We start from the raw sequence: 72,089 nt of genomic DNA on the forward strand, positions 1-72,089 counted from the left end.
AAATTTGAAACTGACAGTGTAAAAATTACTTGAGTTATGGCACCCACAAGTCACGCCAACAACAACGACGACGCTAAAATCTTCCCTTACTATAACTTCCCCTTCGTTTACACTACACTACATGCAAGGCAAAAATAAAGCTATTTAATTCTTCCGTATAAAGCAGTTTTCACATAAAAATTCTTAATTCGTACAAAATTACAATTTTGTAATTGCTTATTTGAGAAGTACGTGAGAAGTACAGTGTATTTTAATTAAAATTGCCGAGATGATCAGTTCAGAAATGTTTATTCATTCTCCTGTATTGTGACAATTATACGTCTTTCCATGTCTTGTTTATTTTGCAGTCTATATATTAATTTTTAAAAACATATATTATTAACGATCTACATCGACAGACGCACCAGACGCATTTGGTAAATTAAAAAGTTCATGGTTATGTATGTATAATTGCTGAACGAATTGACATTAAATTTGTAATCGTATCAGTTTTTCATACCTATAATTTTATTTTATTAAATTAAAATAAATACACCATGCTTGCAACGTACGCAACGAGTTATTATTAGATGAATGTAGATACGCCGTACTCGTAAGGTGCGAGTTATTGGTAAATAAATATAAATGGGCGTATGAGTTAAAACCACATGTAAATGCATAAACATACGCTATTATTTTAGTAAATATATTTAAAAATTAATAATTAAATCTAAATACATGTATATGACTGTATCACGAGCACCTCTGTTTGTGCGTATCTTAACGTACGTGCAAGTTCAACATGCAAACATCAGATGTGTTATAAAGGATTGACATTATTTAGCCTGACGTTGTACATATTACGTGCCGCATTTGTTGTGTAATTCAACAATTCTATTGTTTTACTAGAATAAATGTGTGAAAGTTGTCTCTTCTAGTCCCCTTCTGTTGACGATTCCACAAACATCTCAAGAATGACCACGTATCATTTTTTTTTACTAAACATAAAAAATAATTGCCAATAATTGAGAATAGTTGATATCGTAACAAAAAGAAAATATTAACAGAGATTAACCCAAGATACCTACATAACATGTACCAAATCAGCGGTTTCGGGAAATAGCAGTTTTGACAAAAATTATCCAAAATATTCACAAAAATACAATATTTATTTAATTTGTACGGATTTTATTTGATTTGTACTTTCACTTCACACTGAAATGTTTGAACAAATATACATAATACAATCATTTTCCTTTATTAGTTCATATTTGCATTATGTAAGGAGTAGGCCAGTTACAATAATATAACACTTTGATACACTTCGATGAATTCAGAAAAAAATGAAAATAAACCAACGACCACAAATACCTTGAAATACAAGATCATAAAAGCATTTGCCAATACTGAAAAAGGTCCACCGCACTAAGATAGTGATTGTCAATAATATCTGCCTGTTACCATAAACGAAGTTTTTGATATTTATATCAAAACCAGGATTGTTAGATGCTGTTTGTTTTTAAATTCACATTTTACAATTAATATTTTTATATTTTAATGTGCTTCAAGAAAATTTAAGAATTTCTTTTTGAAGCATGACAATCATCGATCCATCACGGGAATTGTAAATATAATCGAGCAACCAAGAAAGTAACAAACAACTGGCTGCATCTTGAAGACAACGAACAGCGTCTTGCATGGAATGACAGTTTCTCAATGGTTTCACAGACGTACGCAGAAACATGGGCGTAGAACGAGTTTGTTTTGTCGATAGCACTACAAGTAAAAACTTTTGATTTTAATAAAGTTAACACGAAAATAGCGAGATACTCAAACAGTACAGAATCCGTTGCGCATTGGTCAACATAGTCGCCTTACTGTTTTTGTATATATATTCAGTGGTCTTCCAGTATTATCCTGAAAGCATATAATAATATAAGGTTATTACGAGAATACCTCAAAGTTTGCACGGAGTATCGACCGACGCGCAGCGGCCTACTGTCTGAGTGTCAAACCCTGGTGGCAGCCATGTTTTTTTTTATTATTAGAGGACGCTTTCCTTATTATATCGTAGGATGAAAATACCCCGTAAAATACCGCAAAATTACGGCACGCTGTAACTTATGGCGTTACTGTGACAGATGTATAATAATAACAAATATTTTGACCACGTGAATGCTCTGTTGAGTTTTAATATCTATTATGACGTACTGCCTGGTTGCTCACCATTCCTGTATAATTAGCTTATTAATTAAATTACAAGACTGCGTAACACTGGGTGTTTGTATAACGAGGGGCGTTAAATAAGTAATGCCCCTGACCCACTTCCAGTTTTCTGATATTGATGAAATGATAAATCAGTCTAGATAAATGTGTAATGATTTACATGCTCACTGTCGTCTGGGACCAGGACGGAATAGTGATGACAGATTTTCTGTCAAAGGGTACAACAATTACAGGAGCATTTAACGCTTCACTTTTGATGACATTAAGAGAAGCTATCAAAATCAAGAGGCGGGGCAAGATCAGCAAAGGTATCCTCCTCCTGCGGGACAACGCTCCGGTCCACAACTCGCATGTTGCCAGATCAGAAGCCCGAGCGTGTGCCTATGAAATCCCTCCCCATCCCGTTACTCTCCTGACCTTGCACCCTCTGACTTTCATTTTTCCCAGCCATGAAGTTGTTTTTGAAAGGAAAGCGTTTCCCAGATGATGCAGCCTTTGAATTCTGAAGTTACGACGTGGTTTGAGGACCAACCTGGGGTGTTTTACAAAAAATCTCCAGAGCTGCATCAAACGATGGGAGAAATGAATAACTCTGGATGGTTCCTATGTAGAGAAAGACTAATAACTGTGCCAAGTTTCATTGATCTCCTGCTATGGGAAATGGGTCAGGGACATTACTTAATGAACGCCCCCCGCATGCCATCATGTAGACCTCAGACAGTTATAGACCTTCCCTCATTGCGAAATTTGTATGTACTTTTTATTACTGATCACTGAACTAATTTCCGGTTGTTTGATACATTAGAATTACAGCCAAAATTACATAATTTGCATATTCATATGAACAAATGAAGTAATGTTGAAATTTGTGTAGAATCCTTTCAACAGACTCAAAAACATCATGAAAGGTATTTAATGTAGAATCCAAATCTTAAATAAAATCATAGATCGGATTACTACTTTTTTTTTAATTTTTGCGATTGCTTTTTCTAGTCCCCTACCGTTTTGTATCAATATACAGCTGCTTTTATCGAGAATTGTATTCTGGAAACAAATTTAAAATACAACTATTTGTTAATGAACTAAGCCTATTATGTGGCTGGGCGAAGAGTTGCTCGATACATTTTAACAATGTCGACAGGACATTTGTAAATATATTTATCAAAACTTGCAGCCTAATCCTTCGAATTCGGGTTCCCGACCTTTAACTGTATTTTAGTGCCACACACAAATCTGTGTGTATGTCTAGTTAATGTAGGCATACACACAAGATTAGAATGAGATACTTTCGAACTTTCTTTGTAGGAGGAGATACATTTGGCGCGAAGGTATTCAAAAATCAGCACATCTTTCAAATACGTACAGTTGGTAAACGCCATTAATAACAGTGCATGCCTCTTTATAACATTGTCAGATTGAACCGAACTGTAACCTAGACTAATGTACGGCATATAAGCCACAAATAAAACTACAGTTCAATAATCTAACTCTATTTAGCCCAAATAACGACTCATTATTATGTTACATAATTCATTTTAAAACCAAGGAGCAATTGGGACGCGAATGTGCACATAATTTATTACAACCAACTTAGATAAGCACTATCAACATACGTATCAACTGACAAATGTTGTTAACCTGCGCATGCGTCATATGGCCATAGCGTGCCAATGTCTACCCACGAGCCTTTGCGCTTTTAGCGTGTGTTGTTATCATCGCTTGGGACTCAATTCCCGCGCGTGCGCAGGTGACGACACACCCTCCTTGAAGTACTGTGAATCAGAGAACAAAGGTGTGTTTTTCATTTGTTAATTAAAGTAGTGTGAATCAGAACAAGAATGTTGTTTATTTTTTGCCTTCAAATGATTAATATGACAAATATTACCAATTTGTTAATATATTTATTTCATGTTTATTCTCGTAGTTGGCGCTATTTACTGAGTTGAGATTAAATACAGTCTTCGTCTGAAAGATAAAAGTACATTGATATTATGCCTGCGCCACCAGCGTCATATGTATATTTGTATCAATACTTAAAGTAGATAGATAGGGTGGAATAAATACAAATACAGAAGGAATGACCTGAAACTTTCAGCAACGATAGAATGTCATGCAGTGATAAAAAATATTTCAAATAAACAAAATAAAGGTCACCTTGCATTTTTTGAGATAAATTGTTAGGGTAAAAGACCAACATACAAAAACAACCAGAATCATTACGGCGTAGAAACCAATGGCGGGTAAAGTAAGTGCAAAGAAATAATAATATGATTGTTTCTTTTGATGAGCAGTGCACGAGGTTTACAATAGTGCGACAATGTTTTTGTTTATATGGAAATATGGTGTTCAAACTCAGCGGTTATTGACCCACATATTACCTGCAGCTAAAGGAATAACAGTGAAAAACCAAAATGTAGAAATGCGGGTAAATCAGCTCTCCCAGAGGAAAAAAAAAACATTCCTGGAAAATAATACACACACCTAATTACATAATATAGTAAAAGTTGGATTTGTCACGTAGTCGTATAGTTAATAAATAGTTTTCGGACGACTGAACATAACTCAATCATAAACACTAGTTCAAAATCAAAAGGACTCCTTTGCCATTATGATATATACATATATACGCTATGGGTGCATCGCACATTCGTTGGTAAGTTCCTACTAGTGACCACACCCGATCAGTAAAAAAAAGAGGTGGCAAACAAAGTGGGTTATATTACTAGAGGAGTGGCACTGCTCAAGAAACTTATTCAAAATGAACTCGCCCCGAAGTCTGGGTCGCGGTTCAATCTGATAAATCATACTCCTACGTGACATTGGTTGTAAGGTGGTTGTACCCATGACCAAATTATGCTAAACTGTTTGATTTTTTTCGAAACCAGAGCTGTAACTTTACACCGAACGTCAGACCAGACCTGCACGGCTTCGTGTCTGGTTGATGTACGGCGATATTTTTCAAAAAAAAAAATGCAAACCTTGTTACTACATTGTAAACATCGCACAGTGCTTATCAAGAAAGCAATCATAATATCATTGCTTTGTAACAGTCATTGGCGACTATGATGTAGTCGTTCTATAAGGCATTTGCTTAATTTGTTGGACGTGAAAAATATGTGTGTCAATGCAATAGCACAAAACACGTCTGAATGACGACCAAAACAGCGCATATCAAATTTGACTTGATTTGATTTGATCTATATGTTGGCCTTTTGCAACAAGGCTTGCCCCGTTACTTGAGAAACATGTGCACCTGCATCGCTACCTACTCAACTACAATTCAACATATGCAAATTATGTGAGAAACAAAGAAACCGGCGACTTTGTTAAGTCTGTGATGCAAATCAAATTGAAAACAAATACCACTCCCTTTTAGTAAGCCCATTTTTTAAAAAAATGTTCAATTGTATCTTCCAAGATACTATTTCAACCCTCAATCTTTTCATAAATTTGTAGAATTATTAACTTCATAAGAAACCCATGTAATTGAATGTTTGGCAGCCTATGCTTATCACACATTGAACTTACGGACGATATTGCTTATTTTCTGTAATTCAAAAATATTTATGTATATACTTTTATGGGCCGATGGCCTTGAACTTATAAAGACCACAATAGACTGTGGCGTTATGACAGGTGTTTAAACCGGGCTGCCTAGTTCCTGCTTGAAAGCTTTGGATGACCCTAGAATCTGGCGATCCCTGTACTACAATAGACATCTCCGGCGTTTAACGTTGAAGTCTGGAAGGAAAAGCTAGTGATACAATTGCGAAGATGGAGTTAAACACTTCATTCAGAAATTCCAGTCGCTGGCTACGTGAAATTTACTATGGTGGCTAAATCCACGCTGCGACATGACACGCATCAGAAAATGTCAGATATTAAAAAATATTCCTATACTTACAATAGTTAGTTATGGGCTTTCAGTTTATACTATGCTTGTAACTTTATAGAATTTGTTATTTTCTCGTCAGTTTATATTTGTGATATTTTACACATATGGGATAAGTATGGAATGTCGTTTCTCCCTTTTAGTGCATGGTTTGTGCAATACATAATTTTGTTACCTTCACCGGGTATCCATATTGGTGCGTGGAGAAGGCCGCGTTTAGCACTGAACTGTTACAAGGGCGAGTGATCTGCTTGAGACGAGAACCATGCCATGCATACGTTTTGTTGTACCTAATAAACTATGTTTTCACGTAAGTCATGCGTGCTCATGTGTGTAAGGTTGATTCGTGTGTATTCTTTCATTTATAAATGCATATAATTGCAAAGAACTATAGAGGCGGCCGTCAGTCTTAATTATCTCCGTGTAGTGTGTATTTTTTGATTAAAAACTGTTCGTGTTGTGGGTTAATATTTGACCTGATGTGGGACCTCGGTACTCTGAATTGTTTTGAAATAAATTTGGTATTCTCATCAAATAAGGATTTTTACTATACTATATGGATAAATTCTTGTTTGTTGTAGTGTATCTGTGCGTGTGGAACCTGTGTATATCATGTTAGTGTCAACACATCTATGACAAGGTATTACAAATATACTGCCAATACCCTATCATCTATAATTCCTGGCAATCTATTAATTTTAAGCGTGCACACATTAAAGACCCCTACATCTTTAACTAAAACACTTATACATATCAGTTTTAGATGAGTCAGTCAGTCTTTGATGATAGCAATATCGACACCTTTATTGTTTTACTCTCCATCTCTGTCAATTTACATTCGACATCGCCACAGCCTTGGCTATCACAGTGCTTTTCCAGTAAATATGTAACGATCATGATTGTGACCGATTTTCGTGTCATAGGTGCAAAGACATGAACATCATGAAGACATCATCTGGCAGATCATGCGAAAAATAATGCCAATCCTAGTAGTAAATTGTTTAATGTCGAAGGTCCAGGTGCCATTATAGCATTCTTGTTAGCCATGCGCGATGTACGGTACAGCAGACTTTGTAACGATAGTGTTAAGAAAACAACCATGACTCGGATATTTAATAATAGCCGTACGTTGTAGATAATCCACGCCAAAATAATTAGCTGAAATGTCATACATGTATTAAAATTTGACTTCTGTAGTTTTACAAAAAATAAAACTTTCAAAATAAAAGAAATTTTATTTTATTTTATTTTATTTTCACTTAACTATTTAAAACTGATTTGTTATTTAATTTGTATCGATTTCACTTGATTTCATTGGATTTGTAGTTTCACTGTTGACAGACATGCTTAAACAAAGTTACATGGTAATGAAATACAAACAATTTCCTGTATTAGTTCATAAATGACGTCACCAATGTACACAGTTGCATTACGTAAGGGATAGAACAGTTACAATAATGTAGAAGGCCGGAAAAAAATAGGGGAGGAAGGAAAGGATTACATTGCAGATTTGACAGTCGCTTAAGGCGTTGTTACAAAACAATGAAAAACGACCACAAATACATTAAGATATACCATCTTAAGTAGTTAAAGTTACATTATAGGTACGACCATGAGGGCGCTGTTCATACTCGGATGCGATGACGTCATATGGGGTGGGATGACGTCACAATGGGAGGCTGTGCATAGCTTAGCATAAATAATGACGTCACAATGGGAATTCGTGCATAAATTAGCATAAATGAGGACCAATGCCGTAAAGGGGATAATTTGAATGAGGATGACGTCACAATGGGATATTGTGAATACATTTGCATACATAAAATTGATGTGAATACGAGGTCGTGTCGAGGTCATCGTGAATACATTTGCATAAATTACTATCAATTTTTTTAATTATTTTTTTAATTATTTTTAATTATTTTTAATTATTTTTTTTAATTGGACAGGCGTAGACGAAAGATTTTTTCATGAGGATGACGTCACAATGGGATATTGTGAATACATTTGCATACATAAAATAGATTTGAATACGAGGTCGTGTCGAGGTCATCGTGAATACATTTGCATAAATTACCATCATTTTTTTAATTATTTTTTAATTATTTTTAATTATTTTTAATTATTTTTTAATTGGACAGGCGTGGACGAAAGATTTTTCAGAATGTTTCGTAGAGGGCGCTCTCTCTCTCACACACACACACTAATAAATACACGGCATTTTTGAAAACTAACGGAGTTTATTGCACAAAAGAAGTAAACAAGAATGAAATATTGACATGGAGTATACATTCATGGCGTGGTTGAGTATTTTTTTTAACGCCACGAAAAAAACATACGATGTGAGTAAGGAAAATAGTTGCGTAGCGTATAAATGTTTAGCATGATTAAATATTTCTTAACACCTCGAAAAATACGTACATACATGTAAATGTGCGGCGTTGTTAAATTCATTTTTCACGTCACGAGAAATACGAGTACATAAACGATTCGATTAAATACACGGAAGAGTGAAAAGTCAATAATTATACAGTAAACAGTGAACAATAAAAATAATTCATTCTATATATATATACATATGTTGTTCATCGTTTATATTTTCTTACCTCATATTTGCTTTGTTTTGTTTGAGTAAATTATTTTTAACGACACGAAAAAATACGAGTACATAAACGATTCGATTAAAAACACAGAAAAGGGAAACGTCAATAATAGTAAACAGTGAACAATAAATAATAATTCATTCTATATATACATGTTCATTTTTACATTTCTTACATCCTTTCAATGAGTCAAGCAGTCTGTACATTTTTTTTATTCCATCGCTCCAATCAGAATCGCTCATCTGTCGTAGAAGAAAAAAAGAGAGAGAGAGAATAATATTAAAAATCAATAGTCACCCCGTAAAACTGCGGTAATAAACCCCGCTAAAATGCAAAGTATGCAAAATCGGTGATCGACGTACAGTTTGTTTTTTTCAAAAATGGTGGACTACGGTACGATGAGTTAAAATATATAATTACCTGATCGTTTCACAGAATAACTTTTGACATACATAATCATCACACGGAATGAGTTTACGGTGTAACGTAGCGATTTTCGTTTTTCCCTTGGCGAAGAAGATATGTCCTCGCCTTCTTGCCGAAGATTCAAAGGCGGTAAACCAAGTTTGACCTTCTGTGAAAGGTCATCTCATGGATATCTACACAACGAGTCATACACGACGTATTGGCTACACATTGCTTGAAATCAAAGTATTTGATGATTGTAGATCCACGTACGAGAAATCTCTTAAATTCTGTGACATGACTACCGTACGAGTCAAAATAGTCTTCGTGGTAAGGTATTTCAGACAGAAAGTGGCCCAATGCGTTCCACCCGCGAATATCAACGGTGTTTGATACGAGCGATGTGTATTATTCCGAAGCACTGTCCGTGAATGCCAGTTTGAACTCAATCACAAGATTAAGTGTGAGCGCATAGGATTATTTATAAATCGTTCGTCATAAATGTTCCTAATGTGAAATAGACCTCCCACGTAGATGATAAACAACAGATGTTGGTGTATTTGTATATTTATGTTATCTAAAACATGAACACTCGCAAACAGCCTGAGGGATAGGGTTTCAAGTTGAAAGCATTACCCCTATACCTGCGTGTATGGGATAATGATAACAGGACTGGAAACACGGGGTCAACTTGATTCGGTCAACGTGAATCAGTATGGTTCTTGTCCATCACCAATTCACTTTTCTGAAAAGGCACACCCCCACAGAGTGTAATGGCATTCCACAGCTACCATCCAAGTGCTACAATTGATTTACTCATTACAGTAGCGTTAATTTGGATTAGCGTTAATTTGGATTAGCGCTTTCTTCTCATCACTTTTCTCATCACAGTACCGTCTTGCGTAGTTATATAGTGTCTTCACATACGCGCTAAAGATTCCTGACCTGACACCATTCAGTTACTCTGATCGTTTTTGTATCATTTTTGAAGGTTTATTTTACAACGACTGGAAAACCGACTGAAAATCAAGACTATTCAGTTCATTCTCTTCACTAATGAAATGGCAGTACTCAGCAAACTATCATTCGTCGTTTTTTTAAACATGATTTCGAATATCCACGATTTCGAAATTCTAGAAGAGGCAAGAACGAACGTTACATTTGAATGGTCAAATGACAAGGGGCTGACCCCGCTTGAATGCGCAACAGAATGTAGTAAATACAACCATATTCAATATTTCGCTTTTTTAGTGTTGACCCATTTAAACGACAGAACCAGTCTCGAAACACTGAAAGCCATAGCGGATGCTTCAAAAAACGAATTTCTCTTCCAATGGCTCGAAACCAAATTAAATGAAGCACTATGATTCTTCACAAATTACGATGAAATCCTTCACAGCCTGGCAAAAGAAATCACTCAACTAACCTCACCACCAGATTCGAATTTCCACGATCAACGATCAACGACGAAAAAAATTAACCATTGAGGTAACAGGCTTCGCTACAGAGAAACAATGGAAGTTACTAGCTCGCCAAATTGAATACTTTGAAACGGGACATCTAGCCGATCATCATCGAGACATCGACTCAGAGACTGTACGCCTCAGCAAAACAACCGATTGATGAATTCGTGGACTCAAATTCTAACAAGAACAATCCTGACATAATACTTAAACTACGCTCCTTGCAAGAACATGTGGACATGAACACGACATTTCTACCCACAAGATGAAGAACATAATTTTAGTATATCTGTTAATTACTTTACGATTGGAAACTGTCGATAGAACACATTTTTATGAATGAATTGGTTTTCCGATTTGAAAATCATTGAGTAGGTATTCATGCATTAATTAATTAATAATGATCAGTCCATTGAATTTGTGTCTCACCCAAAAAAAATAATCAGAACAGCATTACTAGACATCTCCATATTATCCAAATTTCGAAATTATACATATTTTAATATTAAATTTACTATTTTTTTACCATCAAACTACTGAATCACTGTACATATAATATACTATACGTATACCATTGACAAATTCAGACTCCGCTTATAAATTATACTCGATTATGTTTTTACCAATCATTACCCCGCCCATCATTCATGATTCGATTGACCACGTTCTGAATAATTCGTACACACAGATAAACGGATTTTTGCGATATACATGTACTTCTTGTTTTCACTCCAAAACTTACTGCTTATTTGATCCCTCAATCAAAAGCTGTTTTACTTGGGATTGACCAAGAGTGTATTTCCACGTTAAACTGATGTGACGACATGTCGGTCATCAACGATTTCATAAAGGGTGACTGTCGAAAAGTGGGACACCAATAATTTAAAATAATTAGTTATACTGGAGAGAATGGATGACATTGTTTAATATTATAGAGATGTTGCGTAGTTCGTTCTTTGACGGTAAGCACGTACGCATACCATACACGTTGTATGCTAATTCATGTTAAATAAAATGCGCTAAGTTTTGATTATTCCCAAGATGTACAGAGAGCACTCGCTTATCCATTAGACAGATTCCACTATACAATTACATGTATAATATCCTGACCGCATTGTTTACACTCTCGTAAATCGACTGTTTGACGTGACTGGGGCACCGGTGGACGAGGAATGCGTGCGTGCACATTACATTTCGTCAACACTTTCATTCATAATAGTATCACTTGCAATATGGCGTAATATCAATCGACGATCCTCAAAATACTGTATGTATGTATGCACGTTGTAGTTCGAATGATTAGATATTTCTTTTATTTTGCCATTTTTGTCGATTCTTTCATTATGAACAGTGTTGACTTGCTCTCGAAATAAATACTTTTACACCGATGTTACCGTTTGTAATGTTTATAAGTGTATACGTGAAAGATATTCGCCTTTGAAATAATAATTGAAGACACAACTATATAGTCTTCAAATCAGCTGGGTGTTATTATTGAAGTAACGCACGACGCGTGATATTGTTGTAATGGGGTCTGATCGCGTTCCATAACTCCTGAATAATGCCATGAATCAAATTGTCCTAACAACATGGTAAACACGGGTCAGCAATAAGTAGCTATTTTATCGGTGAGGAAAGATCTGCTTCTTGATTGCGATTATGATTATGTCTAATATAATGTATAATAATCTATTACTCTACGTACACAACTTGAAGTGGGCTTTTCAATTCAACTCACTGCGGCCGTACACAACATGGCTAGTTCCCCCTTCGAAAGAGTGCGTGCGTGTGTTGCAACGCTATCTGTGACCACTGAGCTTTTCAAATATTTACAAAGCACGATGTGATAACTGAGGTGGTAAACTGACCATGATGTCAATATCCAACCATCTAATTTGCACAATAACAATTAAAATTGAAACCGTATTCATGCGTGGGATCTTGGTTGGAAATACAACGAAGTAACAAAAAACCAGCAAAGTGTAACAATAATAAAATCACAAACAAGTGAATGTAAAGCAAAAAAAAAAAAAAAAAAAAATATTTGGTGTTTGGTTTAGGCATTTGGCATTTTAGGATTTTTTTTTCTTATCGTGCCCTGAATCAGATGTGGACGAATGTTCCTAGCTCAATGATTGTTTTGTCATTTTAACTTTTTAGTATACCTGTTAGGTGTTCATCATCTGTTCTAAAGTTGATTTTATTGTATTTAATATTTTAATCATGATTTTTTTTTGTTTCTTATTGTATAGATTACAAATGAGAAGATATTTTTTTTCGTTCTCAATTTTCTAGTTGTCACAAACTGAGCAAATTCAGTCTTCAGCTATAAGATTATATACAATAAAGTAACAAAAATAAGCAATGTGTAACAATAATAAAATCACAAACATTTGAATGTAAAGAAAAACAAAATTATTTTGTGGTTGGTTTAGGCATCTGGTATTTTAGTTTTTTTCTTGTCGTAACCTGAAACAGATGTAGACGAATTTTCCTAGCTCAATGATTATTTTGTCATTTTAACTTCTTAGTATATCTGTTAGGTGTTCATCGTCCGTCCTAAAGTTGATTTTATTGTATTTAATATTTTAATCATGATTATTTCGTTCCTCCAAGTATAGATTACAATTGAGAAGTTGTTTTTCGTTCTCAATTTTTTAGTTGTCACAAACTGGGCAAATTTAGTCTTCAGCTATAAAGTTATTATATCTACCCCCTTTCCATTTGAAGGGTATGAGCCTTTATTCCGAGTTTCGCCTTAGCGCAGCACTATGTTTTAGATTTTTTATTGTGGTGAGATATTTTTTATATGCAAATTCTGTTTTTAATTTTCTGTAGGTTCGTAACTTGTTTTTATGATGTGTATTTTTATTTGCATCATGTAATGTTTCTGTGCTATGAATTTCTAAAGGATTGTTCGAATTACCTGTCAATGTTTCAATGATTTTCTTTTTTGTCATCCTGAGATTTATGTGTATTCCAAAATATTTTTTTTCCATAGTCAAATTGTCTAAAATCTGATTCATGTCTTTTACAAGGATATTTTCTCAACTCTAGCAGGCTTGCCAAATTTCTTGGTTTGCTATTTACTTTGATTCATGTCTTTTACCCAGTTGTCTTTTCCCTTTTCGTCAATATGTATTCCAAGTTTGTGAGCTTCGTGAACTAGCGAGTTTGAGTTAGAATTATTTATTTTGATCCAATATTTCAATCTAGTTGCTACGGGGGAGGATATTTTCCCAACTCTAGCAGGATAGCGAAATTTCTTGCTTTGCTATTTAATTTTAGAAGGTATTTGCAGTAATATATTTTCATTTTTTTTTCCATTGGTCTTTTGATTGGAAAAACAAAACAAAAACAAAATGTATACTTTCTATATACTCAATTTCAATTACTCAGTTTTTAATCTATTCTTTTTGATTATTTACTCATTAGTAGATTTCCCCTTCTTTGTGTAATAAACTCCGTTAGTTTTCAAAATGACGTGTATTTATTAGAGTGTGCGTGTGTGTGTGTGAGCGCCATCTACGATACATTCTGAAAATCTTTCGTCCACGCCTGTCCAATTAAAAAATAAATAAAACATCCAATTAAAAAATAATAAAAAAAAAAATTAAATTGATGGTAATTTATGCAAATGTATTCACGATGACCTCGACACGACCTCGTATTCACATCAATTTTATGTATGCAAATGTATTCACAATATCCCATTGTGACGTCATCCTCATTCAAATGAACCCTTTACATCCATTTATGCTAATTTATGCACGAAATCCTATTTTGACGTCATCATTTACGCTAATCTATGCTTTCATCCATTTATGCTAATTTATGCACGAAATCCTATTGTGACGTCATCATTTATGCTAATCTATGCTTCCAAGTATGACGTCATCGCATCCCAATATGAACAGCGCCCTCATGGTCGTACCGAGGTGGAAGCATAGATTAGCATAAATGATGACGTCACAATAGGATTTCGTGCATAAATTAGCATAAATGGATGTAAAGGGTTCATTTGAATGAGGATGACGTCACAATGGGATATTGTGAATACATTTGCATACATAAAATTGATGTGAATACGAGGTCGTGTCGAGGTCATCGTGAATACATTTGCATAAATTACCATCAATTTAATTTTTTTTTTATTATTTTTTAATTGGATGATTTATTTATTTTTTAATTGGACAGGCGTGGACGAAAGATTTTCAGAATGTATCGTAGATGGCGCTCACACACACACACGCACACTCTAATAAATACACGTCATTTTGAAAACTAACGGAGTTTATTACACAAAGAAGGGGAAATCTACTAATGAGTAAATAATCAAAAAGAATAGATTAAAAACTGAGTAATTGAAATTGAGTATATAGAAAGTATACATTTTGTTTTTGTTTTGTTTTTCCAATCAAAAGACCAATGGAAAAAAAAATGAAAATATATTACTGCAAATACCTTCTAAAATTAAATAGCAAAGCAAGAAATTTCGCTATCCTGCTAGAGTTGGGAAAATATCCTCCCCCGTAGCAACTAGATTGAAATATTGGATCAAAATAAATAATTCTAACTCAAACTCGCTAGTTCACGAAGCTCACAAACTTGGAATACATATTGACGAAAAGGGAAAAGACAACTGGGTAAAAGACATGAATCAAAGTAAATAGCAAACCAAGAAATTTGGCAAGCCTGCTAGAGTTGAGAAAATATCCTTGTAAAAGACATGAATCAGATTTTAGACAATTTGACTATGGAAAAAAAATATTTTGGAATACACATAAATCTCAGGATGACAAAAAAGAAAATCAATGAAACATTGACAGGTAATTCGAACAATCCTTTAGAAATTCATAGCACAGAAACATTACATGATGCAAATAAAAATACACATCATAAAAACAAGTTACGAACCTACAGAAAATTAAAACAGAATTTGCATATAAAAAATATCTCACCACAATAAAAAATCTAAAACATAGTGCTGCGCTAAGGCGAAACTCGGAATAAAGGCTCATACCCTTCAAATGGAAAGGGGGTAGATATAATAACTTTATAGCTGAAGACTAAATTTGCCCAGTTTGTGACAACTAGAAAATTGAGAACGAAAAACAACTTCTCAATTGTAATCTATACTTGGAGGAACGAAATAATCATGATTAAAATATTAAATACAATAAAATCAACTTTAGGACGGACGATGAACACCTAACAGATATACTAAGAAGTTAAAATGACAAAATAATCATTGAGCTAGGAAAATTCGTCTACATCTGTTTCAGGTTACGACAAGAAAAAAACTAAAATACCAGATGCCTAAACCAACCACAAAATAATTTTGTTTTTCTTTACATTCAAATGTTTGTGATTTTATTATTGTTACACATTGCTTATTTTTGTTACTTTATTGTATATAATCTTATAGCTGAAGACTGAATTTGCTCAGTTTGTGACAACTAGAAAATTGAGAACGAAAAAAAATATCTTCTCATTTGTAATCTATACAATAAGAAACAAAAAAAAAATCATGATTAAAATATTAAATACAATAAAATCAACTTTAGAACAGATGATGAACACCTAACAGGTATACTAAAAAGTTAAAATGACAAAACAATCATTGAGCTAGGAACATTCGTCCACATCTGATTCAGGGCACGATAAGAAAAACAAATCCTAAAATGCCAAATGCCTAAACCAAACACCAAATTTTTTTTTTTTTTTTTTTTTTGCTTTACATTCACTTGTTTGTGATTTTATTATTGTTACACTTTGCTGGTTTTTTGTTACTTCGTTGTATTTCCAACCAAGATCCCACGCATGAATACGGTTTCAATTTTAATTGTTATTGTGCAAATTAGATGGTTGGATATTGACATCATGGTCAGTTTACCACCTCAGTTATCACATCGTGCTTTGTAAATATTTGAAAAGCTCAGTGGTCACAGATAGCGTTGCAACACACGCACGCACTCTTTCGAAGGGGGAACTAGCCATGTTGTGTACGGCCGCAGTGAGTTGAATTGAAAAACCCACTTCAAGTTGTGTACGTAGAGTAATAGATTATTATACATTATATTAGACATAATCATAATCGCAATCAAGAAGCAGATCTTTCCTCACCGATAAAATAGCTACTTATTGCTGACCCGTGTTTACCATGTTGTTAGGACAATTTGATTCATGGCATTATTCAGGAGTTATGGAACGCGATCAGACCCCATTACAACAATATCACGCGTCGTGCGTTACTTCAATAATAACACCCAGCTGATTTGAAGACTATATAGTTGTGTCTTCAATTATTATTTCAAAGGCGAATATCTTTCACGTATACACTTATAAACATTACAAACGGTAACATCGGTGTAAAAGTATTTATTTCGAGAGCAAGTCAACACTGTTCATAATGAAAGAATCGACAAAAATGGCAAAATAAAAGAAATATCTAATCATTCGAACTACAACGTGCATACATACATACAGTATTTTGAGGATCGTCGATTGATATTACGCCATATTGCAAGTGATACTATTATGAATGAAAGTGTTGACGAAATGTAATGTGCACGCACGCATTCCTCGTCCACCGGTGCCCCAGTCACGTCAAACAGTCGATTTACGAGAGTGTAAACAATGCGGTCAGGATATTATACATGTAATTGTATAGTGGAATCTGTCTAATGGATAAGCGAGTGCTCTCTGTACATCTTGGGAATAATCAAAACTTAGCGCATTTTATTTAACATGAATTAGCATACAACGTGTATGGTATGCGTACGTGCTTACCGTCAAAGAACGAACTACGCAACATCTCTATAATATTAAACAATGTCATCCATTCTCTCCAGTATAACTAATTATTTTAAATTATTGGTGTCCCACTTTTCGACAGTCACCCTTTATGAAATCGTTGATGACCGACATGTCGTCACATCAGTTTAACGTGGAAATACACTCTTGGTCAATCCCAAGTAAAACAGCTTTTGATTGAGGGATCAAATAAGCAGTAGGTTTTGGAGTGAAAACAAGAAGTACATGTATATCGCAAAAATCCGTTTATCTGTGTGTACGAATTATTCAGAACGTGGTCAATCGAATCATGAATGATGGGCGGGGTAATGATTGGTAAAAACATAATCGAGTATAATTTATAAGCGGAGTCTGAATTTGTCAATGGTATACGTATAGTATATTATATGTACAGTGATTCAGTAGTTTGATGGTAAAAAAATAGTAAATTTAATATTAAAATATGTATAATTTCGAAATTTGGATAATATGGAGATGTCTAGTAATGCTGTTCTGATTATTTTTTTTGGGTGAGACACAAATTCAATGGACTGATCATTATTAATTAATTAATGCATGAATACCTACTCAATGATTTTCAAATCGGAAAACCAATTCATTCATAAAAATGTGTTCTATCGACAGTTTCCAATCGTAAAGTAATTAACAGATATACTAAAATTATGTTCTTCATCTTGTGGGTAGAAATGTCGTGTTCATGTCCACATGTTCTTGCAAGGAGCGTAGTTTAAGTATTATGTCAGGATTGTTCTTGTTAGAATTTGAGTCCACGAATTCATCAATCGGTTGTTTTGCTGAGGCGTACAGTCTCTGAGTCGATGTCTCGATGATGATCGGCTAGATGTCCCGTTTCAAAGTATTCAATTTGGCGAGCTAGTAACTTCCATTGTTTCTCTGTAGCGAAGCCTGTTACCTCAATGGTTAATTTTTTTCGTCGTTGATCGTTGATCGTGGAAATTCGAATCTGGTGGTGAGGTTAGTTGAGTGATTTCTTTTGCCAGGCTGTGAAGGATTTCATCGTAATTTGTGAAGAATCATAGTGCTTCATTTAATTTGGTTTCGAGCCATTGGAAGAGAAATTCGTTTTTTGAAGCATCCGCTATGGCTTTCAGTGTTTCGAGACTGGTTCTGTCGTTTAAATGGGTCAACACTAAAAAAGCGAAATATTGAATATGGTTGTATTTACTACATTCTGTTGCGCATTCAAGCGGGGTCAGCCCCTTGTCATTTGACCATTCAAATGTAACGTTCGTTCTTGCCTCTTCTAGAATTTCGAAATCGTGGATATTCGAAATCATGTTTAAAAAAACGACGAATGATAGTTTGCTGAGTACTGCCATTTCATTAGTGAAGAGAATGAACTGAATAGTCTTGATTTTCAGTCGGTTTTCCAGTCGTTGTAAAATAAACCTTCAAAAATGATACAAAAACGATCAGAGTAACTGAATGGTGTCAGGTCAGGAATCTTTAGCGCGTATGTGAAGACACTATATAACTACGCAAGACGGTACTGTGATGAGAAAAGTGATGAGAAGAAAGCGCTAATCCAAATTAACGCTAATCCAAATTAACGCTACTGTAATGAGTAAATCAATTGTAGCACTTGGATGGTAGCTGTGGAATGCCATTACACTCTGTGGGGGTGTGCCTTTTCAGAAAAGTGAATTGGTGATGGACAAGAACCATACTGATTCACGTTGACCGAATCAAGTTGACCCCGTGTTTCCAGTCCTGTTATCATTATCCCATACACGCAGGTATAGGGGTAATGCTTTCAACTTGAAACCCTATCCCTCAGGCTGTTTGCGAGTGTTCATGTTTTAGATAACATAAATATACAAATACACCAACATCTGTTGTTTATCATCTACGTGGGAGGTCTATTTCACATTAGGAACATTTATGACGAACGATTTATAAATAATCCTATGCGCTCACACTTAATCTTGTGATTGAGTTCAAACTGGCATTCACGGACAGTGCTTCGGAATAATACACATCGCTCGTATCAAACACCGTTGATATTCGCGGGTGGAACGCATTGGGCCACTTTCTGTCTGAAATACCTTACCACGAAGACTATTTTGACTCGTACGGTAGTCATGTCACAGAATTTAAGAGATTTCTCGTACGTGGATCTACAATCATCAAATACTTTGATTTCAAGCAATGTGTAGCCAATACGTCGTGTATGACTCGTTGTGTAGATATCCATGAGATGACCTTTCACAGAAGGTCAAACTTGGTTTACCGCCTTTGAATCTTCGGCAAGAAGGCGAGGACATATCTTCTTCGCCAAGGGAAAAACGAAAATCGCTACGTTACACCGTAAACTCATTCCGTGTGATGATTATGTATGTCAAAAGTTATTCTGTGAAACGATCAGGTAATTATATATTTTAACTCATCGTACCGTAGTCCACCATTTTTGAAAAAAACAAACTGTACGTCGATCACCGATTTTGCATACTTTGCATTTTAGCGGGGTTTATTACCGCAGTTTTACGGGGTGACTATTGATTTTTAATATTATTCTCTCTCTCTCTTTTTTTCTTCTACGACAGATGAGCGATTCTGATTGGAGCGATGGAATAAAAAAAATGTACAGACTGCTTGACTCATTGAAAGGATGTAAGAAATGTAAAAATGAACATGTATATATAGAATGAATTATTATTTATTGTTCACTGTTTACTATTATTGACGTTTCCCTTTTCTGTGTTTTTAATCGAATCGTTTATGTACTCGTATTTTTTCGTGTCGTTAAAAATAATTTACTCAAACAAAACAAAGCAAATATGAGGTAAGAAAATATAAACGATGAACAACATATGTATATATATATAGAATGAATTATTTTTATTGTTCACTGTTTACTGTATAATTATTGACTTTTCACTCTTCCGTGTATTTAATCGAATCGTTTATGTACTCGTATTTCTCGTGACGTGAAAAATGAATTTAACAACGCCGCACATTTACATGTATGTACGTATTTTTCGAGGTGTTAAGAAATATTTAATCATGCTAAACATTTATACGCTACGCAACTATTTTCCTTACTCACATCGTATGTTTTTTTCGTGGCGTTAAAAAAAATACTCAACCACGCCATGAATGTATACTCCATGTCAATATTTCATTCTTGTTTACTTCTTTTGTGCAATAAACTCCGTTAGTTTTCAAAAATGCCGTGTATTTATTAGTGTGTGTGTGTGAGAGAGAGCGCCCTCTACGAAACATTCTGAAAAATCTTTCGTCCACGCCTGTCCAATTAAAAAATAATTAAAAATAATTAAAAATAATTAAAAATAATTAAAAAATAATTAAAAAAATGATGGTAATTTATGCAAATGTATTCACGATGACCTCGACACGACCTCGTATTCAAATCTATTTTATGTATGCAAATGTATTCACAATATCCCATTGTGACGTCATCCTCATGAAAAAATCTTTCGTCTACGCCTGTCCAATTAAAAAAAATAATTAAAAATAATTAAAAATAATTAAAAAAATAATTAAAAAAATTGATAGTAATTTATGCAAATGTATTCACGATTACCTCGACACGACCTCGTATTCACATCAATTTTATGTATGCAAATGTATTCACAATATCCCATTGTGACGTCATCCTCATTCAAATTATCCCCTTTACGGCATTGGTCCTCATTTATGCTAATTTATGCACGAATTCCCATTGTGACGTCATTATTTATGCTAAGCTATGCACAGCCTCTCATTGTGACGTCATCCCACCCCATATGACGTCATCGCATCCGAGTATGAACAGCGCCCTCATGGTCGTACCTATAATGTAACTTTAACTACTATCTTATAAGCATTTGCCAAGGTCCGATCCGTCCCACTAAGATAGTGAGCGTCAATGATATATGTTTGTTACCATAAACAATTTTTTTTTTATTTATGTCAAAACCATGTTTGTTAGATGTTGTTTTACAATAATTTTACAATTCTTATATTTTTATCTGCTTGGAGAAAATTGACGAATTTCTTTTTGAAACATGACAATCATTGACCCATCACATAAATTGTAATTATAATCGAGCAAACAAGAAAGTAACAAACAGGGGGCTGCATCTTGAAGAAAACGAAAAGCGTATTGCATGCAATGATAATGTCTCAATGCCGTACGCAAAAATATGAGCGTAGAGCGAGATTGTTTTGTCGACAGTACTACATGTAAAAACATTGATTTGACTAAAGTTAACACGAGATATTCACACAGTACAGAATCCGTTGCGCATTGGTCAATATGATCGCCTTACTGCATTTTTTCTATATTCCGTAGTCTTTCAGTACTATCCTGAAAGCATATAATAATAACAAATATTATGACCACGTGAATGCTCTGATGAGTTTTAATATCTATTATGACGTACTGCCTGGTTGCTTACCATTCCTTTATAATTAGCTTATTAATTGAATTGCAAGACTGCGTAACAGTTCATCGTCACACTGGGTGTTTGTATTATGCCATTCTATGTACCCTAACCAGTTATAGACCTACCCTCATTGCGAAATTTATATGTACTTTTTATTAATGATCACTGAACTATTTTCCGATTGTTTGATACATTAGAATTACAGCCAAAATTACCCAATTTGCATATTCATGTGAACAAATGAAATAATGTTGAAATTTGTGTAGAATCCTTAAGGTAGAGATGCAGTTTATTTGGCTTGGTTTTTAATTGAGTAATTAGACAATGCAGATGGTATTATATATCCAACATGTTATATATGTTCTAAAAGCTTATTATACAAACTTTGTAAAACTTGTCTTTGTTTTAAATATCCAGAATGCGTTTTTGATTTTGGGTCAAAAATATGTTTGTTTGGGGGGAAAAAGTGGTTTTAAAAAAAGTCCGTTTGTGGGTAAAATTACATCACTGGATGCCTTTGTATACTACTAATTCAAATGCGTCCACTCATCTCTCTAACGGCTTTCAAAGTCGCACAGCATGACCCCAAAGTTCATTCTTTTCTATATTTGAATAATTTATATATCTTTATTAATTGCGGACTTGTTATTTTTGTTCAACTCGCCGTAATAAACAGTCCGGACGCATTTTGAAGGGGGAGGACCTTGTCAATAATGTGTGAAAACTTAAAGGCAAATGGCCAAAGCGTCTATCAGCTATTTTATTTTAAAACCCAAGAATTCACCAAAACAGAAGACGAGAAAAAGGCTAATTTGCATATTTGCGCGTTAAACCGAAAATTACTGCTTTGTCATACTTCGTCAGACTTTCTAGACTATTGAAATTAAAAGTTAACGTATAGAAATAGACATTTGATGTAAAATCCTTGATCCAGAAAAACTGCTCTTGAATATATAAATCAGAAAGACGTCATTCGTACCAGTGTTTTGATGGGGGTCGGTAAAAACACGTGGCAATATGACGTCATCTGATGAATTATTTAACAGGGGGCGGTCCTAAGAAGGTGACCTTTTATCACGACCAAAACATCATGTCTTCTCTACCATGTATTTTCAATAAAAATCTACGAGTATTTCAGAGCCTATGGATTACCGTGAAGAATACAAAGTGGGATATTAAATTATTTATCCTCGACGATTTGTATGTAGTATTGAGAACCAACTCCAGGAAGCGAACGCACAATAATGAATAATCGCGTAACCCTAGAATCGAAACGCGAGGCACAGAAGTTTTGTTCAGCGTTGCCAATCCCATTTTTCCCACTGCAACATATTTGTTAAAAGAAATATTTGAATTTTGTTCGTTTTTTAAGAAGGCGATTTTTTTTCCGATTTCGGTACGCACTATTCAGAGATTTTAAGACAGTCGCAGACAATCAGCTCACGGACGTACGTACAAATTGCTGCAGTTTAGCAGCTCTTATTGGCCGCTTAAGCTATTTTGATATTACGTTGCGACCATAGAGCTGCAGATCGCGTCCATTGAGAACCGCACAGTTCGCCGCCCCGGGATCCCGGGGCGCACGCTATTTTTGATGTTATCGAACGATTTCAATGAAATTTAAAACGAATAAAAGTTATCCTTGCAAACACAAACATCTTAGGTATCTACTGACCGAAAATGAAGGACTATTTGTTCTTGAAAAGTATATATTTCTGTGTATAATTAGACCGAACGTAATTTAATCGATTGAACGACGGATTTCAAGATGACCTCTGTCATGTGACCTGATCACATGACAATGACGAAACATGCGCAGTTGACATTTTAACTGAAAATTGAGAATGGCAGGTTCTTGCATTCATTGTGGAGATGAGTTCCAGAAGAAAGTTAAAGGGTATCGCAGGCAATCCATTGCATCTAGACTTAAAACCTCGGAAACTGTTGACAATGCATTAGTGAATGTTCTAAAGCTGAAACCCATTACCCCGTTGGCTTGTTGTCTCTTTCCGCATAATATTGAGGAGCATTGGTGGTAAAATATACATCATACTTTTGCCATACCCTGTTGGTAATATGGCCAATGTGTGTATATTATTTAAAATACAAGTAGTACCTTCTACTTGTTGAGCTTTTAGGTCAAATTTAAAAATATCTTTCAGATTCTGGTCAAAAGACTCAACAATTTTGTCCTTTGTGAATTCCATGCTGTCTGCTGTCTGCTCCTGTCACTTGTAACACTCTTTGGCAAGTTACAAGATTATTTTTAGATTTTTCACAATATATAAATAAAACTGCTTGAAAAAAATATTTTTAATAATACATGTACTTTATTTGATTTTTTCAAAAAAAGATGAGTCACTTAATGGTGAAATGAAATTAAAATTATAAAAAGCCGTCTGCCGATGTTTCGTTACATGAAGCGCTGTCCCAGACAGGCGCCGATGGCCGTCTGCTGTAGTCACGTGATTACACTCGTCACTAAAAGAGCCAAGTCACGTGATAGAGGTCGGCTTCAAAATGGCGGCGTTCAATCGGAGGTTTCACTTCGGCACAGTTTTAACGTGATATAGTCTCATTTACACGGGCAAATTTGCTTAAAGCTTGCTGTAATCAGTAACAGATATATTTGTGAGAACATATTTGTCTATTTTTTCCTGCAAGTCGAGGTAATTTTATTACAATCACAATTTAAATGATACATAACTGGCATATTTAAAAATCTGTGCATTTCTTTAGGGAAGGGAACTGCAGCTCTCTGGTCGCCCCGCAACGTATACCACGACCAAGAGAGCTGCATAAACTGCAGCAAACGTACAAAACATGCTGTTGTACTACCGGCGACGGTCGCCTGCAAGAAAAAGCACCTACCGAAAAAGTTCTAAAATTTAAACCGTTTTTAAATAATTAGTGTTCGAAATCTGACATGTTTTAGAGTGCAAAATTAAGGTGCATTTGTGAGCGGTCAAATTTTTCAGAATAGAAATCAGCAAATGGGGTTGCTAGACAGTGTGCTTCGTTAGTTTAAAAAATGGAATGTCCGTCAAATTGACGTAAACTTCCCCACGTGTCACGGTAAAAGGAAAGGTCGTGACCGAGTTGTAGGCTAAAAAATCAAAATCAAAACAAAGTCATCAATCAGTAAGTATTATGACAAGGAAAACAAAACATCTGATCTGTGATTTATTTTTCATGGAAATTATTTGCTTGTTTTCAAATAATTTTATCGTACCTCTGCAATTTATTTTAGCATTGTCAGTTGTTTGCTTCATTGAATTAAACGGAGTTCGTCCGGTTACGAACAAAGCTGTCTCGCACTACCTAGCAAAACTTGCGAATGATCTGAGCACAGATATCAATTGGACAAAAGATACATTTTTCGGACATTTCAATCATTCCTGACGCCTAAAATAGTCTAAGATTTACCATAGTCATTGACGCCTCTTCAAGAGTATAATGTTTATTATGACTGACTGGGTAAGCTTAGTTTAGACAATGAGCTGTTATCACTGTAAACAATGTTAAATTACTCTCCACATGCTCAGTTTATTTTTTGAAAACAATTATTTAGAAATAAAATCACCCAGTCAATCAGAAACTCGGATTCACGCCTTCAGGGAAAGTCACGTTTGGACGCTCACATCGATTTTGTTTTTCGTTTGGCGGTCTGATGCATTCAGTGTAGCTTTTGCCTCTTCCGACATAGAAATCTTCTGAATCTTTTTTCTACCTCTCTTTCTTTTCACACCACGCACAATGTAATGATAAAAATTAGGAAAAAACGCTGAGGAAATATAATGTTTGGTTTGCTAGCGAGCGAGAACTGATTTGAGAATAATTGCACATGCGCGTGATGAATGAACTATGACCCGTACAATCTCGATTTGCATATTGTCAATCAAAGGTCCTGTTATTTGCTTACTCGTGCGAATTAGGCAATTTGTTTTTTATTGTTATCCAATCCAAATAACCAACAATTTTAACGGTGTTCCAATAAGAATTCATTGGTAAAATTTTCACAGAATGTTCTTTAGATAAAAATCTATATTAAAAAACGAAAAAAACTATTTTTGATTGAAATTCACAAATAAACTGCATCTCTACATTAATGTAGAATCCAAATTTGAAATTAAATCATAGATCGGGTTACTACTTTTTGAATTATAATTACTTAACTTTTTTTTTAATTTTTGCGATTGCTTTTTACTAGTCCAATATTATACCCTATTTGTTTTCAGAATACAGTTCCCGATAAAAGAAGTTTTATATTGATATATATTTTATCGAAATCTGTATTCTGGAAACAAATTTAGAATAGAACTATTTGTTAGTGAACTATGATTATTATGTGGCTTATTATCAGTTTATAAGCATATACAAGACAATTGTGAACGTATGTACAGTGCTTGTTAAATGTTCCGTGATCCTTTTACATACCTACAATATACCTGCTCAACACTTTATATAATATAGATTAGTTATTGATGTGTTATTAAGATAAAAGGTTTTATAAATTCAAAATTTAAACGGAATTACAAAATGATGATAGTATCATTAAAAAAGTCAGAGAATGGTTCAATCGTAATTTGCGTAATGGGACAAAACAGTGAAACAATTATCTTTAATAATATATATTACCTATATTATTATTTTATTGATTTTGGTATTTTAAGTATGCCGTAATATTTTCCAATGTTTAACAAGTATGAAAACAATTAACAAGCTGTGGTTAACCTAACATTAATTTGTATATTATATTCGCAGAAGCACAACAGGTTATTTGATTAATTAATCAACACAACTAGACGACATCTAAGCCGCTGAGATCTCTTAAATAATAAAAATAGATTTCATTACATGCATCAGAAAGCGCAACGCTTTTCCAATTGTTGCATAATAATAAGGCTACTAAGACGTGTAACCTACTGTGATGAGCTGTACTGCGCAATGGACCACACTACCTGTAAGTACCTTCTTTTAAAATTCGGTGCGAATAATGGTAACTTTGGCACGAACATCTTTTTACATGAGTTGGTACATAGGAATGCACAAATGGCAGTTTTTATTTGTTTCCTATGTTTGGCAATAGAATTAGATAAATTTGCATTAATGAATCTGGTTTAGTATGTGACGCATCGATGTAGGAGAGTGCGTAGTGCAACAAGTGCAATCATAAACACCAAAAACGTAAATAAAGGCAATAGTCACACCACCCAGGCGTACCATGATGAGTACTACAATGAACTCCGTGTTTCTGTGTGTCTATTTCAGAACTAATTTGTAGTAACGGTAAGGTGTTAAGCTGCTTTTTGGCTTCGAAGTTATACACAGAAATGATATTGACATTTAATACACTCCTCATCACTTGGCTGTTTATAATAGCGCGTAAGTACAATGTTGAGTTGTTTTTACCTGAATGACTGACCTCCATTCTGATCTGATCTGGTCTGATCTTTTCATTCAGTCATTTGTCCATCCATTCTTCCGTCCATGCATCCAACTTTTAATTTATTTATTTATTCGTTGTCATATTATTGTTTTATTTATAAATCCATTCATTCATGAATCAATACGAAACGACTTTAATGTTTTGTCTTTTACAAATTGTATTCTAAAGCTGGCCAAGGCCATTATGAGATACATACTGATAAAAAGGCAGTTAGAGATGCCGCGTTATTTTGCATGGATCAGGACATGATGCTGGTAGATCTAGCGAATGAAACGGTTCTTAGTGCCTTGCAAGACGCGATGTCAGCGCTTGGGCTACTTGGAGAATTATTAATGGTAGGTGAGCGGATGGTAAAAAACGATGTCGTCACCTTGTCTGGTGAGATACGAACATATCGTCCATTTTCAAGTGGGGAACCAAGTGGAGACGGCGACTGCTTATTTTTATGGTAAGAACACATACATGTATTTAAGATACCCATGCATGACATATTGTTTGGTGATAAATAATGTTTTGTTTTTTCTAATTTTTTTGAAATTTGAGTTGCACGAAAACACAATAATGAACTCATAATATTAATTTCCATTTTTGCTCGAAACTTCCTTAAATTATGATCTAAACATATATTAGTAGTGTATGACAGTGTACTGAGCACTCACTGTGACAGCATTTAGTAATTATTTTGAAACATTTATCGATCTAATTTTTAATTAAACACCCACTGTCTAATTTATTCGTGCAATCATCTGAGAATTCGTTTTTTATTGTAAATAGACTGCATGTCCTTCGAATCATTGCACGTACACGCTTGTGGTTGCTGCAAAGGAGAGTGCGTAGTGCAACATGTGCAATCATAAACACCAAAAACGTAAATAAAAGCAATAGTCACACCACGCATGCGTACCATGATGAGCACTACAATAAACTCCTTGATTCTGTGTGTCTATTTCAGAACTAATTTGTAGTAATGGTAAGGTGTTAATATGCTTTTTGGCTGCGAAGTTATACACAGAAATGATATTGACGTGTTTTGTTTTTTTCAATTTTTTTGAAATTTGAGCTGCACGAAAACACAATAATGAACACATAATATTAATTTTCAATTTTGCTCGAAACTTCCTTAATTTCTGGTCTAAACATATATTAGTAGTGTGACAGCATTTAGTAATTATTTTGAAACATTATTTATCGATCTCATTTTAAATTAAACACCCACTGTCTAATTTGTTCGTGCAATCATCTGAGAATTCGTTTTTTATTGTAAATAGACTGCATATTCTTCGAATCATTGCACGTACACGCTTGTGGTTGCTGCAAAGGAGAGTGCGCAGTGCAACATGTGCAATCATAAACACCAAAAACGTAAATAAAAGCAATAGTCACACCACGCATGCGTACAATGATGAGCACTACAATAAACTCCGTGATTCTGTGTGTCTATTTCAGAACTAATTTGTAGTAATGGTAAGGTGTTAATTACTTTTTGGCTGCGAAGTTATACACAGAAATGATATTGACGTGTTTTTTTTTTTTCAATTTTTTTGAAATTTGAGCTGCACGAAAACACAATAATGAACACATAATATTAATTTTCAATTTTGCTCGAAACTTCCTTAATTTCTGGTCTAAACATATATTAGTAGTGTGACAGCATTTAGTAATTATTTTGAAACATTATTTATCGATCTCATTTTAAATTAAACACCCACTGTCTAATTTGTTCGTGCAATCATCTGAGAATTCGTTTTTTATTGTAAATAGACTGCATGTCCTTCGAATCATTGCACGTACACGCTTGTGGTTGCTGCAAAGTTTTTTATCAACTAGGTCTAGAACAAAGCCCATGGTTACTGAGATCCAAAGGGTGTTTCGCTGCACTGTGCACTATCTTGTGTGATTCGCCGATGCACTGCATCGGATTGCATGGTACCGCTGCCATTACTGAAATACGTAGGCTGGTTACACGAATACTTTACATTCGAGAGACACGTCATTTCCCATACATGATGAACGTAACTAGTAACATAATACACTCCCATGTATTAAAACATTGAATTTCATTATGTTTGTTACGAACAGCTATGATTTTTACTTGTGTTCTTAGTTATTCTTGTGGGATTTTTAGGTGCTTTAATTGATTTCTAGGATTATTGTCAATCGATTGATTATGTACTAAGGTATCCTTTAAGGTAGAGATGCAGGTTGTACGGCACTTTGGAGTGATTTTTTTTATTTTTTGCTTTTTATTATTCAAACAGTCTTGGCTATAGACTGTTAAAATTTTGTACAATTGTGAATAGTGGAACATACTCAAAAAACGATTTTAAAATATAGATAACAGGTGCAAACATTCTCTCTTTTGATTGCTTAGCAAGATTTAGCAAGGCTGTACATAAATAATAAAAAAGAAACATGGTGAAAAAAAGAGATGACGGGATCTCCATATTATGCACTATATTTAACTTTTAACAAAACGATAATACATTTAAATTTGGAACTGTTACAGCCATTTTAATTATGAGCATTAGCAAACTTCTTACTGAGTGAATTGTTATGCAAATTAGCAATTATCTCAGCTTCTTTTTAGTGCACATCCCAGAACATTAAAAATAAATAGCTCCTAGACGCTTTGACCTCTTGTTTTGAAATTTTCACAAATGATTGACAATGTGTTTATCTTCAAAACGCCGTCGGGACATTGTTTTTGGTTGAAAACAATCGTACAGACAAGTAGTCTGGGTGTTAATTTATGCATAAACTTGAAGTAGTGAAATCTGAGCTGCCTCCCTACAAAATTAACAACTGGTAGACAGTTTTTAAGACGGCACTTTCTTCATAGTAAACAGATGTACCCATAAACCAATTTTGACAGGAAACAGAAGCATGGTTTAGAAGCTATTTTTTTTAAATCACTTTTAACCAAAAAAGCACATTTTTGTGCATATTTCAAACTACAGTGTCCATAAAAATAAAATACTAACAAAATGTTAAAATTCATACAATAAGCTTTCCGAAAACATATAGTTTTGTGGACAAGGGAGGTTATCTTGGTTTCCTAATTAGCAAATTAAAATACCTGTCAGGTAAACTGCATCTCTACCTTAAGACTGAATAATATGGCGGTTGGTGCAAGCGGGGCAGAGTGTACTCACACTTCTCAAAAAACTTCTCAAGACATCTCGTCATTTGTTTCTTCATCGATGACCCAAGAAATGAAAAACAAAAGCACCGTTATAAAAACTCATGATTGTGTTAAACTTAAGATTAAATAGTCTACAGAGTTTGCTTCTTCTGTTTCATCTTTATATCTGAGCCTAAAATTTGACAGTGAGAGCCAGCTTTCCACCAGACTATATTACAAAAAAATGACTTGATTTTTTTTATCACCAATTTTCAATATATTTTCAGGAATAACCAATTTTGTTCACACATATGCAGTATAAATTGCCTAGCTCATTAATTATGTAGGGATCAGTAGTATTTATGCAGGTTTTATAAAATTATTGTTGGTAGCTATAATAAGCTTGAGGTCAAATGCATAAACTCCAATGTCTCTTGGGTGAGTCCATACAGACAACATTTGATTATGACTCGGAATGATAATGATTTAGAATATAATTATTATACTATGTAGTGTAGTGTAGTGTACTTTAAGTGTTTTTCGTAGCTTGTTTTGTTAATTGGTATCAGTTGTTTGTTTCTGCTGCTCCATTTTCCTATCCGACATTCATAGAAAGGTCCACAGCTGGAATATAACCACGCAATGCAATTGGAGATATTCCCGATGGTCTGTTCCAGGACTTGCAAGGTCACTTTTATTTGTTGTTGCCAAACGTCGTCGACCATATCCAGACTCTTGGTTCAGAATTCCCTTTTTCCAGAACATGCTTTATAAAATAGTAGTATTGTATCATCTTATGTATTGCAGGCAAAGTGTGACTGCGCTTAACGATATGTCATGTACAATTCCAACAGTGTTCGCATGTGAACCACAAGGTAAAATGTCCTACATTGTTTTTACACATTTAACTCATTGTGACGTCACAAGAGTGCTCATGAAAGCATAAGGTTATTAACTCTTCCGGCCAATCAAACTGTGTTTTCTACTTCTTTTATGGAAACATTTGCAAAAATATCAGCTTTACTCGGGAAATATATGTATGATGATAAATGCAAAACAGGCAGCAAGTGTTCCCCTAGTTTTCATCAACTTGAAGTTCAATGACAAACAGCAATAAAATCGACATTTTTATTCATTTGTTTACTGTGACAATATTTTGTTTTATTATATTTCATATTTGTTTTGATCACCTCATTTGTGATCAATGATTCGTCTCTGTTTACTAGTGTAAAATAACTTCTTAGAAACTGACTATCATCAATATTCAGCAGTGTATGTTTGGTATATAGCCTATTTATTTAGAAATCCAAAAAGAGATTTCACTTGTGCACCAGAAACACCTGACTTTTCTTTCAAATTCCTCACGTATCATATACACACTAATTCACAAGTGCGGGGTAATATCTGATTTACAATACTTCAACCACAACTTGAGGTTGTACTGCCAAGTCATGTGCAACTTGTACACGTGTTCCTGGCTTTGTTCAAAACGTATACATACTTACAGAGATTTGAAGACCAGCACATTTTTTTTATGAATCCATCGGATTCTGACTTATGACGTCATAGTATGGTTACATGATTCCCACAGATGCTGCAATGAAGCAAATGATCAAAACATTGGATACCCTCGACTTGAACACAGTCAAGGCCAGTTTCGATTCAGCCGTATCTGCGTGCACGAACAAAGGCATGAACCTTGTCAAAGATACTAGCATCTACACACACATGAGCCTGAAGAATTTCTTGATGTTTGAAAACTTTGAATCATACGATGGGTGGATCGACTTACGTAATGTTGACGGGAATTGGGTGCACAGTGACGGACAAACGGGAAGCTACCAATGTTGGTCACTATATAACCCGGATGGATCAGGACAATGCGCTCATTTGTGGTAAGTATCTTGTCACTGTGGTGGTTTGTCATCCTTACCCTTACCATTTAAAAGGTATTTAAATTGTGTATGAAAATTATACGAGTCTGGTGTGTGATACATCTAAATGTTGTTATAGTCAGTGTAAATACGTGATGATGTGTCAGTGTACCTTCCGATGACTGTCGTAGGCTTATAATCCAATAATGTCTGTCAAAACATGTAAAACTCAGGTGCAGCCAACGTGCAATTAATTGAAATAGTCAATGTTACCAATGTTGGTCACTATATAACCCGGATGGATCAGGACAATGCACTCATTTGTGGTTATCATCCAAAATGTCTGTCAAAACATGTAAAACTCAGGTGCAGCCAACGTGCAATTAATTGAAATAGTCAATTTTCTGGGACAAAATTTATTTTATGGGCCTTTTGAAGTATGCTAATTAATATAAAGGAATGTGGGGAAATTAAAAGCTGTTCATAAGCTACCCTCCACCTGAAAACAAATGTCTTCCTCTCCTGCTGACCAAATTCATCTTTTTTTTCCCGCTCTCATTAAAAAAACAACTTTTTTGCCTACTCCCCTCCCGCCGACTTGCCCTCCTGCTGACTTAATTAATCTTTCCCCTCCCTCTCTTTAAAAATAAAATGTTTTTTCCCCTACTCTTCTCTCGTTGTGGTCGGACAGCCACTGCCGAGGTGTAACATCAACTTCGTACATTCATAGTGATTGACTGTTATGAACTCTACTTACACTGGTTGCAGTACAATGTTTGTGAATATCCCGGGTGAATATTCACAGTGACATAACCTACATTGCTGTGCCGATTGGTGGCGTAATTCATCGAGTCATTGGCTTCTATGGGCTTCTTGAATACAATAACCACTCAGAAAATCTGTTATTGATAGCACACGGCTGCCCACATTTAGCAGATGTTATGATCCCCAATGCGTTTTTTATTATACCCTGCCCTGAAGGCTGTTTTGCCCACCCTGCGATATTTTTGTTATGTAAGTATCCTACGCACTAAAAAAAGTTTCCCTGTCCTTGCATTTTTTTAGAAATCTGCCCTGCCCACTAGGGGTACTGATATTTCCCGCCCCTACAAAAAATAGAAAAAATCCCCTGTCCTCAACAAAAATCCCTTAGAACAGCTTTCCCGATGAACAGCTTCATTGGCTGCACCTGACAACTGTATGTTACATAAGTGGAAATTAGAATAAACATGTTTTAAATGTCTACGAGTTAATTGTTAACATGTAATGTGTAGGAAACAGTTTTCTTCATAAAATCCAACCCGAATCGATGCGTTATTACTAAAGCTTGTCGATAATAGTGACATCATGGGCTAGTATTTTTCATGAACCTAGTGAATAATACCGCCAATGACGCCACGTGTATCAAGCAGCTTTGTGAATAGGTAATGTCTATATGGAAAATATAGCTGCAAGCAGATATGTTCGACTTAAACCCACGTTGCAATGAATATGTCTAGGGAAATACTCACCAACAAACTAGTGAACGTTAAAAGTTGCAAATGAGCATTGTAATTGTATTGTATTTTAAAACAAGCTTGTGAATTTGCAAATTGTAAACTAATGTGGAAAATTGTAAAACTTTGGTAGAAAGTGTGTAACTAGCGTGGAAAGTTACGTGGAAAGTGGGGTGCAAAATGTTAAACTGGCATGGATAGTTGCAAAAATGATGTGAAAACCGTTGATAGTTGGAAATCACAAGTGCAAAGTATGAAACTAGCGTGGAAATTTGGGAATGAAAGGTTCGAAGTGTGAAACTAGCTATAGTATGGAGAACTTGAAAACGGAGGTGCAAAGTTTAAAACAAGCGTTGAAAGATGCCAAAGTTTATGTAGAAAGTGTGAAAACAGTGTTGAATTTTGGTCCTTACTTGGTCTATTGTTTCGGAAATTATACAAGTTTTGGTCTTGTGACCCATTGTTCTGGCAGTTGGTTTATTTCATTTTTCTTGTGCAGATTTTAAACCGGTCACACTTGTATTCATATGCAGAGTATAATTTCCACAGATAACTGTACATACATTTTAATCCGGAATTGTCTTAGCTACATGTCTAAAACACAATCATTTTGTAAACCTCTTGCATCTTGCCGTCCGTGTAAGTTTAGGCAAAGTGCAACGTCTGGGATTGACGAGATGAACAAATAAATTTTTTATCAACAATTTAAAGAATTGAAAGGATTTGAACCCATATCAACCACATTTCTGACGAGGTGTTTTAGGAAAAACATAAATTAGAAAGATCAGTTCGATGTCAAATTGTAAGATTTTTCATGAACAAGGACAACGCGAACAACACGCAGAAATAATTTATAATAAAAATGTTTGCGGTAAAAAAACAAAACAATGGCCATTCCAATGTGAAGTTGTATGCATTAAATAGACCATTTTCCGTTCACTACGAGATCCCGCGTTATGCGTGAAATCGAACGTAAAAACAGGACAAACAAAGGTCATAGCGTCGTAGTCGCATCAAACATCGCGTGGAATTCGACAAACGTGAAAGTATTTTTGGTGTATATTTCCATGCTTAATAATGTGCTATGCACATTTAATGCTGGTCAGTTTCAATGAAGTAAGAATTCAGAAGCAATATTCCTCTGTGGAAGATCGGCCGTCGATGTGAGCAGCGAAATAAAGAAATTCGGGTTTAAAATCAAATCGTTCGATTTTTGCGGAAGACGTTCGGTGCGCATCTTTCACGCAAATCGCGAGATCTCGCAGTCGAACGGAAAATCCCCTATTATTGATGCGCAAATAACAAAGCGTTAACAGCTGCGGGCGTGCAATATAAATGAGTGTCTACTTACTACAAAAAATAATGTATAACATTTCTTACTTGAAGGAACGCAGTGAGACAAGAATGGGACGATACAGAATGTAGTTATGTAGTTGAATACATATGTCAAGGAGGTACGTACACTATTTGTGAAGACGGCTGTTCTTGTTAAACAGTTCAATGTACCGCGATCTTGGCGGAGTGCCGTGCTCGACGTAGGTCTCATGTGGTCCTTGCATGCATACAACGTGTTAACTGTTTACTTGCACTGTTTGCTTACGCTACAACCATGGTGCTTTATTACATGTATGTTGTCGGAGAAATACATGCAGGAAGATAAATGATTCAGTATTCGGATCAAATCATATAAGTGGCCTTGGCAATTACAATGTACAGATTACTGATGTACAGATACATATACAAATACATTGATCTAAAAATCGTAAGGAAATATTATCTAAATGCTGGTTATAAAATCTGGTTCGCAATGCTATTGTTGTCAATGTTTTTATCAGTTTGAAAGCACAGTTTCAATCTTGCTACAAACTATAACTGCGTAGTAATGGAAAGTTGGTTGTTGTGTTAAACAGGTCGAATGCAGACAGAGTACTCACATTTTTTTCAAACAAAGCCCATACAATTTTATGTCAATGTAAATTTATTTGGTCAGATCAAATGGAATTAATATTGTATGTAAGCATATAAATGTTTTGTGAACAGTTTTGATCATTTACATGTTTAGTCTAACATTTGAACACTTATACACGCATGAAAAAGAAATCACCGAAGCCATACATTTCTGTCACGTTTTTGAGAATAAAAATAATTTAACTGTAAAACGTATTTAATTATCACAAGTTAAAAGCACGGTTGAAAAAAAAACAATCGATAGTTCATCTTAATTAATTACACAAGATTAAGCAACGTTGCAACGAACGAAGCATGTCTTGTAATAACTTTACTGTCATATGCTTAACCGATCCATCTACTGTTTAGATGAATGCCAGAACAGAGCAAGACTGTATAGTAAGAAATTAATTAATAAAACATTCTCACTATAAACTTCGTATTTCAAGCTTGTTCCATTTTATAAATACTTCGAAATCGTTAAATAATTGCAATTTGCAGTGTATTAATGCAAAACTACAAGACACTGTAACTTATGGATATAATGGGATAAATGATAAATAATTTGCATTCAACCGAAATATACATAAACGTGATTGATAATGAAAAAAATAAATTTGCACAAACAGGCAAAAATAACATTCTGTTAAGTAAATGTTAATATGTTTGAGCTCCACGTGTTTAATCGTCACTTTGTTTTGAAAATTTCATTGGTACAACATAACGCAAAGCTTTATTTGAATATCGCATTTTCTGTTAATCTTGTATAGGAAGCATACATTTTACAAAGTTGTGCAAAGTGACAATATTTGTTTTTATATCATTCGTATTAACAGATCCATGTGATGAACCCCCACTGACAGAAAGCGTCATCAAGATAGGTTATGCGCCATACAGTTATCTGGATAACGTGACGTTGGAGTGTAACTATGGATACTACAATATGACTGGAAAGGACACAGCTATGTGTCAAGGAAAACATGAACAATGGACTGAATTACCAATATGTGCTCCTGGTGAGTGGAATAACTTCAGTAAAAATAGTCGATGTACAAAAAAGTCCTCAATCGCAGCAGCAGAGACATCTACGACAGAGAACTGAGTGTCATTCACAGGATGCTGACCATATGTTTGCTCACTACACTAAAACGCCGCGGCTATAATATTCAAATAACCACGACAACACGTCGAAAACGCAAACAAATGCTGACATGATTTCACTTCATTGATGTGATTGACATATATCAGTTTTCATTTGCATAAACGAAAACATTTCAATGTAATGCGTTATCATTACGTTTCAGTCAATTGTTTTCATTCTTCCGGTATAACCCTAATAAATCAGACTCACGTTCGAATCCACCATAGCCAACCTGTTTCAATAGTTTAAAAAGCTTATTGTCTTTGATTCCAAACCTTGGCTCTTCGTCAATATATTTATTTTGTGTAAATATGTATATTTTAACAAGTGTTCTCTTTTAAACTAAGAAAGACCATTTCATCGTATTCTTTATAGTTCCATGCGACGCTCCCGTGATACCGGATCATAGCTATTTGCTGAATGACAGCACCACCATAATGCCCTTCAAGCATCTTGATGTTATATATTTTGGCTGCAATGACGGTTACTACTCGATAATGGAGGACCCAACTGTCTGTGATAATGGGATATGGACACCACAAAACACAACATACTGTTTGATCTGTGAGTATATTTGTCAGTGACAACACAACCAATTAATGAGTCTAACATTTTTCATAATCTATACGAGGTGTAAGTTCACGCACGATTCAGAATGACCCGAAACACTATTCAAAGTTGAACACTTCTCAGTATGTTGTCAGAAAACGATTGCTTTATCATTGAACAACATTATGAAGATGTTTTATCATGATTGAGCTGTTTCGCTTTGCATAATCTGTGACGCAACAAACAAAATGGCGGCGCCGGTAGTGCGTCGTTTTCAAACTATTAGGGTATATAGATTTCTTCCATACTCTTCTATATATTCATATGTTATGTGTAAAGCTCTCTTCACGTGAGGCTTCCGGTCACACTTGCTACGCTCGCTATTAATATCTAATCGAATTTAACTTACGTTTAGGTAGCTCTTAGGTTCATTAAAAAAAATATATGGTAAACTATTATTATTACATTTAATATACTTTACCATACCTCTTTACTAACCCTATGCTTCGCAGCAGCATTCTTCAAATTGGCGTATATGTGAATCTTTGTCTGATCCGTTGACTGAACAAACTATCCAAGACACAATTTGATTTTGTTTTGATTTTCTTTTCAAAAAGAATTTGAAATCATATGTGAGTAAGGTAAACGTTTTTGCATAAGACTAACACAATAGGGCAAATGTGTTCGTAGAGAATGTACTTTGCAGCTCTGTTCTATTTTGACGAAGTTTGTGTTCTGGGTACTTTTACCATGTGTTCATATGTGAGGGAGAATAATGTACATTCAACAATTATCTTTTCGGCATCATGTAAGTAAGTGTTTGAATTTGTATTTCTTACACTTTATAATTCAACAGATACATGTGATTCGCCTGTGATACCTCCTTCTAGTTACATAGTGGAAAATATCACTCTGCCCTTAAAGCATGGAGACACTATCACTATTGGGTGTGACGACGGTTTCTATCTAGTGGGCCAAGATTCATCAACATGTGCTTACGGAAATTGGGTGCCAAATAATATGGAATGCTACATTTGTAAGTAACTAATAACTATGTAACCGACCGACCAGTTTACCTTACTCAGCAGTAGATACACTTTTTATATGTATATTTCAAAATTTCAATATGTATATTTCAAAATTTCAATACGTATATTTCAAAATTCTCCAGTTGCAATGACATGGTATGGCATATCTGATGTTTTTTTTACAGATACTTGCGATGCGCCAACAGCACCAAATAATAGTCAATCGTTGGGAAGTTATGACATATTTTTGCACCAGGATGTGATATATTTTGAATGTAATGATGGGTACTATTTATCTGGAGAGAATTCTTCAACATGTGCGTATGGTGAATGGGTACCGAGCGAGTTGGAAACTTGTTCAATTTGTGAGTATTGTATAGTTATTGTCTGTCTATTGGCGAATGGGCCATTACGCTACTATCAAAATTCAAATTAAATTATTTACAATGTACATTAATTTTGCTTAAATATTTTACTTTCTCCCAGAGAGCAGAAAATTCATTGTATTTCTGAAGTTTAAAACTGTCAGTAGATTGTTGCCGCAAATGAACGGAAGAACCGAACAAATTGTTTTGACCATCACATTTGTTTTATGCACCCGTCACTGTGTCTACTGTTCCATGTTACCTGGGTACTTGTTATAGTGAATCCGTAAATGGGAGAGAATAAGACACTACTTGACGGACAAAACCAAATTACATTTCTCGTTCTAAATGAGATTCCGGCGACCATTTATGTCTAGGATCTATACTAGGGTCATACACGACGAAATACGTCGTAGTTTCCTTTCATATTATGCATTGATCAATCAATAAACATGTAACCATTTAATTTTCCCAAGACACATGTGACAGACCACCAACACCAGATAATGGCTTTTTGGTGGAGGACAACAATAAGCAAGACTTTGAACATTTGGATGTTGTACACTTTGAATGCTTCGAGGATTACTACTTAGCAGGCAATGACTCGGTGTTATGTAAATACGGAAAGTGGGCAATCGAATACATGGGACAGTGCTTGTTGGGTGAGTATTGGTATATGAGAACTGTTTAACAACTTTGCTCACAACACAGTTTGACTCCTTATAGATAGTCATTAAATACAAAGGCAAATTCACTTAGGTGATGGGTTGCCCTGAATTGTAGTCTGTCAAATAAAATAATAATATACCTATCAGACATATATAATGTTTGCATAGCACAACTGATAAGGAGTATACAATAGCTTGTCACCACTAGTGCGCGAAAGGTACATGGATCTCAAGTCATAACGCCAAAAAGTGATGTCTGACGTTTCGGGATAAGGGTGCATGTCCTGCTTCGTGTGTGATATATATGCAATTACAACTCCTTGGTCTGCACTAGACATGTGACATTAATTATATCAGTGATTATATACACTCATTATATTACATTGTCTTAGGCGAAAAACAACGTTAGTGTTAAGTCATGTCGTGTTGTGTTGTGTTGTAAAACATGACTAGGATAATACAACAATGACAATTATATAGAAAAAACATGAGCTTGTATAATGTAGATACTATGTTGCGCCACTGTTCTGGTTTATTAGTCACGCGTTCAATTTATTTGTAGTACTACGACGCCCGACGTGCCTCGTGAAGCGACAAGTACCATCAATATACAGGATATGTGTGTGTTATCATTGCTCGTCTCGTCATTGTTCATGAGTTAGTTATGGTACTTGCAAAAAGCACAAACGCTATAGTGTTCCTCGTTGTAGTCTAAGTGGAAAAGAGTATATTCTGATATGCTCCATTGTGCTCCAGTGAGATGACATTTTATGCAATATAATTACATGCCGGTAACAATGTTTTTTTTTTTTATTTCTTAGATACGCCTTCACCGGAACTACAAATAATGTAAGTTAATTACATGAACAGTATTTGTGCATGAAATTTAGTCCATTAATTTTGAAATTAATTAAAGCACGAACTCGATCAAGCATGGTTGATCATTAAATGCCGCAAATAGCAAAACAAAATCCTGGAGTGCCGGGGAAAATTCAAGCGCCAACCGTACACAATGCAGCAACTACGGTCGGGCCAATCGATATGATTAGTGTTGTACAATGTTTATCTTCTATTTATAAGTATTAACCTATCGAACATAACTCGACCCAAGTAATACAAGATACCTTGTTGAACTAAAATTTTAAGGGTGGTTGTTTGACCTAATCATAAATTGCAGGTGTTTCTCCGAGAAAGCGCCGACAAACCTGAACAGTGAATTTACATTTTGTTAGATCGATTGTAATGCCTGCACGCACACAAAAGCCGAATATTACGACTTTGGTCGCTGAGAAGTCAACATGCAAATATATATATAAATGCGCGATTTTGATTGGCTGTTGGGGTTATGTGGTATAATAATATATGTGTAATGTATTTTTTCTTAATGATAACCATGATATTAAATTTTCTATGTTATCTATTACGTAAGGTGTGTGACAAACTGTGGTGAGAAGATAAATCCATCCGTAGTTTTTACGGCATATACTGTGTGTACATCATGCATTGCACTGTATAACCTAACCTTCTCGTGGACCTTATGGAAAATGACATCAGATTTATATGTAGAAATGCCGGGTTATGAGTCATACATTACCCCGGGTAAGCGAATTCTTTATTCAGCTATTCACATGTCTGATGCTCATTTTATATGTGCTGATAGATAACAAGAAATGTTGTGAAATACATCGGTTAGTTTTATTCGTTTTGCACTCGAACCAGTATAATATGTAGTACATTCTGCCTATACAACCAACTGTCGCTCACTATCTTCAGCTCGTAATCTCCCGTGACAACGTTCAATTGACAGGGACTCATACATAAATGAAACTGTTGGCTTTATTCCGGGTATTTTATAACTATGGATGTTCCTTCCTCACTGTATAATGGCACTAGACTGGCCATAGTCGGGGCGATTTTTTTCAATCATAGTTGTAATTTTTAATTAAAACAAATATGTTCCCCACTCGCCGCGAAATCACCCCGACTGGTAACGTCCTCTGCGCCCTCTATCGACATCATAAAAACACGGTCGTTTTTTAGCGTGTAGTTTAAACCAATCAGAGGCCAGTATGATTTGCGGATTTGTTGCAAATTACACATGTCTTGCTGCTTGTCTGTGGCGACAAAACTACCTTACTAACTTTCTTTCTCGGTGTTGTCGCGGTAAAATTCGTTGTCATTTTGAAAGTGAAATAACTAAACCCCAGCACCACTACCACCATAATTCTAATTTAATCTACACTACACTACATTATAACAGTTTATCCCGTGTCAGCTACATTTTCAGTTCTAAACTACAAGATACGACTAGCAGTAGACGTGTTTCCGTGCACTAGTCCGCCATTTCCAATGTGACCCAATCTTTCACCCGCCCACTCTTGAATAATCAATGACATCACGAATAATTAATAGCAGTCAAATGCCTGCAGATGCCTCCAGTCGGGATTTCTTTCGCGGTCACGCTAGTTTTCGTGATCACGGTAAAAAGGCCAAATTGACAATTAAATATATTTTTTTTGTAAAACGAAATGAAGTCCCGACTTTGCCAGTCTATAATGTCACCTCAATCTCTATCTGGGAAAGTAATGCATGTTATTTAAGTGCGCCAAAGAGGGCGCACTTAAATAGGTGTTGGCTTAATAGAGTCTTTCGGAATAGTGGTATGACGTTGGTCGATTAAACAATCCTTAGCTGGCGAACATGATGGAGAACGTTCACAGAATAGATTTTCTGACAACGGCCGCTAACGTTTCGTTCGGTCATTCTCATATAGTCGTGAACAAGCCCGGAGTACATCACATTGCAATACCTCTATTTATTTATTTATTTGTAATATTTCGGGTATGGCAGCCAAAAACACTTTCTATTTCGATTTTGATTTTATACCACATTTTCAAATTCATTTTCGTTTTAAAGTCTATTTTCACTTTCAAATTTATTTTAAAATTGGAAAGGGAATCAAATATCCGAAAATTAATTTGAAAATGAATATTATTATAAAATTCAAATGGATTATAAAAACGAAATAAAAATTTTTTTAATGCGTCTTAATGTGAGCCACCTCGCTTGTCGTACTTCTTTACCCCATAATCACACAATTTTGTTGATTTTTGAGATTAATATTTATCATTTACAGAACTTCTTATTAAGTTTATTTTAATTTTACTTCCGCTACATTATTATCACTGATTTGTGTTTACACTAGGAGCTGAACACAAAGTATTTTGTTTACGTTTCTCAGATATCAGCTCACAAAGTATTGCCATAGAGGAAAATTATCTGCAAGCTGGTGAAATGTACATGTTAGGAGTATCAGGGGCAATCCAACAGAACGGCAAGCATAATATGACTATGTTTACATTGTTAGTGAATGAATTGCCTAGTGGTGGCAGTTGCAGCATTCAACCAACATCGGGTGAGTGTATGGAGAGTAACTGATAATACTGAAATTGTCATCTAACTGTAAAACCGTCGCTGATTTGCTAGCGCTGCTGAGCTGGAATGACACTTTTGGGTTTCAAATTGCCCCAGAAAAGTGTTCTATGTTCTTGGTGTAATTGGGTGTTCGTATTTAAGGGATTTTTCCACACAAAAACGACGAATTCGGTCGAATTTCGTTATCGGTTGGCTTAATATTCCCACAACGGATCGTATTTCTGTGAAAGATTGGCATTTATATTGTTGTTCTCATTTGTAGGAATCTGAAAAACGCGTTTCACAACTTCTCTATTATTTTGTTTTATGCCGCATTCAAGATGGCGGCCCTCATATAGTAAATATCGCATTTATTTTATTATCACGCGTGCGCCAGCTGACTGTGTATGTAATATGTTACAAATTTGCAATTATCTCGACTTTGATGTATGACATCATCTACTCATAATTTAAGTCACGGCAAGACAAACTTTGTTGACATGTATATATCATGTGTTGCTGTACATGTATTTCCCAAATTGGTTTTCTTCAATTCAGGATTATACGTCATTCCTATAAATCTCGCCCTCTACGACGAATCATTCATGTGACGTCGAAATGACGTATATGAATAACAAATATTGTAGTGATTCATTATTTAGAATATAGTGAAATATCTGATAGAATATTTTTTATTAATTGAAATCACATACATACTAATTTGCAAACTTCTCGGTTGTTCGATTTACAATGTATACTAGGTTTTGTATTGCAAACTGGTTTTGTTGTCACGTGCATCGACTGGAAAGACGAAGGAAATGCTTCAAGCATGGAGGGCGTGTCTGACCCTGCACCAGGCACCAACTCTCCTGGTTTGATAGTCGACATACGAATGCGGGATAAAGGTTCTGTGGTGCAACCTGAACTTGTTTATTCTAGTCAGCAAACTGAAAGTCCGCCATTGTATCTGCGCAGCGGAAAGGCCGAAGCCAATTATGAAGTAGACGTAGTTGTTTCTGTATTAGATTCATATGGTGGGGCCAGTCATGAAACTATACTGTCAATTCAGGTATGGGTGCTTTTCCCTATAGTCTCTCGAACCAGCATTTACGCCGAAATAGTGGTGCCAATGTGCGTGGGGTTTACAATAATAATTTTGAATTGAACTGACAGAATAAAGTATTATTCGTCAAAACAGTATTAAGTTATGAGGGTCACGAGTTGACTAAGGTTAAAGCGGGAGGGTCGTCACTTGCGCACGCGCGGGAAGTGAGTCCCAAGCGACGATAGCAACACACGCTCAAAGTGCAAAGGCTCATGGGTAGACGCTTGTTTGTAAACCATGACACGCTATGACCATCTGACGCATGCGCAGGTGACGACTCCCCTGCTTTAAAGTAACCGACCTTATATAATATGCTCCGAGACAAAAAAATTAAGTGAAAAAAACAAACAGATAACGTTTATAAAGTGCAATCATAAATGACTCATAACGTGAATTAGATTCGTATAAATTATTTATATACCGTGGTTAAAGTCCATAATTAGTGATCATATCTCCCAGCATGCTTATTTGAGTTTGATTAATACACCATTTTTGTAAATTGTGCCCTCTTGTGAGAAAGTGCGTCCGTGACTTCGAAGATTATAACGGTGAATGAAGGCATTGTCGTTCACTGCGTGTGAAAGTGTATTCGTTTGGCACCTAGCACTGTGACATAATAAAATCTCTCAAAAACATGGTCTTCGTTGATGGACGACTACAGATAAAAACGATATCGACGCTTTGAGCGGGTTTCCGTTCACGTCACTTAATATAGAAATTTACTTATGTGTGTTGATGTCCGTTGTCATAATTATCAACGTATTTGTAAAATGAAGTATACATTTACATTTTGAAAACTATTAATATAATGATCCGCTTTGCCTTTTTCAATCAAGGTCATGGAAGGAAACCTCGAAGATATCATTGTAGATGTGATGGCACATATTGAAACAGGTGGAGGTGTGTTTGGTCAGCTGAAAACACAAGATCCATTACTTGCAGTCAGTTATCTGGGCACGGTGGCTTCTTATTTTGAATTTGAATCTGTGAGTTATTATATATTTTACTATGATCCAGTGTTGTGCGATATGCATTCGATATAACAGTTAGTGTACTTTCGATTTTTAGTGTAATTTTTAAATTCCAATTTTGAGTTTTGTGATGTTAATATAATTGTCAAATGATATCTCTTTTTGGCAAAACTAGTTTTATTGTAAAGGTTGGGAAAGGTTGTATAATTTGTGGTACAAACTTTTGGATTTAGAAGTCATTCATGTTGCCACATCGAAGTTTTACTGTTAACAATGTACATTTCATCACCGTAGAATTCTACAGACGATTATTCGAGAGGAGATGAACAAGATATAGCCACTGTGCAGCAGGTAATTAATAATTAAACATATAAAGAAATATTTTGGACAAACTGTGTAATCATAACTTACGAACAACATATTTTTCCTTCCAATCCGTGACTTGAAAACCCTTAGCGATTGAAATGTGTATTTAGATTGAGATCTCTGCAGTTCAGACTGGTCAGTGTCATTTTCTGACATTTCAACATACAGACTGTTTGGTAAATAATATTACTTAAAAATACCTTTTTATATTTAAATCCAGTCTGTTGCCATTCTATCTTACACATATGCTACAAATATACATTTTTTGCAAAGTGTTAGCTCTGCTGTTGAGTCAACACTGGTCCATTGTCTTCAACATTAAATTTTCGACGTATTCGTAAAAAAACTACAAAGCCAAATACTTTGATACTTCTCTATTTTTGATGAATATTTTTTTGTCATTTCTGGTAAAAAGTGCTAATTTCAACTTTTTCTTGAAAATGGCTAGCCCAATTTCTTTGATATTTTATATGTAACTCCACATGTGAATTGGTCAGATTACAAATGGTCATAAGTTAAGGTCACTGTATACAAGCATGCAATTTCGCAAACAAACTCCAAGGTCAAAATGGCTAATATTATTAAACTCCAGACACATTTAACCCATGTGACATGGTTAAATTTTGAAGTCATCGTCACGCCATATCGGTCATTACTAAATTATGGCTCTGGTGGTTTATAAAGATGCTGATACTGCCGCATTAATCTGACGTTGGTTGGGGTCTTGGTGTGGTATGTTCGTTAGTGGATATGTTCTATGTATACATCACGTTTATTTATTTATTTATTTATTTATTTATTTATTTATTTATTTATTTATTTATTTATTTATTTATTTATTTATTTATTTATTTATTTATTGATTTATTGATTTATTTATTTATTTATTTATTTGTTTGTTTATTTATTTATTTATTTATTTGTTTGTTTGTTTGTTTGTTTGTTTGTTTATTATTTATTTATTGTTTCATTATTGTAATAATGGTTAAATGACTATTGTGATCTGTGATTAGTAACTAAAGTTACTATTTTTCTTTACAGACCCGATCTTCTCTTATAAATGCGTTATTTGATTTGGCATCAGTAGAATATGTTTTCGATTCACAAAGTGGGATAGAACAAATAGCTGGTGTTGTCGCCAGTGTGACGTCATTCAGACATCCAGAAGAGTTGACATTGGACACACAGGTATGTTTCGTTACATGTACATGTATGCAAACGTTTAATACTTCCTGTTTTTAGTACAATCACACATCTTAATTAAATAACTTTATTAGTGCGTCGTGAAACCGACAATTTCGTTCACTTTACTTCATAGTTACGTACGAATCAGCGACCGTGAGCCCCTTGTGGTGGCAATATAAGTTGCAAAATAGCAAACATCCAAACGCAAAAACAGATAACTCAATTACATAACCCGGTATCAATATTCTAAGTCATTTTACTCATCCAGGCAAAAGCAGCAACAATAGCCATGAAATCTGCACATGCGCTGCTAGAATCCGCAGATGAATCGATAAATTCAATGGTTTTGGATATAGGGAAAGGTGAGATAACTTCCATCACGCTAACGTAAGTAAATATATAGTTGTTATGACTCTATTTGTACCAATATAAAATTAATCTAATATGCACTGTCATACATTATATTTTGTTCAACAGAATTGATATTGGCATCTAACAACATTATACTTGCGTCTCTATATAGTCGTGAGCTTAACACAGATATTGATGATGGGGACACGGTATGTATTATTTAATATATACACCTCACATTAAAAACAGTACGTGATAATGCACACAAACAGAATTGCACATCTGCTGTGCATTATTATTTATTGACTATGTTACGACAGCTGTAACATATTTGAATGGGGTGGTGTATTAACCTGGTCTAGCTGTTATACATTATATTCTCGATGCATGTATTAGTGGACAATTTTATCAGGAATGAAAATATTAGGAGGTGTTATTTATTTAAATTACTTAATTATAGATGCGAATTACCATAACCAATGCCATGAATGCTCTGGATGCAGTATGTGATGCAGCTTTGACCATGGTTCTCCCCGGTGCAGGACCAACCGAGTATGGTACAGATATCTTACACGTTGTGCTATCTAAAATTAGTCCGAATGATCTGAATGGGCTTGCGTTTAATTCAGAGGCCGGAGGCTTTCGCCTGCCTGAGAGTGAAATGTTCGATGACCTGGAAAGTACACCAGTTAGCACCAAGGTAACAAAACAGTTCAAGTTTTGTTTTTGTTTTGCGACACCTTCTCATCTGCATGCAGGTCTGTTCATCGTATGTCGACCGGACTAACATGCAGTATTGCTTAAAGCGTCAATCGTATAATGGTGCATGTCGCTTCGTATGTTATATAAGTTTTGAATAGGAGATCGTGAAGACATTTGACCACTTATAAGGTCAGGGTCTGTGTTTGTGTGTTTTTATTTGTCGATTCTTGCCTTACTCTGTCGAAAATATATCTGTGATATCAAAATAATACATACTGGCTAGTAGTTATATATTTTGTGGTTTATTGCAGTTCTTATCAATGAGTAACAATCCATACATTTCCACTGAGGAAGACCCCTTGGATGATTCTCCAATCGTTGGATTGGAGCTAATACATCAAAATCATCAGCTTGCTTTGAACGGCGGTCGCATCTTAATTGACGTTACCAATAACAATGATGCCAAGACCACCAACGAAACAACGAAGGAACACCAGTATGAGATATCGGAAGCACATGATCTAGTATTCAGCTTTAATCTGTCAGTGGGGCCAGGGTCCGTGGTGTTAAAATTCTTACCAGATTATGATGGACCATTAATTTACAATATTTACATGGGTTTTGAGTTCATGCCCACGGCCATGACGTATGATGTCAATAAAACGTTCAGTAGTCTACAACCGAAAGACGTTGTCCTGTCAACTGAGGATGCTGGAGTATACTACGTGTTGGTTGTGTTAGAGTGTAGGTTTAGTATTTCATCTTTCCTCCACGTTATTTAATACATGAAGTATACTTTGGGTGAACATACATTTCGAAAGCTACAACTCAATTTGCATTCAAATTAGTAATTAACGTATATTGTTCTTGTAGTCACGACGTATAATATTGAAAACGCGCTAAGCACCCTGGGATTGAATAACGAAACCAGTACTAATGACGTATTGCAAACCACTTCTACAATGTTTACTGGCGGCCGTGGTGTGGACGAATTATCAATAGATGGTCACAATGGTACTGTTATTATGCGTGTTGCGTTCTGTAGGTATTGGAATACAACTGATGAGGAATGGCAATCCAATGGGTGTTCGGTGAGAGCAGTTTTTACATGAATTGTGTCAGTACAGATCTTATGAAAGCCGAAGTCAACTTGTCTTATTAGAAGTTGCGACGTCTAAATAAATAGTGTAGAACAAACCATTTCACATATTGTACATTCAGGAAGTACATCTTCCCACTCGAAGTATACTGTATTTATGTATATTAAACACTAAGATTTCCCAGAAAAATACTACATAGTTTGTAATTTCATTCGGCTTGTTTCAGTCATAATAAATAAAAATGAAAATATAGAGAATATAGAGAATTATCTTTTGTTTTTTGTAATATTGTTGTGTAAGTGGTAATTATGAAAAGGTGTACATATGGAATTCATTGCGTTATAAAATATTTTTAATCAAAATCGGTTATTTTCATTTTTTTTGTAAAAACAAAAGAATTTTACAATGTTGAAAACGGGAAGTCTGTATCGTATGCTCTTTACGAATCTAACACTAAACTATATGTTTCTTATCTCACAGGTTGCGTCGTATATAACGAGTGACTCAATCACATGTTCCTGTAACCACCTCACCTCTTTCTCGGCTGCTGACTTCGTGGTGCCAGTCAATAAGATCGATTTTAGTACAGTATTTACGAAGAACATCCTTGATAATTCTGTGGTCTTGATAGTCATACTAGCATTCTTCTTGATTTATGTGATATTAACGATATATATGCGGAAGAAGGACAAGGACGATTTGATAAGGGTCGGTTATAATACAAATACCGTTTTAATTGTCTGTGATATATTCTCACCACGTTGCAACACGTGTTGAATCTTTGAGCGTCAGAGTAAACCCAGGTCATCTTTCACAAAATATTTTTTTTTTTTCAAAACTGTCTATCAAGACCAGTAATTATAATGGAATAGTGTGTTAATTTGGACAATGGTTAGAAAAAAAAACAAAGAAAAAATAAAACATGTTGAGATAAATCAGTGTGAAATTCGTAGAAGAGTTATACATGCGAAACTATTTCACGCCATTGTCCGACTTATTAAATAAGAATAATATTACTATATTTCTAAAATCAACTTTGCAATGATATTAAACAGGGTTCTAAGAATGTGTAATATTTTAATACACATAATGCTTTTTGATATTATCGTTTAGTGTTACTTATTTAAGGAGATAATTTATGTGCAGATTTTTACAGATCTGCACTTATAACAGTATAAAATCTTTCTAATCGGTAAAGCTGTTAAGTTGAACATACCGTCTATAGGTAGGATACGTATACAAGTTGATAAAGTATATTAATTAGTGATGGTCTCTTGTGATGAACAAGTCTATTGTTAATCTGTAGTGGACAGTGTGGCCGTTGGCTGGAAACAACCCTCGTGACAACTACATATACCAGCTCACTGTGTATACGTCTATGGTGCCAACATCGGGTACTAAGTCGAAAATTCAGTTCACGTTAACCGGGGATGACGGAGAATCTGGTGTCAGAGACCTGATAGACAAAAAGAGTAGAGTTGTGAGTATACTAAATAAATACGCTGTTTGTGACGGCAGTGCAGTTTATTGTCCTGATGTTGACTTTTAATAGTTAATTGTTAGTCCGCACTCAGCTACTGTATTCTGAATGGAACTTTATGTTCTATAACGTGATTTCTCTCATTGTTTACCGTTGAATACGTTCTTAGTCTAGCGTATTTACATAAAAGTATTGCGTATCTGTTTCCGTATGTGTTCATGTGATGTCATCGGCGGCTGAATCAATAAAAAACTTCACTGATAAGAAACACATCAAATAACCTTAGTAATATTCATCATATGTTTCCTTGTAGTGCTTTTCCAGTGGAAGTGTAGTGAGTCTGTATCTAACTGTACCCAAATCCCTTGGCGAATTGCGATATATACGTATATGGCATGATAACTCTCCAAAAGACAACGACGATGCATCATGGTATCTTAACAGGGTTGTAGTATTTGATCTTCAAAGTGAACGAAGGTATTACACATGAAATAGGTCTTAAACGCAAATAGCTGATCGATATATCGTTGTGTGTGGGGGTGCTACAGTTGTTTTCGCCCGTCAAAGATTATTTTAGTATCGTTCGTCATCAATTTTATTGTTCAAAATGGTTAAATGGATCAGGAGAAATAAACACTTTTTTTAGGGTCAAGTGTCGTGGCTATCGACGAGACAGTCTCGACAGTCATTTACGTATCTTAGTAATACTTATCATATCATGCGGTCACATACATAGTCAGTCATCATTTGTCACGACTTATTACAATTATTTCCTTTTAAATCACATTGTAGACCCATTCATTTACTAGTTAAAATATAGAATTTTAAATTATTATAATTTCAGATTTGATTTCACTTGTTACGATTGGTTGGCAGTGGATAAATCTGATGGCCAAATACTTCGTCTACTGCCTGTTTCTGGAGACCTACAACTTTCAAGCTTTAAAAACATCTTATCCAATAAAATGCGAGAGGGCTTCAGTGAAGATTATATGTGGGGATCAGTATGGCTTCGTCCAACTCCAAGTAACTTCACTAGAGTGCAACGACTTGGCTGCTGCATTGTGTTCATATACCTCTCAATGATCACAAATGCCATGTTCTACGACACTGGCGGCGAGGGTGGCACCGCTGAACGTATATCCGAGACCAAAACGATTTCTATCGGGCCGTTTAGATTTTCTCTTGGAACAATCTATATTAGTTTGATCTGTAGCTTGGTTTCGACGCCTCCATCCGCCCTTATACAGACTCTTTTTGAAAAGGCTAGACCTCGTGAAAGTAAAAACGATTCATCGTCAAACTCCGATGGTGGCGATGTACCAAGTAAGGAGAAGAAACAGGAAAAAGATGATATGTGGCCTTGGTGGTGTGTGATTTTCGCTTGGATACTCGTCTTTGCCTCGATTGTGATCCCAGCATTTTTCACTGTCTTGTACAGTTTACAGTGGGGGAAAGAGACATCACTTCAGTGGCTGACAGCAGAGATTACCTCAATCGTATTATCTGCTTTCATTGTAGAACCTTTGCAGGTGAGGAATTGAAATCCTACCCTTTTACTCAAGATCAGTGTCACGTGATTTAAGTAACACTAACATTTATGCAGAGTCGTAGTATAACCATGAAATGTCTTTATCAACTAAAAATTGTTGATATCGTAGCAAAATTAATACATTTAAATAAGGCCATACCAAAGTAAATCCAACGTGAGTTTTGTCGCACAGCAGAGCAAAACAACTGTTAATTCTCCTTATGGCGTGAATAATCGTCAACCATATGCATACATTCTAACCAATGGATTATCAATTCATTGACGGACATGCGGGTATCTACGAAACGGGAGACTACAACGAGAATATTACTGAACAGTTTTATTTACTTTATATAGGCAACAGCATTGTCTATGGCTATATCGGCTGTCTATTCAAAACTCAATAAGTCCTACTCTGATGAACAGAATCCAGAAGAAAAGGACACATTAAAAAAAGAGGAACATGAAGAAAACCATCGCACCAATGAAATACGTAAGTTGCTCTATGTGGAAATATTCGAATTTAAGATCAGAAAAACTTTCAAATACGTGCCACACTCTTGCTGAGGTTCAATATTTTAGAATACCATAGCGAAAATAATTTATTTATTCACTTATTTATTTATTTCATATGTTTTCATATGTAGCCCTGAGGTCAAATATTGTCACGGTTACTGTCGGGTACATTACATAAACATGTGTACTGACATCGTATACTGCTATGTTACTGTGCTTTATAGATATAAAAGGATCGCTATCAAATGAGGAACTGCAAAACGAAAGGGGACAGCGTCTAACGGAGCGACGTATGAGCGCGGTGATAGAAGACTTCGTATTTTGTTTGATATTACTTCTCGTAATTACCGTCATTGCATCAGCATATCGAAACATTGATTTGTACTATGCTGGGCGGAATATACGAGATACCCTGGCACCGCAACCAGACAATGATGTGAGTTTATTAACTTTTTTTGTACAAACAATTGTTTGTTTAAGATTGCTTTGTCGTTATTATAATTGCTTGTTTTAGAAAGTAAAGTCATAGTATGATGTAGATATTACACAGTTTGCTGCACCGGATTAATTATTTACTAACGTGCTGCTAGTATTAAATTAACTGCAGACAAAGACATTGTTTACTTACACTTTTTCTAGAGTAATTATATGATGTAGCTTCCATACCTGTCATAATGTCTATAGAGGAATTAGATGTGAATTGTACATACCACATATAGTTGAACTCAACCAATCTAAATCGAATATTCAGATTCAATTCGGACATGCGGACGATGAACACACTTAGTTTTCCTTTCCTTCTCTTAACATTATCTAAAGTGCTAAACTCAAATTTACTCGATGTTGTTATTTGAATTGTCCAACAGGTGACCACGCCAAGCAAATATTGGCAATGGATGTCAGAAACTGTCATTGAAGCAATATTTCCAGACAGTTTATACAACGGAAAACCGATATCAGAAAAGCAAGGGAGTCTTACTCTGTTTGGCAATCTAGTGAGCTATACCGTGGGCCCTGTTGTTTTACGCCAACTTAGGGTGACTGAAGGTAATATAGCATTGGCTGTACTGTTTTGTTAGACCGTTGCGTACAATGATACTTTTAATGCGGGGAAGTCTTCACCTACACATGCGTCAGGTGGCCATAGCGTGTTATTGTTTACAAACAAGCGTCTACCCATGAGCCTTTGTGTTCTTAGCGTGTTTTGTTATCGTCGCTTGGAACTCAATTTCCACGAGGGTCATCCTAATCACAGTTGTTGTGAAATATTGACCATGATTCAACGGTAGCGGGTTCTGAGGAACTTTGATTAAGGTCAGCAAGATCGACGTTCGTTTAACCATTCTTCGCGCTAAATATTGAATGTTTATGTGACTTGGTGTAGTAGGTTTTAACGTACAATGGGTTGAGGCCTATTTCGTTCATTCTGAATGACGTGAAGTGTCCTTCAAATCGACCAGTGTTTTCTTAGTAGTTGGTTGTCAAATAAATTGCAGTAAAATCTCTCCAAAACATAATATTCATCAATTGGCGGCTACAGAATGTTAACGTTTTTGAGCAGCATTCTCGTTTTTCATTTACGTCATAAAAGCGCGTAGAGAAATGATGGTGTCGTCACCTGCGCATGCGTAAGATGGCCATAGCGTGTCATTGTTTACATACAAGCGTCTACCCATGAGCCTTTGCGTTTTTAGCGTGTGTTGTTAACAACGTATAACGTAATTTTTTTAGGTGGCTGTTCTATCCCACTGGAGATAGAAGATGCAGCGTATAAATGCCACGCTAAATACTCACGCGACAATGAAGACACGCGCGCGTACAATGTATCGTGGACAAGTTACAAAGATACGAATTTGACGCAACGTTCTCCTTGGATACACAGTAAGATCCTCGGACTGCCAGTGTCGAGTGTTGATGTGACCAGCAGCGATGGAACTGTTTACAACAACGAGGGATACATGGCGATATTCGGGCGGCCTGGCGATGCGGCTATGGAATTATCGATGTCATTGCAATCAAGTGGATGGATTGATCAACGAACAAGAGCAGTTTTCCTAGAGTTTATCGTATACAACGGCAATGAAAATATTTTCAGTTTCGTGACTTACCTAACTGAATTCAAAGAATCTGGTATTGTCCGCAAGAGTTGGAGAGTTGATAGTGTCACGTGTCTAGGTCTTAACGGATCGGTCACAATAGCATGTCACGTGATATTTTTGTTACTCGTAATTTACGTCGTATATAGGTTGTGCATACGTATTTATCACGGGGGTCTAGCTTTCTTTACAAGTTTCTGGAATTGGTGGTATGTTGTCTTGGTCGTGTTTTTACTGGTGGTCGTCGATATTTTCTTCACGAGAATGTCAACTGCTCACTTGGCACTAAACGAAATTAAAGCCGGGCTAGGTGAGTACTGTGTCTAAACATGGTTCCATGGTCTAAATAATGATGCCCTACAGGCAATCATTATTGTAAATCACACTACTTTCTGCTACTGAGATGTTACTGCTCAGTGTGTGGTCACGCGGGGTTACATAATGATATACTGTTACATCGAAATGAGTCAACAATTGTATTCTAAAAATTGCATTACTTTTGGAACGTAGTGAAACGTGCAATAAGCACATATAAAGAATGTTCGTAACAGTATGTCCAAAACTAATGCAACTAATGAAGGGTGCTTTGCAGTATATTGATGGGTTGCTTAAAGGGTGGTAGTCGTCGCGCCACGCATGAGCGAGATATATCTCTTATAAACAAAGATGGTGACTTTGACTTGCGCAGATTGTGTAAGTCTCGTCCAGGTCAAACCTCATACTTGTGATTTCTATTAGAAGAGCGCATTGGATCATGGGAAAATCAATGTTCATTAACACAAATGTATCACATGCGCAGCGCGACGACCACCGCTCTTAAACTACAACGCGAACTATCTTTCACATCGAATGCAATTTACTGTCTTACATCTACAGACTAGCCTTATTCAGACAACAGCATAAGCCTTCTCCTTCGGTCTGTGAATCACCCATGACAGAACGATAATATGTGGTGAATGTACTCCAGAAAATAGCTGCTCATAGCCAGTCGATAGATGTATAATATCGATCGTCTTAGTGAATGTTCGAATTGAGATTGAATTCTTGAAGCATCGAATATATGTGCCTTCACTGACAAATTGCATCTAGAATATTTTTTTATTGCTAAATTTTTTCGCAAAGTGAATGACTTTATATATGAATAGATCATTTTTACGCACATATATGGCAAAAGATATACCATGTTCGAACATAAAATTATGCGCATCGACTTGCATGTACAACATTATCTAATTAACATGGTTGTCATATGATGACGTTAGCGTTGTAAGGAAATCACAAAGCCTTTATTCTGTTATTTTAATTTAATTTTCACACGATAACCTTTTCCACTATAAATAATTCTCAAAGTCGCTCACATTAAAAAATGTAAATTACTCATGGTTATTTGGGATACTGTTGAACACTAAGCATCAATTTATCCGATAAACCAGTTTGTTGCTAATTATTTGATCCATCAAATTATTTTAATTATTGACTATTATATATTAATTATTGTATTTTGTTTTATAGGAACCTATGGGAACTTGCGTCGTTTGATAGAGGCAGATGAACGTTTTATTTGTCTTCTCGCTGTTGTTTACTTCATGATTCTAATAACTTGCATCCGAATTCTTTCTGTAAACTACCGTTTCCGGGTTTTTGAAGAAATCCTTGCAATTGCCTTCCCACGTATTCGAGCTTTCGCGATTTTATTTTTTCTCACTTTATTTGCTTTTGTTCATATGTTCCATCTTATTCTCTGTCGATCCATGGCTGACTTTAAGAGTTGGTGGACATCTGCAATAACGTTGCTTTCTCTGGTCGTAAATCGCCTGCGAATCAATTGGTCGGACAATCTTTCTGAAACTGGTATAAATACTAGGATGATTCAGATGCTTCTGGTGTGCTTTGTAATGATTGAGGTCTGGATTACACTGATGTTGTTATTGTCCATCATCAACATATCCTACAAGATTACTAGATCAACGAAAATGCAGCATTTAGAATCTGAGATGTTGGTTTATTTATCCGTCAAATTAAAAAGAATTCGCCTCTTCTTGTCATCAAAAATATTGGGCACCAAAGAACGAATAATTGAGAAAGGCAAGTGCTCGTTTATCTATAGGTACCATAAATAAATCCACTACCCGTTGCAAATACCTGACCTCTGTCAAAGAAGCTGCATTCAGTAGATGAGTTTGACTTAGTGTAGAAATATCAGTTTCCCGTTCAATGTAGATATATTATTTCAAGGTACAGAATAATAATAAATGCAGTTTACAGCCCCCCCCCCAAAAAAAAATGGTGATTTATTCGCGTTATGCGTTTGCGGACCAAAATCAATTTACCAAAGCATTGACCGATTTTCTTTTCTTTCAAAACAAAACCAAACACGATGGTATAATAAATTTTATAAATTGATGCAATCACATATGGCCGATTGGCAGCCGGTTCTCTGATATGATTGAGTAGATTTCAATCAAACTTGTAATGAAGACAAAACATATTAGGATGAAGGTGTTTATCCCAGTTGTGTGTGTTTTTCTGGTATACATATACTGTGCCAAAAATTTTCTTTTAAGCTTTATCTAATATAATTCCAAAATACCAAAATCACTAAAATAATTGACAAAGTCATATAACCAATCTACTGCACATTTGGAATTATTACCAATTATTATACATCTGTCACCGTAACGCAGCGCCGTAATTTTTCGGTATTTTACGGGGTATTTTCATCCCACCGTATTAGGAAATGCGAATTGCAAATATGAATGATTCCGCGCATAAGAAAACTCTAACAATAAAAACATGCATGGCCGCCCTAGGTTTTGACCGGGCCCCACACAAGGAAGTTCTAAATTTTTTGTATTTCAGCATTCCCATTCCCATGATGTAATCTTGGGAGGAAAAGATGTATAATAATAATAAGGTTATTACGAGGATACCGAAAAGTATGCAGTCAGACAGTACGCGGTAGCATCGACCTACGCTGCACGTCTGTCGATACCTTCGGTTTCCTCGTACTAACCTTATGTTATCTATTGTATTGTAGATGTGGTAAGAAGTACTAGAGATGTTGACATGTGTGCTGCCTTGGAAGAACGATGTCAGCGTGTTGATAAGTTGCTGCAACGCTTAGAGACACGTGTTAACATATTTGAGATATATGTCAATAACATGATACGTGAAAATATGTCCGCTGATAAGGTCTCCAAAAGAAAGATTTACATGTCTTAAGTATATTTCCTTATTGAATATTTGCTTTGCTAGCAGGGTATATTACAGTAACTGGATTTGATACATTGTTGGCGTTGATTTATAGGATAAGAGTATGACATTTAGATATGTTTGTGTTAATGATATGATATTCTATTTTTCGCCTCTTAGTTCCATGTCCGCGTCAATCGAACTAATTTCGCACCAATGAAACCTCTGAAATGAAATGAATGAGATAATCGCGATAAAGGCAAAGTCTCAACGAATATAGTTGAAAACCTTGTTTAAAATCACGCTCACCATAACATTTGGATACTCTCATACACTCTTGACGTTAAATAAGTAATAACCATTAATGCTCCTATTAATCATATCTATAATATAAAAAATTATGTGTTCGTGTAGTTATAAATACTCGTGTTGACATTATGCAAATTGGGCATTTTTATTATCATTTCACTAATAGTTGTGACTCTCATTTAGGTTCGTGGGCGAAGCCATGTTTGAAGGAAGCAACCTGATTGTATTGCTCGTTATTTGCCCGATTTTACTAAATACAATAGTGTTGTGTACTTGTTTTGTTTTCTGATATTATTTTTCAGTTATTTGCAATTTCAATCAATTAAACCATCCACACACTATTGTGTAACTTTATATTCATGTGATTTTATATTTCAATGATAAGTTAAATTGTAAATATTGTTGTTTGATGAATATGCACATTACGTTTCAAGTGCATTATTAGAACATTCCAATTAGTCATTTAATTTAAAACTGTCAGCTGTAGGCATTTGAATGCCGAGCCAAATATGTTATCAAAGCGGGAGGGTCGTCACCTGCGTACGTGCCAGAATTGAGTCCAAAGCGACGATAACAACTTACGCTGAAACGCAAAGGATCATGGATAGAAGCTTGTTTGCAAACAAAGACACGATATGGCCATCTGACGCATGCGTAGGTGACGACTCCCTCGCTTTAAGACCCCAGCTCGTTTTATATTCGATATAGCAGGATGGGTAATACTGTTTTACACGCTACTGTCGTCGCCCCTCGTGTTTAATACGGGACACACATTGTGTAAAATACACAAAATGTTTTGCGCCTGATCTAGATCAGTTAAAAAAAGGGAAAGAAAGCTTAAGTCATAATGTTATGTCAGAATCTTAATAGCTAATTAATAGAAATCAATTGTCAGGAAAAATAATTATAAGATCATTTTTTTCATGACAACTTTTTAAATAAAATTTCACCATCTGAAATCTGCATAATATGAATATATTTATTTTTTGGAAAATCTATACCAAAATAATATAGAAAACTATATAATGATAATGTAATGAGGAATGTATTTTAAATAACGCATATCAAATTTCTTGAATGCTGAGGAGTGTTCTCAATTGGATACATTTGTGCGGCAAAGCCGCCACTGTAACGTCGCATTCGTGATTCCTGGAGCGTGGTCGACGCTTTAAGCGTTCTACGCGCGCCATTTTAGGCTGAGGCACGCCACAAACGCTCAAAGCTGAGTGACGCGCAAGTGCAGGTGGTAGTGGTGGTTATGTTCGTTCAAAAATCATTTGTTACTTTTAAAAGCGTGTTGACATTTTTATCTGGCGAGTGGTGGAATAACTCGCGTTCAAGTTACTGTCAATTTATTTTATATTTGCTAAATCGATACCTGTTCATATTTCAAATTGCTGAAAGTTATATTTACTATATTGATCGCATTTTCCTGTCAGCAAACAATGTGTGTACAAAAAATGCATGCTATTAAGTAATGTTTAACTTATTATCACATAAAATAAAATATTACATACTTCATACAACTATAAATAAGTATAAATATGAATAATGTTATTGTGCAAGGTAGATGTTTGTTTGTTTGGTGTGATGAAATAAATAATACACCGTAATTCGGACAATATCACGATTTTTTGTCCGCCATCGGGCGGTGATCATAACTATGACAATTATTATTATGGTAATGACCACCATCCGTTGGTCAGGCAATAAATATTGATATTGCCCTCACAAATATATATTATTATGAGTTAATTATCAACCAGCTAATGGTCACCACGGCTTATAAGTGTACTCATTACATGGCAAAAATAATAAATACATTATATCGAACTATTTGACATGTGTGAGATATCATTTTCTGATCCGACTAAGAAATCAAGAAAAATCAATAAATAATTTCCGTTATTGATTAATGGCAATCAATAGTGCAGAACAAAATGTGTTGAAGACACAATATTAATAATCGGATGCGGGATGAGATTCACCAGACTGAGCATTTTTTATCTCTGTTCATTGTAGCTCCTGCTGTGCAGTTGAACGTTGAGGAGAATTCCTGAAAATTTGAGACACTGCCGTTGCACCTGAAACAAATAGGAATAAATCAGGAAAAATAGTCTTCAGTAATCATGAAAACAAAACGGGCTTAAAATCCACGCGTTGTAATTATTTCCAGTTGCCTCTAAAAACATCGATTTATCTACGTTTGTAATTCGCATTCGAGCTGACGGGATGCGGGAACGGTCTGTAACACGGGTTCTCATTTACTTTAGTGCTTATAACTTTTTTTCCAACGCCTATCAGCATTTTACAAGATCTCAAGGCGCTTGCATGGAGTTGGTCAGATGTACGTAGTTAAAATAACATTTTCAAATTTGTCATTGATGCCCACACATTCACGATTTGAAAAAAAATATTCATCCGCCAAACGCGTGACGTCATTGCACACTATGTTCTTTGATTGGATGGTTTAATTCAACTACTGTTAGGTACGTCATTGTCCAACGTACCTTGCTAGCCATGATATGTGTTGCATTTATGTAGTATGTATCGTACATAGTGTATTTGTAGACCTTTTCTTGTTTATGAAAAAAGGAATTTCAACCGCACTTACCTATACCTCCCTGGACTGTGAGCACCGGTTAAAACTTTATTTCTTGCCCCTTGTTCCGTGTATTTACTACACCATATCTGTCGAACAACGCAACAAGTTAGTAATCAGAATTGTTGGTTCGAATGCAAAAGTGTTGGAAATTTGTGAAAAAAAACACTGTAGATAGTGTTGGAATCTATTGCATTTATTGCAGTAACTTGTGATTTGTGCCACTAACCTGCCCAAAATTAATAAAAAAAAGTTGTTCCGGTGTAAATGGAATACCAGGAAGCATTGGTTCTTCGGAGTCATTGTCTTTGATCCATAACTTGTAACCCTGTAATGGAAATATATCACATACCATTTCATTGTAATTATGTATATATATATTTGTTTATAACATTTTTATTTATTGTACGACATTACATCATCATTTTATGCTGATTATGCTGATTATCATATAACCATATTACGTAGAAAACGCTCTATACATAGTAAAAGTAACATACAAAGTAATTTGTACCACAGTTAAAAAAAGTCAAAAATGTTATGAGATGTATATTTATCTGAAAGTTATATTATCCATAGTACTAAAGTTGATAATAACTGTTTCCACAAAAAAAAATATACTCTTCAAAATTGAACATATCTTCACAAAAATTAAAAATCTAAGAGAAATACACTTGAGTTAAATACCCTTATCATATTTCAAGGCCCCCTCCATCTGCGGATACTACTTCAAAACAATATATAATAGTAATATTCAATAATATTTAAAATATTTTTTAATGAAAGGTTTGGGAAGAAGTTCATTCTTACTATATGCGGTAGAAAAGTAAGCGACAAACGAGGATATATTTGGCTGAGGATCCCAATTAAAATTAAGCCTATTTGAATTAAATAATTTGTCGAAAGACGGTGTTGTTGCTATAGCAATTGCAAAAAAATCCTCTCAATTATCTATACTTTTCAGATTCTAGTTAAATGATCGTTATTTATTTTGGATACGGCATCATGAACCACGAGTGAAAACCTAGACTGGTTTATGTGACGCGAACATCAAATGAATATGATTTAACTTGTGCCGCAGATCATGCGAATTCCGATCATGAAATTGCTATTGTAATTACTTCTTGTTCAATCTCATGAATTCTAGAACGCCCATTGGACAAATCTAGACAGTCGTGTTACAAGTGGAAGGATTTGCCTAGAACTTTATTAGTCATTGCATTTAAATCAAGGCTCAGCTCTATAGCTCTACTTACCATGTACGCCTCTTTGAGGCCACCATTGTCAGCAATGTTTTCTCCTTGTGTTTTGACGCCGTTCAGCTGTAGGAAAAATAGATACAATATTGCAACTCATTTCCGACAAAATTATCTATACGTATGTTCGACTTTAATCGAAATTACTGTATGACTGGCTGTCCCCAAAACATTACGACTAATCAATTTGTCGCTTTTTTTTTACGATATCACCTCGTCATTCTGCGTGCTGTTATCTTTTAAATCAGTAGCCGCCATTTTTGGTCCTGGTGTGTAAATTTTTATTTCTGTATTAACTTTATTGTGAAAAAATTAATTTGTCTTCGAACACGCTTATTATAATTTAATGCGAGGGGAAGAGCATGCGTTTACTTACAGTCATATTACATTCCTCCACCCAATATTCAGCGTATTGGTCCACAATGCAGCGCGCCCTCTCTTGGTAGGCTTTGATAGAATTATTACTCCACCATTGCAATAGGTTGCCACTGTTGTCGTATTGTCTCCCTAGAAAGAGAAATATGACATGTTGAGCTGAAAGAATGGAATGGCAATGTAATTAAAATGCGTTAATTCCATCAAAAAATATACTTGTAAGCAAATATGCGCAAACTGCTCTTTATAACTTACCCCTGTCATCAAAACCATGCGTCATCTCGTGTCCTATTACTATTCCAATGCCTCCAAAATTTAGATAACTGAAAACAAAATCGTTACATTATGAGTGATGTATAGTACAAACGTTATTTAACGGTAAAACATTTAGAAGAGCTCCGAGATTTTTTTTTCCGTTTTCCATAGTATGTGGGAAACAAATACACAATATTCTCAAAAAAGCCACATCCTTCATTGTTCTATATAGATGTAGAAAAAGCAATTTCCATGTCTATATTCATAATTCATGTTGCTATTACGTAATATATGCCACTTTATATAAGGCGATATTTATTATTATTATGCATCTGTCACCATAACGCCATAAGTTACAGCGTGCAATAATTTTGCCGTATTTTACGGGATATTTTATCCTACCATATACGGAAATACGAATTCCAAATATGGTATGATTACGCGCGTAAGCGTTCTCGAATGATAAAAATAAACACGGCTGCCACCAGGGTTCGACCGGACTCCACACAAAGAAGTTCGTTGATTCTGTTCTAAACTTGTTAGATTTTGACATCCCATGATGCATCTCAGAAGGAAAAGATGTATAATACTAAGGTTATTACGAAGATACCTCAAAGTATGCACGAAGAGAGTACAGTGGGAGTATCGACCAACGCGAAGCGTCGGCGTACTGTCTGTTATATTATGTCAAAATCTACCACTTACTTTGGTGATTCTTTGTGATAATAAATACCTTGGAGAATTCCTGCAGGGAATGCTACAAAATAAATGTTATGTAGAATAAAACTACATGTTGCGGTTTTAGTGGTGATGGTATTGCTACATCAGAACCAGTGTCAAATCAGATCATTTGCATATTTGTTCAGTTTTGAATTCATTTCACTAAACGAGTCTTAAAGGAAGGTGATCGTCGCGCAGCGCATGTGCGACATTTGTGTTGATAAACATTGATTTTCCCACAATTCTATGCGCTCTTCTAATAGAAACCACAAGTATGAGGTTTGACCTGGGCGCGACTTACACTAATTTCCGCCCGTGACTCCTTCAATACCTTCTAATCACCTGAAAAATACATAATTAAAGCTTAGTAACGTCTCAGTTTGTACTTGTTGATCTGCGCACAGTCAAAGTCGCCATCTTTGTTTATATGAGACCCATATATCTCGCGCATGCGTGGCGCGACGACTACCGCTCTTTAAAAAACGTTAACATCGGTTCGGTGTCATGTACAAGCTCACATAGTTTAATAACACTGCAATAGAGAATCTCTGTCGTCGACTTTGTGAAAAATCGTTTTTGGGGAGAAACCCTGAAAAAGGAATTTTAACAAGAAATTTCAGTAATATATTAAGAAAAATTCATAGCGGGATGTATTCCCTATGCACTCATAAATCATATTTTCTATATTTTTGCCTTTTATTTGTCTTGAAATATGACTGAAAGAAACTGAATGCAATTACAAACTATGTAGAGTGTTCAACAACTGATGTATGAACAATAACTTTAATAAATATGATTTTACTTGGTAAAAATGCCGAATTTTTCTGCATAAAAACGAAAGAATCGCACAATGTCGAAAACGGAAAATCATTATAACAGTGTTACTGGTGATATTGCTATTACAGCCCGAACTATCATTGCGGTAAACACTGGATTACATGCAACAACAGAAGACAAACTAAACACTGTGTTATAACTAAATAACTTCGCGTTAAAACTCGGTCCTCGGATACTTTTATTGGTTGCTAGGCATCTCCGGGAAGGATGGGTAAAACCTTGATTTAAATTTAATTCTCAATTGTGCCGCACTGAGGTAAACAGCTAGAGCACTGCTCTTTCTTTCATACTCTGCTTGATGTTGATGTTATCTAAAGTCGACATTAGATTCATGCAAACTCTGAAGTGAAACGATAGAGTTCCTTGGTTAATGCAGTACCACTTGAGTAGTTTGAAACTGATTCTGCGCCTATTTGTCGTAAAGTATCACAACCAATCCATCGGGTAACAGTCGTGTAGCTACTGGTGTGTGTGGTGTCAAGACTATCATCTCTACGCTGTCCATTCATCAGATCCATTCATCAGTGTCTCTAGAACACCTCCTGTCTGATTTCCACCACGAAAAAAACTGAATGAATTGCCTTGACCATGATCCGTGATATGTATGTTGGAAGGAGGCGATGTATAATACTCAATAATGTCAATATGATTAATTCCAAAAATGCTCATCTTTTCGGATCGTCTCTTGGTTGTGGGTCGCGACCATTACGTTATTTGTGTTTCCATAAGCTCAGGTCATACTGATGTTCAGAAACTTGCATTGCTCGACAATTTGAATTATGTCAATTTGCTGATAGCTGATACTCCTTAAGTCGCTTCTTTCTCACCTGCTCCGCTGAATGATTATTTCTTCGTGGATTTGTCTGGTTATATTATTCGTATCGCTTAACGACAGGTTGAATGTTCTGTGGGCTAAGGAGCCATATCTGGGAAAGTATTCTCATGACACTTTTTCACCTGGTTGACTTGTTTCAAGGTGTCAGACAAATGCGAGAACCGTTCTTTTCAGCGTGCTAACCCGACTGAGACCCGGCTTATCAACCCAACAGTTTCCACAAATTCAGTGTTATTACAATCAGTATATATTTTCACTATACAGAAGATATTAGCTATGAATTCTATTATTGGGAACATTAAGTCTGGTATACGTATCAACACAGTTTTGTTTATCAGTTTTCGAGGAATACACTATTTCTGGCGGTCTTGTCATTAGGAACGAGAAGCATCAAGTTGAATGTTCTCATCTTTTTTGATACTTTAGTAGTTTTCCAGGCTAAAAAAACTTGTTTTGAACTGGCTTCTCGGGGACCAAAGACAGGACCAAGAACAATCTGACAAGACTCAAACGTTCACTTGTTGTTGTGGATTGTTTTGTCAATCGTTTTCACTCGTTCATTTTGTGTTATACTCTTATACGACCTTTGGGTGAAAAGCTAAGCCACGCTATCTAGATGGGTTCTGAAATGAGTCCTATTCACGGTAGCCACACAACTGTTTAGCTCTGGCTAACTCCCTGGCTAATTGTCAGCAATATTCCAACGTTTAAATATTAAAGCTGATCACTGTAATTTCAGGAATAATAATTCGGTTCTCTCAGCGATTATATTATGTATATGTAGATTTATCTGTTTTCAAATCAATCATTTGCTTAAAGTGAACACATAAACCTAATTATCGAAGTAATCTGGAATAATTTCTGATGAATATGATAAATAGGTGATTTCCATTCATTGCGATATCCCGCGTAAAGCATGAATAGCATGGACCGAACGTCAGCAGCAACAATCGAATGATTTGATTCTCTTTCTTTAAAGCTTAATGTCAAAATGCCGATACTTCAGAAGAAAGTATGACGTTGCCATACCTTTAATCCATCAAAATTGACCATCATCAAATGTGTACATTATTAGACTGTGTTTTTCTTGTATTTACGTACAATTTCACGCATAACGCGGGATTTCGTAGTTAATGGAAACTGATCTCTTGTTTTAGTATCGGCTTACTTACTCAAGTCATTGCTGGTAAAATCGTAAAATGCATTGACAACAGCAGGGCCAACTGCCCATCTACATTAGGAAAGAAACAAACACATGACAACACATGTTAGATGTTTGTATTCAACGTTCGTAAAAAAGTTGCTTGCGTTGCGTTGTGCTATTCTATGTAACATAATTTGTATGCACATAGGCTGCAAGGATCTCACAAGATAGAGAAATTGATATTACATAAAAAGGAGACATCTGAACATATCTCATGAAATGAAAATATGCGATTTGATATGGGGATATGTGAAATATCGATATAGAAACATATCAAATGAAATGGAGATATGGTAAAAATGGAGATATATGAAAAATCACATGGTATATAGATAATGACATGGAAAGATATATGGTGTGGAGATCTGGTAACATATAATATGGCATGCAGATGTGAAAACATATCACATGATATGGAGTTATTGAAACATGCCACATGGTATGGAGATATGAAACATATCACATCGCACAGAGATAAAAACATATCACATGGTATGGGGATATAGAAACATCTCACATGCTATGAAGATATGAAACATCACATCGTACGTACAGAAATAGAAACATATTACACATGTACTTGATATGGAGCTATGGAAACATATCACATGGTACGAGGATATGGAAACATGTTACCTGATATGGTGATATGAAAACATATCACATGGTGTGGAATTATAGAAATGTATCACATGGTATGGAAATATCCATTCATATCTCATGATATAAAGATGTAAATAACATCATCTAAAATAGTGATATTTATAACATAAAAGAATATATCGATGCTTACTCGGTACGATCAACTGGTTTTCTCAAATATTCAAAGTTCTTTTCTGTCCTCCATTTTATATATTGTAGATAATTTCCAAAATGATCGGTTGGCGAAAAGTCGAGCTGTGAAAATCGTAAAACAGAGTTCTGTTAGATCATCACTTTTGTTGGAAGGGACAGTGATAAAACACTGTAGTGATATCTCTCAGGATATTGTTGTTGTTTGTTTTGTTTTGGGGGGATTTAATACAAATTTATGATGAAAAATTCCTACATGCAAATAACATGTTTCTATTTCTATTTTGTTCACTAAAGATAGAACAAATACATAAATATACTTGAAAAGGGGAGAATAACAATCATAATCAACACAAAATTAACAGTACAGCTACCCGACTGATGATTTACAAAAATTCAAACATTTCCATGATTTTTAACAAAAAACTTACATACAATACATAAATAAATAATAGATAATAGATAATATAAGGGCAAAATGAAACTATTTTGAAATGAAAAACTTGGATAACTGGTATGAGAAATACGTACTGTTTTATAATACTCGATAAGTTCATTGTCATCTTTTATCCAGTCTGGAAAACCAATCTTCCTGTACATTACTAATACCTGCAAAACGAAGGAAAGGTTTAAACAATGATTTATTAGGCGTAATCTATCATATAAGAGAATACATGGTATAAAGAACACCCGTCTAAACGGTCTACAGTATATGATAAATTTAAATTACAGATATATTGTGCAGGAAAACTAACTTTTTGTTTGGCATCCTTTTTGGTAACTTCGTCCATCCACGAGGAATCGTCTATCATTTGTAGGAATGCATCTTGTATGTAATCGATCATCTGATTGGTCTGTTGAACATGATATGTCTGAATTGTTATTGCATTCTTTCCAGGTTTCATATGCAATTTGACAGACATGCAAATGAAAACGTTTAAACAAATTTAAACATTTTTAACATAGTTTGAATGATAATGTCGTAACCACAAGTTACAGAACTCCTAGACCCGCATTTACCGTGTATTTGGATTAGGACCAGTAATCCACTCCCGTTTTTTTTTTCATCAATAGTTCCGGTCTTTTAACGCAAATGGTCGCCGAGATCTCATCGATAGCGAGAGAAACACGTGAGTTGTTGTTGCTATTCAAATACCATCATTCTTTCCCGCCATTGCATCAAAATACTAAGGTTACGTGAGCATATTATAGAACCGATAACAGGGGGAAATGGAACACTATTTGAGGAGATAAAAAAACAAGTCTCTTGGTTTTCTCGCTCTAAACGAGATCTCAACGGCCATTTACGTGTACTCACACTAGCTTTACTCTCATCATCGTAATGCTCTTCAATAAACATCCGACCTGTAGCAAATCTCATGGCGTGGTTAATGTGATTCACACATGCCTCGCATCGTTCCATCTCTGAATTAGTGCCAAATATAACAGATGAATATTCTTGAGCGATGTGTCTGAATTCTGAGCCGAGCTCCATTATCACGTTGGCAACAGCCCTCCATACAAGATAGTTTGAAACAGTCCTGGTATAGTTTCAGAGAATTAAAAGCAAAATAAGTAATGTTAGTGCCTTATATTGTGTTCTCATTCATAAGATGCAGTGTACATCTTTGCCAGCCAATGTTCCAGTGCGTTTTTTCCGTTATTGCTTCACCACTCCAAAGGACGACGCATTTCGTAAGACTGGTTCAAAGAGTTTGGCCCATAGTAAAAAAAGTAGTTTTTCATAAAATTCATCAGGTATAACATATTGTATCAACTTAATCATGTTCAACATGTATGTAGTTTTTACATTATGTTTAAATGTATATCGTAAGTATGTATAATTAAATTACCTGGCATCAGTTTTTGAGATATGTCGCATGGCTTGCTCTAGGTAGTATGGTTCGTGCACAACCACTTCCTCCGTATCGTTCACTATTACGAAGTTGGTGCTGTTCAGATATCCTTTCCAGTCAAACTGATAAAATAATGATTATACTTCTATTTATATTAATCATACACGTTCTTATTAACTATAAATACGGGAAATAATTTCCCCAGTTGTCCTGAATTATACATTTGTAAAACTGAAAAATATGCTATGTTATTATAATAGAGAAAGCCTGCCCATTCTTTTTTTTCGAAAGTTGATCATCAACTACAAGACAATGTTTATTATGTGCAATAAGCTATTGTTCAATGGTAAAAAAACAGAATTCTATTCTAGTGTTTCTAGACTTGAATGCCGTACTTCCAGAGTAATTTACAACAAATTCTGTAAATCGCAATGTTAAAGGAAAATAACTTTTGTTAAACTTGAAATTATTCTGAATACCGGAGAGAATTTCACCAGCCACGATTTTGTTGTTACCCTATGTGGCCAGCCTATAATACATTTCAAGTCCATGGGACAAACAAAAATTACAATGTACTTATTTCACATGTGAGAATTGAATATTTAAATATTTAAAACCACTGATGTCATTGGATGACAAGTACAAATGAATATAAAATTAAATATAACCCATCTGTTTATTTCATATGTATTATCATTGTCACAACCAATAGCACGTATGTGACGTCAGCAGAGTATGCAAACTAGCACATCATAAGTCATAGGGTTCATAATGTCGTCTCATGGATCTACCCGTCATTATGGTTGCTCTCTATGGAATTAATTAATTCTGGAACATGTGAAACGAGACAAGCCCACCAGTACGAGTTTTTACGTTTTACTGTAGGTGTTGCAATCTGTAGTTGAACAGTGCCAGTCAACCGATCTAATCTATCCAATATCAAGAATAAATTGCAATTATATTAAACACTAATTGATCACGTAGAGTGGCATGCCCCCAACACGTGACATTTGAAAATACAACTGTACATAGATGAATCAGAAATATAGTACCTCTGGTATTGTTTTTTGAAGTTCAAGTATGGTCATTTTGTTATACAGTCGTTCCATATCTCGTCTTTCTTCATCTGGCGAAGTAAACTAGAACGATAAAAATGAAACTATTTCCAATCATCTTTATCAATATTTTTAAATTAGAGGTTCCTGGTGGCCGGTATAATGACATAGAATTTAAATTCATAAATATATATAAAGAAGGAGGGCGGGTTGTTGTGCCGCGGGTATAGCAGTGAATATGCTGGATGCAGATAACTGGAAAACAACGTGTTTATAAAAATCAAAAATGGCTTGAATATGGCTGTCTTCCTCACATTTGAAATTCCCACCAAAAAACACTTACTACTTACGTTAACTAACGCTATTTCAAATTCAAGAAGTTCTCGCAGTTGCATGTCGGCTTCATTTTCATCGGCTCCCATCGTAAGTGATACATTGATCATGAAATTAAAATATGCTTTGAGAAACTGCAAATAAATATACAACAAAAATATTTCTAGTCAGCAAGAGCGCCGCCAACAGAGGCACGAACCGAACTTTTGTTTTTACTTATTTCCCGTTGCACATCGCCCGCTGTTGACCCATTGATTAGTCGAGCAAAATGTATTACGCCTTATTGCTCTGGGAACAAGCAATTCCTGGCATCCAGCCAAAATGATGATGATGATACCTGTTTCGAATTGATCAAGCTCGCCATACTCTACATATCATATCCTCATTATACACGTTCGGGTCATAATCAGCTAAAATAGCTTTAATTCGGAAATCACACCCTGATACATGAACAAATAATGATTTGTTTCACGCATAGATGCTGGTAAGGTCAAAGTTCGTAACATGTGTTTACAATACTGAACAGCGTAGCAACGACTTGGTTTGCCATATGCTAAATTGTATCACCGTATTGTGAATATATTAAAATGCGAAATTACATTCCATATTTTATACTTAGGTTTGATTATTAAATTACCTTATTTCCTGTGATTGTATCTGATTTGTCTAAGTAATATTCTCGACTCGGTAAACTTGGTGAGGCCTGGTCAAACTAGAAAATCAATTGAAAGGTTGTTGTTACAATTGTTACCTATTATATTAGAATTTGATTGGTTGGCATTACAGTGTGTATTAAGTTGCACTAATCTGACTTCAGTTATAATATGTCAGACCACATTGCTCATGTACTTATGTACGCTTATTGTATGACTTAATTACCTTAATTAAATGTCTTGACGATTGTTTCATATCGGTGCTGACATATGTAGAGAATAAAAAACTATTACCAATTTCTCGTAACATCAGAGACATCAAAGATTCTAGTTTATAGAGAGATGCATTCCATCTACCACCAGGGTTGTCGCCCAGCACCGGCCATCCACCAAGAGACTCCAGAAACCTTGTCAACGGTCTCTTGTCGGCGTTGTCTATTTGGTCTAGTAAGACAGTTATAAATGCGATTCAGTGACACTCATTTAGACATGAAAAGAACAATTAAACTCACGTTAGACAAGTTCGATGAATTCGATCATACTGTCGGCGTTCCTTCACTTTTAATTTATACTAAGATGTGTGGTTATAATTACGTTAATCACGTATATTAAGACTTCACGTAGAATCCAGTGTCACGTAATATTGCCACCTTCCAAGAACCATACGCAGAATCACGTGATTTATTACAGCATCCAATGAAACACATCGTTACAACTCACCCAGGTCCATACAGGCTTTAAAGTTATTTTTGGCGTTTACAATTGGTTTGATATCGTTATCTTTGATTGGGTTTTCTATACTTTCTGAAAAATAAAGACAAGTTTAAATTTACCAGGATGTGCAATTAAAGTTAATTCTTTAAAAACAATTCTAAAGTTTAGTGACAATTTCAGGGATATGACTTGCAATACATTAGGAGGGCCATAGTCAGTGAGGGCGTATTAGACCCACGACGCCAGCTTTTGAACCCTTATCATTTATTTTGCTATTCAATAATGATGAATTAAGCTGCCTGGCAAATTTGAAAATTGTACGCATCCCTTTCTCTTTTGGAAATGTTAGTTCTATTACAGCCACGCAAAAAAGTAATTGGATCGTTGATTGACCCAATTTCGGACATATGGTCCAGTTTTCAAACAGTGAGTAAATGCGTTATTCTCCTATGCTTAGTAAAATACACATATTTTTAGCAGCTTTTGTATGTTCTGGAGATAAAGAGAACGATTTTTTTTATTTTGAAGGGAGGGAGGTTTAGATTTAAGTGATTCCGTGCTAGCGGTTATGGACGTTGAAGTGTCGACATATCAAACAAGCATTAAGGAAATCAACACAAACTCAAATAGTAATAGTTGTTCGATGAACATTTTTCTTGTCAAATAGAAATAAATAGCATATTCTTATTAGGATACACAGTAAACATGTTCAAATCAACACTTATTCTGATTTCTTGCGACAGCAAACGACAAATTAGTGTGTGCAAATGTTTCCAAAAAATAAGTGTAGTATTCACCCATCATCATTCGTGTGACGTTCGTCCTTAACTCCTTGAACATGTCGAATCGTGAT

The 72,089-nt window shown here is 35.2% G+C and overlaps 2 protein-coding genes and 2 long non-coding RNA genes across 4 annotated transcripts in view; 2 read left to right on the forward strand and 2 right to left on the reverse strand.

Annotated features, from left to right (window-relative positions):
- Positions 1-8,317: 8,317 nt before the first annotated feature.
- Positions 8,318-9,576, reverse strand: LOC146734026 (uncharacterized). Its single transcript, XR_014931697.1, has 2 exons — positions 9,121-9,576; positions 8,318-8,942 (listed from the first exon to the last, which is right to left on the reverse strand). It is a non-coding gene; the product is annotated as an uncharacterized LOC146734026 (long non-coding RNA).
- Positions 9,577-19,314: 9,738 nt separating this feature from the next.
- Positions 19,315-20,573, forward strand: LOC146734027 (uncharacterized). The gene is made up of 2 exons (XR_014931698.1): positions 19,315-19,770; positions 19,949-20,573. It is a non-coding gene; the product is annotated as an uncharacterized LOC146734027 (long non-coding RNA).
- A 27,593-nt stretch (positions 20,574-48,166) lies between these two features.
- LOC100372613 (polycystin-1-like protein 2) lies at positions 48,167-57,470 on the forward strand. The gene is made up of 12 exons (XM_078008337.2): positions 48,167-48,269; positions 48,399-48,616; positions 49,106-49,333; positions 49,932-50,105; positions 50,419-50,582; positions 50,950-51,637; positions 51,994-52,129; positions 52,377-52,588; positions 53,019-53,199; positions 53,884-54,558; positions 55,761-56,333; positions 57,286-57,470. The coding sequence occupies exons 1-12, from the start codon at positions 48,167-48,169 to the stop codon at positions 57,468-57,470; spliced, it is 3,537 nt and encodes a 1,178-aa protein (XP_077864463.2).
- A 2,175-nt stretch (positions 57,471-59,645) lies between these two features.
- Positions 59,646-72,089, reverse strand: part of LOC102800538 (neprilysin-1-like) — a 17,081-nt gene continuing 4,637 nt past the window's right edge. Inside the window, exons 3-21 of the mRNA XM_006815149.3 lie at positions 72,034-72,089; positions 71,243-71,326; positions 70,749-70,966; positions 70,507-70,581; positions 69,887-70,003; positions 69,534-69,620; positions 68,479-68,603; positions 67,944-68,166; positions 67,381-67,479; positions 67,157-67,234; positions 66,627-66,730; positions 65,802-65,860; positions 62,943-62,994; positions 62,238-62,305; positions 61,984-62,114; positions 61,608-61,673; positions 60,581-60,679; positions 60,364-60,440; positions 59,646-59,833 (exon numbers count right to left, since the gene is read on the reverse strand). The exon at positions 72,034-72,089 is cut by the window's right edge and continues 106 nt beyond it. Coding sequence (XP_006815212.2) covers positions 59,734-59,833; positions 60,364-60,440; positions 60,581-60,679; positions 61,608-61,673; positions 61,984-62,114; positions 62,238-62,305; positions 62,943-62,994; positions 65,802-65,860; positions 66,627-66,730; positions 67,157-67,234; positions 67,381-67,479; positions 67,944-68,166; positions 68,479-68,603; positions 69,534-69,620; positions 69,887-70,003; positions 70,507-70,581; positions 70,749-70,966; positions 71,243-71,326; positions 72,034-72,089 — 1,918 coding nt within the window. The 3' untranslated portion in view covers positions 59,646-59,733. The remainder of the gene's footprint in view (positions 59,834-60,363; positions 60,441-60,580; positions 60,680-61,607; positions 61,674-61,983; positions 62,115-62,237; positions 62,306-62,942; positions 62,995-65,801; positions 65,861-66,626; positions 66,731-67,156; positions 67,235-67,380; positions 67,480-67,943; positions 68,167-68,478; positions 68,604-69,533; positions 69,621-69,886; positions 70,004-70,506; positions 70,582-70,748; positions 70,967-71,242; positions 71,327-72,033) is intronic.

The sequence above is a fragment of the Saccoglossus kowalevskii genome, chromosome 15 (assembly GCF_978046115.1).
Source record: "Saccoglossus kowalevskii chromosome 15, keSacKowa6.1, whole genome shotgun sequence".
Taxonomy (NCBI): Eukaryota; Metazoa; Hemichordata; class Enteropneusta; family Harrimaniidae; genus Saccoglossus; species Saccoglossus kowalevskii.

Excerpts from the sequence above, each read along its gene's own strand:
- LOC100372613 (XM_078008337.2), top strand. The coding sequence starts at position 48,167 with ATGACGTATGATGTCAATAAAACGTTCAGTAGTCTACAACCGAAAGAC. Across the intron at positions 48,270-48,398 it reads CGTGTTGGTTGTGTTAGAGT|TCACGACGTATAATATTGAA; the intron begins GTAGGTTTAGTA and ends TTGTTCTTGTAG. Across the intron at positions 50,106-50,418 it reads TAGACAAAAAGAGTAGAGTT|TGCTTTTCCAGTGGAAGTGT; the intron begins GTGAGTATACTA and ends GTTTCCTTGTAG.